Here is a 71401-nt window from a genome sequence, read left to right on the forward strand (position 1 = left end):
AAAGATTTATTTTTTAAATATAAATTTAACTTTAGTCCATTCATTTTGTTTCCCATTTTGAAATGTGGGTTTTGCGACATCTTTTTAAATAAAATATTAGGGTTGTAGCTAATAGTGATTTTTCAGTTGGCAATTGTAATAAGATTAGGATTTTTTTCAACCCATTAACATTTGAGACTGAAATTGTAACTGATAAAAACACCAAGAAATGAAATGTATTCCTCAGTCCGTTTTGTGTACATAAAGATTTTTATTTTTTTATCCTATAGCAGATTTAATTGTTTTTCTTTGACTTATATTAGGTTGTTTTATCATTGTTCATCGCTTTATGTTGCACCAAAGCAAGTTCCTATATTTGTGAATTCTGTTCATTAGTAAAGGCAATAAACCTTTTATGATTCTGGCATTCCTTTTTGAACATTATAGAAAACCAACAGAAAAAATAAGTGTACATTTTTCCATTTTGAAGAACAAGTTTTGAGCGTTTCTTTTGAAACTTAATTCAAATCACTTTTAACTTATTTTATGAATTTATGAATTTTTCTCTTTGAAGCAACCATGTTTTAATCGTTTTATTAATTTCCAGTTTTTGAAATACAGTAAAAACAATACAGAACATGACAGAGGGAAACAGTGATTCATTTTTTTTAATTAATTGAACTTTAATCCATTCATTTTGTTTCCCCTTATGAAACAATTTTATACAAAATTCTTTCACTAATTGGTTGTAGAGCCAATAGTAATTTTCAATAAATAATAGTAGGATTTTGTTCAAATCATTAACATTTGAGACATGTTTGTAGGTCTAAACTGCTGCATTTTGTCATAGTAATACAGGATATTATTCAGGGTAACTGGTATGTAAACAGGACAGATGAACAGGATTCAAACTGCATTTTCCATTTGTCCACAGCCCTAAAAAATAATTGCAAAGAATCTGTGGCTGCTCTGATTCCACTTTGACTAAGTGTAATCTAGTCCGTCCTTTCGTAACGACCTGCACGTCGCTCCCGCTTCTCGTCAGCTTTGAACAAACAAGTCGTAATTCACTTCAGTTTTTTATAGTGACGTTTCTCGGAAGTGCCTGGCCCAGAGCGGGGGGTCGTGTCAAAGGTTTCCCCCGGGCGCGTTCCACCGCAGAGGGGTCCCGAGATCCAGTGTCTGGAACTGTGACGCTCGGACTGTGGGTCACGCCGCACGAGAAGCTTCCAGACTTCAAACCATTCAAACTGAATCTTACTGAGGGATGTGGACCATTTAAAGACGACATGCTTTAGTTTACTTCATACATTTATTTATTATTTTTTTACTATGAATTTGTATCATGACTTTATTAAGATTACCATTATTAAGATTACCATTATTATTTTTTATCATTTTATTATTAAGATTACCATTATTATTATTTATCATTTTATTATTAAGATTACCATCATTATTATTTTTATCTTCATTTTTATTAAGATTACCATTATTATTATTTTATTATCAAGATTACCATTATGATTTTTATCTTCATTTTTATTAAGATTACCATTATTATTATTTTATTATTAAGATTACCATTATTATTTTCATCATTTTATTATTAAGATTACCATCATTATTTTTATCTTCATTTTTATTATTCAGATTACCTTTATTATTATTATTATTTTATCATTTTTATCATTTTTTTAAATCATTTGTTATTATCATCATCATTATTAGTATTTTTTCATATACACATCTAAAACAAAACGAAAATAAAAAACGCAGAACATGACAGAACGTTTCCCCAGTGCCGGACGTTCCTAAAGTATCCATCCATTTGTTGTGTCCGCGCAGGAGTTCTGAGGCCCAAATACAAAGCAGTTTGCTATAATCTGACATGTGTGGATTGTTATTTTGTTGATATCAAACTAAAATCACTTAATAAAATGAATGAAAACTGTGGCGAATCCCGGCTCAGACCATTTGCTGCATGTCCTCTCTTCTCAGCCAAAAAATATAAACTAAATAAAATAAACCTGTGGTGCCATTTTCCGCCATGTCGCCCTGACGCCCAGCCCTAAACGTACTTATACATCGGTCAGAAAAAAGGTACTAATATATTGTAAGTGATTTGACCAGAGCCACTTGAAATGCATCCCTTACCAAAAACTTACACTTTTCATATTTCAAATGTTGCATCTTTAGGCTCAAAGATGGATGTTTTTGTAGATTTGAAACGACAGATCTGACAAGTGAAATGATCGGCCACAGAAAGTCAATCGTAGTCAATAAGAGCGTTACAACCAAAATGAAAAAAAAAAATAGTGTTTACGTCGAGCCCTGAAGCCAACGGTTCACTCACCGACAGAGAACATGCTAATCCGGCTAGTTAGCATTAGCGTGGCGCGGGCCGACGCACAAAACAGACAGCATTTCCTGCACATTAGCTCGTGGTTACTCACCGATCGTGAAGGACGAGACGCCGGGCGAGGAACCCCGACTCTGCAAAAAGAAAGTACACAAACTGACAGAACTGTGAGCTTGGTAGTGGGGCGGGGCCTTTAGGAGGGATTCTTAACGAAGCCTCTCATTTGCATTGTACCATTTAAATCAGACCTCGTTCTGGCAAAGGCGACGGAGAATGGTCTGACCCAAGCACTGGTCACAGCTTTCCTCGTTGTGGGACAAATAAAGGTCTTCTCGAGCCTCTTGGACTGAAACTAGGGCGGCCATGAATGTGTTCGCACTTTGAGACTTTTTAGATGCAGTAGCAACCAAATAAAAGGTTAAAATACTGTGATTGAAGTCTTTGAGATACAAAGAATAAAGAATATTTACAATTAAAGTGTATTTTTGATAGAAATCAGAACTTCTTTTATTCCATTTTGGCATTTTAATTCAAGGAGAGATGTTTTTTTTATTAGTTTGTGCATTGAACTTTAATGTGGAATAGTCCAATCTGATCTTAATTTTGTTTTTATTCTTTTATCAATTCCACTTCATACATTTCTCAGGGACGGTGTAAATTCTGCAGTTTTCTCCAAACGTACCAAGATTTGAACCCGTAGAACTTACAATCTTGTACTTTTGACAGATCGTACGGAAGGATTCGTTTGTATCTAGTTCTAGGCCTGATTTATTACAAAAAACTCATTTAAAATTTCACCCAATTTTTAGGCAAATTTTCAGTCAGATCTAGTTGACTGAAAAAACAATTAAAATCGCATGGAATTGACACCTGGTTTTGCCCATTTTGCAGATTTAAACGTCATAAATGTGCTATTTTGGGAAATTTCAGCTATAGATTTAACTATATGAAAACATGACAGGATGAAGAACTTGAAAACTGCGGGTAAACGACAAGAAAAGTTTCACGTCTCGCCACAGTCTACGTTTTAGAGTCTGTATCAAAATAAAGCTCCGATCGTTGCTCCTTCAGTTCCAAACACCGCTCTGGAACTGAAGTCGTTGCCGCGCAGATTAAACGCTTCAAAAAACGTCATTCGGTCGACTTAAGGTGGAATGGACGATTTTTTTCAGCATATTTTTTATCATATTTCCTCGTGGCGTGGATAAATCATTTGTTCTGCCACGTATCAATCATAAAACGCACCTACCGCTCACCTGCAGCCGCGTCAGGCTCGTCGTAAAGCAGCATCAGTTGGACCTCAGCTCATCTTTGATCAACTATTCTTATCCGTTTTTCGTCCCCCTTAATCAAAAGAGAACTCCTCTTTGGTAGTAGGCATTTCTATTCTGACTTGTTCTATTATACTTCTTTTTAATTAACGTACATTGACATCCAGACTCTTCAAGAACATTCCGACAACTACATTTTCATTTCAAATACTATTTACGTATAGTAATTTATTACTATACGTAATTTGAGGAATTTTGAAAGGTGCAACGTATTTTGAGGAAAATAAGTTGCACCTTTTTTCATAGTTTTTGCCGGGGTGCGACTTATGTGATATTATTCGTTGTTTTCACACCGACAACCACAAGAGGGCGCTCTAGGCTCTAAGCGACGCAGAAGAAGAATCTGCACTTCCTCTACCTCTGGAGTTTGTGGAGTTGTTTAGAAGTGACACAGAGGAAGAAGAATTCAATGGATTTAGTGATTTGTGGTAAAACTGATGCTTTGCTAAACTTGTTAGCATGTTCTTTATGCTATAGTTATCTGAATAACTGTTCATATGTTACGTTAACATACCAGACACTTACCACAGTTCTGTCTGTGCCTCATGTAGCTGAAGGTGTTAGCGTTAGCATACGTCATGTAGCTGAAGGTGTTAGCGTTAGCATACGTACACTTATTCACCATGTTCTCTCATCTGTTATTATTTTAAACTGCATTTCAAGATTCTTAGATTTTAAATCAAATAAGTTTCCCCCAAAAATGCGACTTATACTCCAGTATGACTTATATACGTTTTTCCTTCTCTACTGTGCATTTTTTGGCTGGTGCGACTTATACTCCAGAGCGACATAATCCAGAAAATACTGAGGGAAAACAACAACAAAGAAGCAAATTAGAAACCCCAGAAGAGCCATTACCTGTGCAGCAGACGAGACCACGCCCTTTCACAAGCGCGTACGGTCAGGAACCGCATCCAGTCTCTACGATTTCCAACTGCCGTGAGTGACAGGCAGATCAACCAATCAGAGCACTGGTCCGCGTTCGTCGCCGTATTAGGAGAGTTTAAAAAAACACAGCTGAGAATGGACCGGCCCCGACGCGCTCGAGGGGCCCGCGCCGAACCCCCGGGACTCGACACGAGCGCCAAGAAATGAGACAGTCTGACGTTTGGTAACAAGTGCAACATGGGTTTATTGTCAAACTGGTTATTAAGACATGAACTTGATTAATGCCGTATGAAAATCTCAAACTCCGCTGTGGTAAAGTGCAGATTCAGATCAAGTCGCCCCCGGTAGTGCTCCTCGGTTACGTCTGATAAACTTTGCGAGATCAAACCTACAAAACGATGGAAAGCCCTTTTTTTTCTCAATAACTCAAACACCTAAAGCTAATGTGCAAATGAAAATAACCGTCGAAGCCTTGTTTTGAAGTGGAAATCTTCACTTTAGCCCATCGCCGTGCTCTATTCTGAAGTTGTTCTCCTGAATGAAAATGTGCAGTATTTTTTTGTAACGTCTCAATAAAAAGGCAAATGGAACAAAAGAACACAAAAAAGGGAAAAAAAATAAATGGCATTAAAAAAAGGCTGACGTTGCATGCAGAGGTCGTTCGGTGCGCTCGGTGGAGTCAGAACCTCGGATTGAAACGCTCGCGACTCTTTGCGTTCACGACACGGCGGGAAAAAGAGAAACATCTGCTGGTTTGAACACGGTTTGAACTCGGAGAGAATCTTGAACACGGTTTGAACTCTGAGAGAATCGGACGTTTGAGTGGTTTGGACTAGATTTAGTGACTGTAGTTAGTTTTGTCGGACTGGAAGTTATTAAAAATAAGCATTTTGGACTGATTTCATTACACGTTTTTAATTATATCAAATGTTACCCAATTTTCTTGTTCAATAAACAACTACTACACCTTTAATTAGCCTTAATAAAGCATGAACAAAGAGCTAAATCATAATGAACAAACAGTTTTAAAGAATTATTCAGGCTTTGCAAACCATTTGATCACAATGAATCAAGTCTTTATTCTTTTTACGCTTTATTAAAAAGGCAAGTTACGGTGTATTTATCGTAAAGAATGAGGAATATAATGAAGCCAGCCAATAATCCACAGCCCTACTGCAGTTATAGTACATGTATTAAGTCATCTTTCCACATTTAAATAAACGTACGCACTTAGATCGACACATAAACTTTGCCATTTTGTGAATAAAGCTCATATCGGATGAACGCAAATAAATATCATTGAATGTTTGGCGTAAAATTGAACGTTTTTGCGCAAATTAACCGCATCCAAACGTGTCAAAACCACCCGAGAATGCAGTTTCTCTGCTCAAAGCGCTCCAGCTCCAGCAGATATTCTTTTCCCCCCGTGATTAAACAGTCTGATAATACACGGCGGCCCTGTCGACGAGGTAAACGCACGGATGAACATGTCGCACGGACGAATGCGCAGAATAAAACAGTCTCTGGAACAGCGCAGCCTGTGCATAGGAAGGATAAAGCACTTCGGTGTTTGCAGACGCAGAACCCTTCTCGTAAAAGCTCCGTTTCTTCTTTTATTTTTCCACCAATTCGACTGCAACGAACTGTAAAATATCAGACCTACGCCGAGTTAGAAAAAAACCACTTGAACGCAGCATCTTGGCGCGAGTAGTTTCGACCGGGACACGGGGTTTTACACGACAACTGCGCGAAATTACGAGCTCGTTTCAAGCGCGGCGATTTAACCTCATTAGCAGATCGTTTAGATTTGAAAATAATTACATATGAACGTCAGATTTGGTGTGAAACGGGTCGAATAACTAACATGTTGGGTCACGTTTTCAATCGAATCATTTTGTTGCTGAATGTGTATTTTTAAACGGATAATTTTGGGGAAAAGCGACATCATGTTTCATTATTGTCATCGTTATGTGATCATTATTTAACATTTCGATACGTTCTAAAAATTAAAAAGGAATTCAAAGTAAAGCCGTCAAATCTACTCGCTCAAGATGCAGTACAGCGTCCTTTGACCTCATAGATATTCATATTTCACAGTTTCCCTTGGCATATTTCCTGATTGCATGATGATGAAACGTTGTTGTTGTTGTCGTGAAAAGTAGAAAACCGACGACAGCCGGAGAGCGGGTCCGCGACGGTTGGCAACGGCGACGGGACGGTGAAAGGAGGACAAAATGAACCTGAAATCCCAGCGAGAAGCGTCGCGAGGAAAACGGGCAAACGCTGGGTCTGGGGGGGGCGGGGCTTGCATGGAGAAAATCTCAAGTTCAATAAATAGCATTGTGGAATATGCAAAAAAATAAATTTCTAGAGCAAAAACATATGTAAACCTGTCGTTTCTTCGGTCATCCAGGTATTTCCCCCCCCCCGTCCGGTCGCAGACTACGATAAAACTAGCTCTTTTTGTAATCCTTTCCGGGGCGGGAAAAGCGCGTGTACTCCACCGTCCTTCCCCCGGTACCTCGAGTGCGCTCCGGTCGAGTTCGTCCCGAGTGTCATCTATGCAGCAGCACGAACGCCTCCAGCTTCTCCGGGATGTCGCCGCTGTAGCGCAGGCCGTGCTTGACGATGACGCGGGCGGCCAGGCACGCCAGCGTGGTGTGGTTGATGGGCTGCACCGCGTTCCTCGCCGCCTCCTTCTCGTCCAGCAGGTCCATCGCCGTCTGCCGGAAGGAGTTGGTGCTGTCGAAGTGCGTGCCGCCGGAGATGAGCAGGTTCATGATGTCCGGCTGACCGTTGGAGGCGGCGATGTGGAGGGGGCTGGGGGGGAGGAGGGGGAGGGGTTTGAGAGAATCAGGGCGAGTTTGAAACGCCCACGACCATTACGCCAACTTAGGGGTCGAGTGTTGAAAAGAGTCATTTCTAATCGTCTAATGTGGATTGAACATTGTAAAATGTGTGTGTTTTAAAATACTCGTCAGTCTATACCAGACCTGGGCAAACTGCTGCCCGCGGGCCACATACGGCCCGTTTGTCTTTATAATCCGGCCCGCCAAACATGCCAAGTAATATTAAAAAATAATAATAATAATATATATACATTTTTCTGCATTTTGTGGCCCCAGGGGCAAAATGTGGCCCTCGGCATGTTTTAATCCGGCCTCTAGAAAGATTTAAAGTATTTTTTAACTGTCTGTAACATCTGTCTGCACTTGTACCCTTAATGAAGATGACATGAAATGAATTAAATAACAGATTCAATAGCCATATCATTTTCCTCCGAGGGCTATATTCGAATCCAGGCAAGTAGCGGAGGCCCGGCCCGCGATCATTGGATCATTGGAATATGGCCTTCGGAGGAAAATAATTGCCCACCCCTGGTCTATACTTCACTACAGACCAGACTAGGCCTTTATACCACAGCTGGGCCAAAATATGTGGCCCAGCTGTGGCCCTCAGAGGCAACTGTTGTTGTGATTTTGGGCCTTGCAAAAATAAATTGATTTGATTTGATTTGAATATACAACTATAGCTTGAATTGTGATTACAACATCTGGTGGTACAAGTACAGATAGTATGGGCTGTTGTATCGATATATCGCTGCTCCCATGACCCACAGAACGTAGGCCGTGCAGAAGGGCCCGTTTGTGTAGCAGCTGCACTGTTCCTTTTACAATTAAAGGGGGGCATACGGTAGGTCTCCGTCTTTAGTTCTTCAGAATGTCTAAATTATCTCTAGTATTGCCCCCTCCCTCTCCCTCGAGCTGGAGATGTGCACAGGCAGCTCCACTGTGCACTTTAAAAACATATTTGGGAACAGGTTTGACTCCACATTAAAGGACGTCACTGTATCCAATTTGAGTCACCATCATCGTGAGAGGAAATGCTGCGATTTTACGATCAGCAAAAAGAAATGAGACGTATATATATTGTAAACTTGTATCACAATCATCCTACCTACATTTGATACAGATTATTTTGAATGTGAAATATAATGGCCACAAATAACCTCCCGTGGCCATTAATATTTGCGGTTATTGAAAAAACTGTTAATCCTGACATTCCTACTTCACTTAATACAATCCACAAGGAGGAAAACTAATTGAATGTGACGATGATTTTCTTCTTAACAGTGAAACAGAACAAATGAAACAAGACGTGTGATTTGTTGAACTGGTGCCGAAGTATAAATATTACATCTAAAATTCACCAGAAAACAGGAAACGTCACCACCCCCAGACTCAGGATTGTAGTTTAAGCACTATATGAAATGAAACAGCCTGCACAAGAACAGACTTAGGCAACGAAGCATTTTTTAGGCCCCCAAATGGCTTAGCAGCGGCCCCGACATGTCCATTTAAGTGCATTTAAACTAAAAAAAAAAAAGTTGCCGTTCACCTTTGGTTCTTAAATCTGAGATAGAGATATATGTATAGAGCAGAATATAATTTAGTCATGCATTCCCAGCTCCAACTAATACTGTTTAAATCATCAAGAGCAGATATTACTTTTAGTTAAAAGGTGGAATGGACGATTTTTTTCAGCTAATTTTTTATCATATTTCCTCGTGGCGTGGATAAATCATTTGTCCTGCCACGTATCAATCATAAAACGCACCTACCGCTCACCTGCAACCGCGTCAGGCTCGTCCCCACGTTTCCGCGTGCCTAAGCGCATGGATCTATCATAATATTGTGACGAAGGACCCGCCCCGTTTCTGCCAGGTGCCTGATTGACAGGTCGAGTAGCCAATCACGCGTTAGCATAGGCAAGTTAGGTTGAGGATGCTACGTGTTTGCAGAGTTTTAGTTGTTTTCCCCCACATCGTGTAGAGCTTGTGGTTGTAGTTTGGTGTGCGTGATAAAAAGTGAGTATTTGTTAGAAACGAAAGTAGACATAGACACACCATTTGTTCCATGATTGTATAAAGTGTTGCATGCCATTCGAATTGTTTAATAGTGTAGTTAAAGTTATATATTTACCTTGTTTTGTGTTTGTGAATGCTAAGTGCCTCGAGCTAAGCGCTAACAGCAGTAGCTCCGACGGAGCTCATGTATATTTGTGCATTATATGTTATTGTTTTACAGATTTTATTATAATTTATGTTCTCCTTGTTTATATTACAGAACCACACACGTATTTACATGATTAATAACTGCTCTGTAAATACCAACCACCAGTATTATTAGACTGAAATCTTTAATAAAGAGAAAACCCTGGATCATCTCTCCCAGTGCATTCTTACCAATGCCCCCTGGCGGTCACAACCCGTATAAAACCAGTAAATTAGCTCTCCCCAAAACAATATAGTTCCCTCAGTGTACGGGGCAAAATGAAGACGGAGAAAGACAGTTCGAGCTGACGCAGAAGTGGACAGAAATCTACGGGAGACGAGAGATGCGATGCGCTCCGTTGCGCTAATAAACAAACGCACGTGTGTGTTGTATCAGTCCGCACGGGGGAGTGGCATGCGCACTTCCGCCTGCGTTCTCAAATCGCCAAAAAAATCGTCCATTGCGCCTTTAAAGCTCATCAAATTATTCGATGCATTACTTGCTCCCTGTAAGCTCTGAGGCTGCTTCAGTGGATGGAACTGTAGAGAAACACTACATCTGCTCAAGCCTCAGGGCCCAGCAGCTCGGCCTCATGTGCTGTACAAGTCTGCCTGGGATATATTAGACGCAGCGATGACCGACACGACAATCGCGCCGCAGTAATCACCTGTTGTCGTCCTGGTCTCTGCAGTTGACGTCTGCTCCGCACTCCAGCAGGATGGAGGCCACGGTGAGCGAGGGGAACTTGCAGACGGGGTAGCGGCCCACGCAGGTCGTGTTCCGGTCCACGGCCAGGTGGAGCGGACTGTAGCCGTTCTTGCCGCAGGGCCGGAGCTTCAGGAACCTGCCGAGGAGAGGTCAAGTGAGCGTGTGAAGGACTGTGAAGCTGTGGCAAACTGCAGCGCACTTCCCAAAGACACAGCTCCAGGTCTAGAGTCAGGTTTGGTCAGAACGACTTAGTTAAAGCGGAGGAAACTCATCCAGACATGAGAGAACACGCCAAGACTGCCAGGGAAGCGTTGTCGATCTCGAATATATAAAACTCCCCAGCCTTTTTCCTTTTAAATAAATGCAAATATTGATGTTTGACCTCCTTGACGATGCAGTTTCTACGGCAAACGCAAACGTAGCACATTATGATACGACGGAAAATGCTGAACAAGGAATGCATGCGATTTAAATGGAAATATATTACGCTTTAAACCCGGCATTATTGAAGTATGAAGCGGCAGGTGGTGAGGAACTGGGGGTGGACCTGAGGAGGACTGAAACTGCTGTGACCCCGCCTCCGTCCATCGTCAGGGTGGAGGTGACGTGGTGGATTTGGTGCATTTGGACACTAAACTGGACGCGGTCTAAAGGACGGGCCAGAGCCGTCACTAGATTCTGGAGGTGACATGTTTTATTGTTCTTTATTTAACCAGAAAAGTCTCACCGATATTAAGGATCTCTTTTAAGAGTCATGGCCTCAGAAGGGGAGGAGCCTATTGTACACGTTTTTAGTGGTAGAGGAAACTGGAGAAGACACAGGGAGAACAAGCAAAGACCACACAATCGACCCAGGACTGTCTTGTCTCAGGAGGAGGTCCTAAATAAGGACTTTCCCTCCTGCACGCTCATGTTTGCTGGTCAGCTGCAAGAGCTCGATCAGTAACAGTTACAGAGGGACACAGCAATGCCAGAGTCAGTTCACTGTACAGGAACATGGAAATATGCATTTGCAAATCAAGTTAAATATAAATGTATTTGTAGCTTTACCGGAGGCTTACTGGATTCATACAATTTTATTCTTAGTGATTCTATCATTTAAATTTTAAACATTGCTCCAGCTCGTCGGCTGCACATCGGTAATGAAAGGTATTCTGATTAACGGACAAATGGGGCAGATAACACAAGATTGCTCTTCTTTTGGCCCTTTTTAATCAATTGTTGTTTGTTAAACTTTTAGACCCAAAAAGAGGCCAAATTCAATTTTTTCAGCTCGAGACCCAAACCAAACAACTTCAGACGTCTTCATGAACACAAACAGTCCAGACTCACTTGTAAATAGTCTCCTTCTTGTTGTGGTCTTGCTCGGTGCTGCACGGCACCTTCTCCAGGAGGCAGATGAGGTGCAGGATGATGGACAGGGCTTTGGTGAGCTGGGCGGGTTCGGGAGGCACCGGCCCGGTCATCCTCACCGCCCGCTCGATCTCCAAAACGCTCTTGGACAAAATCCCCATCAAATCCTCGAAGGACACCGACGTGCCCAGCAGCCCCTTGGCCCGGTCCTGGAGCATGAACGAGAAGAGCTCGGCGAACGACAGCAGACTGGAGGCTGTCATGGGGCTGAGCGGGTCCAGGTTCGTCTGCTGCATGTCCAGGGCGTATTTCCACAGGTTTATGCAGCGCTCAAAGTTCCCCGAGTCGGCGTACACGGCTCCTCGGTAGCGGATGTAGTAGGAGGTGTCGGGATGCTGCGGACCCAGGATCCTCTCCCGGATGAGCAGCGCCTGCATCCTCATCTCGTCCGGGTCAGATATCAACCCGTCCAGCTCTTCTCCGTTTATGACCTTAGATTAGACAAGGCGACAGTCACACACAGGCATAGTAAGAGGTACAGGGAGGGACAATGTCAAACTTATTGTTATTACTGTGAGAAGAAACGAGTGAAATCTAGGGCTGTAGACTAATGTGTGACCATCAAGCAAAATCACACTTTCCTAATGATAAAGTAAAGCTGTTGTGACATAAACAGCCAGATTTGTATATAAAAAAAGCACTTTAAATTGTTTTCCTCGATTGAATGCCTTGATTTTGCTTCCGAAATTCTAACCGTTTAGTTCATATATTAACGGATTCATCACGACATCCCCGACCGTCACGTTATTTTGTGGTCAACTCGCCCGCACTTTTCTCAACAGACTAGTCGGACTCGTTTACTCGGGCCTCGTGTGTAAATTATAAGATGAGGATACAAAACGGGGAGACAAACAAACGTCTTTGTGATACATTTTACCATGGCATGAGTGCAGTTACTCCATTGGGACTAGCGCCGGATTGGGTTGTGATGTCAAGACACTAAAATGACCATTGCGATACACAAATGATTGAAAATAACGATAAAAATGAAGGGCTCGTTTAATAAATAAAAAGAGTAGATTGTAACTTCCTTTGTTTCCATACGGCCTTAAACCTGGAGCAAAGAAATCTGTTATTCTAAAAAAGTTTAGAAAGGTTTGTACCGTTTGTGGGTTTCAATACGAGTCTTCGTATTCGACTTTAGACCATAGACTGATGGACGTGGATCATTCTGTGCCACACTCTCACCAAGCGACGGCAAAGTTACCGTAAAACCCAGACTATAAGCCGCTACTTTTTTTCACACGCTTTGAACAATGCGGACCACAAAAGGATTTGACCAATTCATACATTTAAAAAAAAGGTGCGGACGTGCGATATGGCAGTCTGAATCTTACAACTTGCCACGCGGTGAAATGAGAATTTATTGACCCCGCCCCAATCCAACCCACGGCACCGGCGAGACAACACGCGCATCGCTACCGTGTTACAACATGGGCTTATGGACGAGTGCGGACAATATATGCACAATTTATGTTTCATTTGTGAATTTAGTTGGAGAAGATCATATTCAAGTGCACTCGATAGTCAGAGTTTTACGGTAATCCAAGTCACACATGCATTTCTGAAACATGTTGGGTCCAAAGTAAAAGCGATGGCCGGTTTCATGCTGAATTTTAGCGTCCCAAAGCTGACGTAAGAGCGCTCACCTCCTTGGCGTAGTCGTAGGCCATTATGAGCTGCTTTGGTTCGGGCTTGTGGACCACGTTGTTGCTGTCCAGGTATCGCAGGTCCATGGCTCTTTTCCAGTATTTCAACGCCCCAAGTAAATCTCTCTTTTTGTCCACAAAAGTGGCTCCAAGGAGCTCGAGGGCATCTATTCGTTCCTTATGACTGGTCTGTGAAGATTGAGAAAGCATTTTATACATTTAAACCGGTCCACGTGTGCAGTATGTACAATTAGAAGAGAATATTGAATAAAACATAATTTAAAAAAAGCTTGCAATGTGGTATGAATGTAATATTCCAACATTTTGGTTGTCGACTAATCAAAACAACTACTTTTAGTGTATATTGACGCTTGATAAATATTAAACCACCTTTTTATCACCTTTATTTTGTTGATAAAGTACATTGTTGGGGAAATTTGATAGAATAATGCCACCGTCTGTCGTAAAAGGTCTTTTTGTATGAGTTTGACTGCATTCCGTCGATATCGCCCACCGCTGACGTAAACTACTGCGAGCGTCTGACCTGTTGGTGCGTGGTCAGGTAGTCGACGATGTTCGTGTGGCCGGTGACGCTCGCCGACAGCAGCGGCGTCATCCCGTATCCGTCCTGCTCCATGGTGGCCCCGAAGCGCAGCAGCATCCTCATGATCTCCAGACTGCCCGACTCGGCACAGTCGTGGAGGGCCGTGTTGCCTAGTCATTGATGGAAAAAAAACAGCAGGAAACGACTTTAATAAACAGTTGGGAAGTCGGATACAAACCTCGTTTCGCGACATGCAAACACTTTAAGCCCCATTAAGCACAAAGAAAACATTCTGATCACAAGAGTTGTTCTCACTTCCTTCAGCGCTCGGCTTCCCAGTATGTAACAGGTCTGATGACACAACCACCGGACGACACAAACAAGTTTCATACTTTCAATAAGACCAGAGCCAGTTTATGATGACACATTTCCTTACCCATCTGTTGTGTTTATATTTATGATGCGTTTTATTTCATGCCTACAGTCTAGTGATAGAATGAAAAGACCACAAATGGAGGTTTACAGTGGACTAAAATGTAGATGAAATACACTAAATTGCTTTTAGTCTGTCAACCAACATAAAAGTGTTACATTTTGGACTTTGCTACAAATAAAGGGAGAGCCTGGAGCCTCTTGACACACCCGTACAGGGCATTACAATTACAAGCTTCCGGATTGTGAAACCAGCAGATCGTGTTATTGTGTCGAGTCATTACAAGTGAGTCTGATCTGAGGAGACTTTCCCCCTGTAAAGCCCACTGACCTTTGACACTCTTCCTGTTCACGTCGGCCCCCTTCTCCAGCAGGTACTGGGCGATCTCCTTGTGGCCCTTGTAACAGGAGATCATCAGACACGTGTGCCCGTGTCTGTTGGCCACCTCCAGGTCAGCCTTGTGCTCCACCAGGTACTTCACAATGTCCAGGTGTCCGTCAAAGCACGCGGCCCTCAGGGGCGTGGAGTTCGTCAGTGTGGTGCTGTTGACGGAAGCGCCGTGTCCCAGCAGAGACTGCACCACCTTCAGGTGTCCCGCGGCAGACGCGGCCCACAGAGGCGGCGCTCCCTCGATCGTTTCCCCGTCAAAGTTGACCGAGCCGCCCAGCTCCACCGGGGCACGGCAGCACTCCAGCAGGTACTCCAGCAGCTCCAGGTGCCCGTACCGCGCCGCCATCAGCAGCGGGGTGGCCCCGTTTGTCTTTTCGCCCATGATTTTGGTCACTTCGTGTCCATCTTTGTTCTCTAAGAGTTTCTGGAGCAGTCGTAACTTTCCATCTCTGGCCGCATTGAACACCGCAGTCTTTAAATCCATATCTGAGACTCGTCCCCACGTCTAACGCAAACCTCCAGCAGCGATGTCCATATACACACTCTTTGTTTACAGTGAGCCGGGGCTAACGGGAAACGCTCCGGGCTCAGATGAAAGGTCACGGGAGAGAGACGCGTGCGCTTTGAACACGATGTTAATGTTTAACCGTGTCCATAACTGTGGATGGAAGAGGAGCCTTTGTCCGGGTGCAATGTGCTGTCGTGTTCAGCGGCTCGGAGGCTAATCAACTTCTACGATGCTCGGAGCTAACTAGCTTCACGTAGCTTTATTTACCCACTACACTCGTCCTAACAGCGCGTTCACGACACGTCAAAACCAGGCCGTCTCCGTGCCACCGTCTCACGACATCGTTCTAACCGGTTTAATCATTGTATTTGTACCGACCAAAGGGGACGTGATCCAGCGCCACCGTCTCCGCCGTGCGCTGTTGTTAGCGTTAGCTCCGCTCGGGAAACGGCTGCTGTCCGTCCGTCCGGAATCAAGCTTTGAAACACGCCAAATCTCTTCAAGGCTCGTTTTGAAAGCCCGACCGCGACGGAAAGCGCACGCGTTTACCCCGAGGAAGCGGTCGGTCCTTCCATGTATCCGCCCGGGAAGCCCACACGCGCGCAGGGGGACACGGCAGGGGGACACGGCAGGGGGACACGGCAGGGGGACTCTCCACCCACACGGCTCCACGATCACGGCTCCACGATCACGACTCGCGTCTGTCACTGCGCCGCGAGCTCGCGCACACATTTCTCTCGCCGGAGCAGGAGATTGACGCGCGGAGCGACCAATCAGAGGCGAGCAGTCCCGCCCACCGCTCCGCGCCCGGAAGTACACTGACGGTTGATTTAATTTAGAGGCTGTAAAAGCCGATCATTTTACTTTACTTATTTTTTTTCGGAAACAATGATGCACAGCTAAGTTATTAAAGAGGGCATTTATAAGATAAGATAGCCTTTATTTGTCCACACAATGTCATATTAACGTAGTCTACTAAGCTTTTAATCTTGTTATGACTCTGTCCCTCATCATTAGTGTGCTCAAAGTTTTATTTCAAGTGATTCGTGCATGTTTGATTAATCCTGTTCTATTCTGTATTGAGGTTTGAATGGTCAGACAATTCTTGTTTTCACATACCCCCCATCTCTACCCACAAATGTGTCCAAAATTCAATGTCACATAAACACTTTTCACATACGAAACATGTCAAATCCACTTCTGGCTACAGTAAAATTGACCTATTTATATGTATAAGATGTTTAGGATCAATATGGTGGTTTACAATGAACAAAATGTACAGTGATCTCCTTATATTAGGCTATAGATCATCATCATTATAGAAACCTGAAAAAAGCACAATACATCTCCTTTAAAACATTTCACACAATTTTAAAGATGCATTCAATCTCTCAAGTATTTAGTTTGAACTACAAATTAGGATTTTATATATGGTATCTTTTGGTAATAATTGTGATTACAGATAAGAGGGTGGAGATGGGGGGAAGGTGAACAGCTGAATATAACCCTGAATGAAATTACAAACATGCATGACTCAACTATCAATTGTCAGTTTTACACAATGTCCCTTTTTTGGACAATAAAACACCAGGAGTTACTACAGAGCTGGTTTTCCCCCGGCTAAACTCCAATAATTAGAATGTTTTGATAATTCTATGGGGGAAAAAAAGCTCCTTCCTTTATTAATGTAGTATAGTATTGCTTTAATCTGTATAGTAAATGTTTGTGCTCCACAGATATGGCCGTCAGCATCAAATAAATAAGAAAAACAAAACATTTTATTTTAGAATTGCAGAAGAAATGCAAAATCTCTAAAGAAATCCTCTCATTATTACTCTCCAATAAAAACTTTCATAACCATAAAGCAAATACTACAGGATTGTGAGAAATTCGAATAGACTAATAATTATAATTAGCCCATATCTCACCGCTTGTATATGGCATTTATATAATTTACGATCTCTTAATGTGTAATCTTTGTGTTGAAAGTACTTACAATTATGTTATCTTATTTAAATCTTGGACAACATTGCAAATAAAACCGTGACCTACTCAAAAGATGAATTATTTGTTCCAGGTTAAGGCAAAATTGCTCATTGACAGATTGAGATTCATAAGACGCAAATAAACAGTCATTGCCTCACATCGCCCCCTGCAGGATGAAAGCAGTATAACAACCCAAAGTAAATCCAGATTGTATTTCTTACTTTTTTTTTAACTTTATGATCACAAATGACTCAAAACAAACGCCATACAGTCAACACCGTGGGGCACATTTTATTTAAGTTCCTCTTAAGAACTTAGAGAACGAGGAAAGTGGTTTAGAAATTGACCAAAAAAAGGCGAAAAACATAACAGCAAAACCCAAAGAAGAAACAAGAGACCAATAACTGCTTATGATTGTTTTTTGTTGGTTGCATCAGGCCACACTATTTTATTTTTTTCCGCAAACTAAAAATAAATACATTGACAATGGTGTAACCCCCCCCCCCCCAAAAAGCAAGATTTAAAACTGACCAGTATAAAACCCGACACAAAGAAACACAAACAATAAAAAGGGAGGGGACTTGAACTGAACAACGCACGGGGTTTACTTGGTTTTATTGTTACCATCTTCTACTCAAATACCGCTTTATAAATAGAACAGACATTTTACACAGAAAAGCCATCGTTAAACTTCACTCGGGCAACGTTTTGGGCCAGTAGTACTACAGGTTATTAGATTTGATATAAATTTTTTTCAGAGGTCATAATTGAATTATACTTAAGCTTTAGCTGTATTTTTGAATTGCATTATTAAGGGGGATTTGAGTGTGTGCCTCGCTGTGAATCAAATGACAAAATGACAAAGCAGAATGAGGTAAGTACTACGACTACTAACAAACTTAAAGTGTCTACTATAACAGTGGTTCTCAAACTGTGCTTAGTTAGAAAGCTTCTCTACATTTCTACTTTTGTTTTAACATTTCACCAATTGATTCTTTATGGAAATACTTTCTGATCGTGTACTTTAAAGTTAAGTCCTCTTTTTGACCTGGTATAGTTCTTTAGCCCTGGTTTGTACAAGAAAAGGTAGTACTGGGCGAGAACAGTTGGAGAACCACTCTTCTCTAACACAAGGACAATCTTTTCTGGCAGTAAAAACAAATAGTTACGCGTCACACTTCAAGCCGGGGTTTGAAAAACAATCGTCGCGCCATTGTCTTGTCTGTAAAGAGTTGTTTTAAGGACAGCATTGAGTGAGGGTGGAGACGGAAACCAAAACGACACGCAGTGTGATACGGCGACGGGAGGAGTGGCCGAAATATATAGTCTAAAAAAAATACAAACGGACATTTCAAGGTGTGCCAAATGTTGTACGTCACCTTTAAAAAATGAGAAATAACAGAAGCGAACAGCGAAGCCTGCCACAGAAGAACATTTTTTGATTTCAGAGAGTCTAATGGTTTTGAACTGTACTCGAACCTCAAACAAGACATTTACAGGGCACGTTTTCAGTAAATATCTGACGAATTGCAAAAATATGATCTGATAAATCGCCCGGCGCGACACGACGGCCCCGACGCGGATGAACGAACCGCGTGCCGGCCGCGTTAACGGTGGGAGCGTTACGACCCGACGCGAGTGGTGGTGGTCTTCTTGTCCGAGAAGAAGCTCCTCAGCAGCACCACTTGGCTGATGCTGACGACCAGCAGGATGACGGCTTCACCGATGGACCAGAACGCCACGCGGGTGTTGAGGTCCTCGGCGCGGCTGCGGCCTTGCGCCTCCCGGAGCCGGAAGTGCGTCTGGTAGTCGATGACGGACTTCAGGGCCTCGTGAATGGACACGCAGGCCGACTCCATCTGTCACCGGGGAATCAGCCGTGTAAATGAACTATTATTTGTGCTTTTCAACGGATGTGGGGATTGTTTTTTTTTTTATTAATTGATTGGACATTGCCATATTTTCCGGAATATAAGTCACACCTTTTTTTCATCGTTTTGGCCGGGGTGCGACTTATACTCCAGAGCGACTTATATGTGATATTATTCGTTGTTTTTACACTAACAACCACAAGGGGGCGCTCTAGGCTCTAAGCAACGCAGAAGAAGCTGCTGCACTTCCTCTTCCTCTGGAGTTTATGGAGTTGTTTAGAAGTGACACAGAGGAAGAAGAATTCAGTGGATTTAGTGATTTGTGGTAAAACTGATGCTTTGGTAAACTTGTTAGCATGTTCTTTATGCTATAGTTATCTGAATAACTGTTCATATGTTACATTAACATACCAGACACTTATCACAGTTCTGTCTGTGCCTCATGTAGCTGAAGGTGTTAGCATTAGCATACGTAATGTAGCTGAAAGTTTTAGCGTTAGCATACGTCATGTAGCTGAAGGTGTTAGCGTTAGCATACGTCATGTAGCTGAAGGTGTTAGCATTAGCATACGTACACCTATTCACCATGTTCTCTCATCTGTTATTATTTTAAGATGCATTTCAAGATTAAATGTCTGTTCTTGGTCTTGGATTTTATAAAATAAATTTCCCCCAAAAATGCAACTTCTATTCCAGTGCGACTTAAATTCCGGAAAATACTGTACTCATTCTCAAAAAGCTTTTGAATGAGACTTGCGTATTTAAGTGATTCTTCTAACGCTGACAATCAAATTTGTTTGTTTTTTCTAAGGTAATTGCTAATAATAATTCATAACATTCACACTTATAACCTTCATCTCACCTGAGTAAGTGCCGTGACTCTGTTCTCATTGGGAAAGAGGGGAGGGTCATCGCCGACCTGGAAGTCGAAGTAAACCGTTTTGTGGGTAAAGGTGGAGAACTCGTTGCTGAAGCAGAACTTGTAGGTGCCGTTCTTCGCCGCCGTGAACGTGAAGCTGTCGTATTGTTTCTTCATCTCCTTGTAAAGAGTCGTGCCATCGGGGTCCTCCAGACGACAGTCCACGTCGTAGTGGCCCCCAGTCACAACCTAGGAACACAATCGTCATTAAAACCTCAGAATAACGTGACAAATGCAGAAACAGCAAAGATGTACGAATGGAAAAATACATATATCACAAAGAGAATGTATTCAACAAGGAACTGGAATTATATTATATAGATTATTTAGCTTTTAACCATGCTATAAATGGTGTTTTTCCTATAATCATTCTTTATGTTTGAGAATCCTGTATTGTCCCGCACATGAAGGGTTCAAAAATAGTACATCGCATTTGCAGTTTTGACCCGTCAATGGACCCGTTTTCAATTTAAAGAGTACCGTATATATCGATGTTAACAATGAACAAAATATAAAATAATGATCAACGTATGTTATAGTTGAGCCTGAAAAAAGCAATGTCTTCTGCCTCAATGATAGTATATTTGATGCTTGTTACAACATCATTCCAGATGTTCTTAAAACGCCTCCTCAAACCGAAGCCGTTTCTGGACCCTTTGGAGTAGAAACAAATCTGCCTAAGAAGTCCAGAATGAGCTCACCGAGTATCATTTATATACAGCAGGTTGTTTAGAGGGGTGTGATTGACAGGTGGGTTAGCCAATCAGGAACACGCATGTCCTGTCTGAATTCAAAAACATATTGCCGCTTGTGAGGGACAAACTATCACAGGGGACTGAAAAAAACATTGTGCGTTTCTGCAGAATCAATGAGCAAAGAACATTTATTAGAGAAGTGTGTATTCTAAATCCCCGGTGTGAATGTGAAGCTGACACGCGGTCGTTTTGGCCTCTTTACTCTAATTATAAGTGACTATGCACAAAGGTTAAATCTGGATTTGTTTTGCTAAATATAGAAGATAAAAACAGCTGTTGGAGGAATGAACTGACAGACAGAGGTTTTGACATTTCCTTTTCCAGAGTTGAAGACAATATCACTAAAAATGGGTTTTAGGGACCTATTATAACGTAAAATATGTCCACGCGGAATGCGAAGAAATGAAGGCCTTTAATTTAAAAGCTTGTTTTTTTTTTTAAAGCTTGTTACAGTGTTACAGCTTCCTCTGTGTGTTTAACATGCCCAGGAGCCTGTTTAGCCTTTAACAGATGGTGGACATAGGACCAAAAAGGGATTAAATTGAGACAACCAAACAATCGGGGAGGTTTTTAAGTTGAAAAAACATGACCATTAAGGCCACATGTTAATTTATGATGATTTCAACGGTATTTTACGAACCGCATTGCATTTCGTGACTGATCAGCTGGAGCAATAAATAACCTACATGTGACTTAATGCTGTACCTGAAACTCCAGAGTGCACTTGGTGCCCATGATGATGTCCTCGTAGAAACACTGCTTGGCGTTGTCCGGCAGCTCGAACGTGAGCTCGGAGCCCAGCGCCCACAGCCACAGCAGCTGGGCACAGAGCACCTGCAGCAGCCGAGATCCGCACATGATGGACTCACACTCACGCTGGTTCAGGATGTAAACCGCACGGGACCTGGCACGGCACAAAAACACCCGATCATCTCATAAATGTGTTCAGAAAACCCGGACGTGGCTAGCAGAAGAGAGTTGTTAGCATCTGGGAGCTAACCGGGAGCTAACCGGGAGCAGCTTGATGACTAAAAAGACTAAAATCGTTGTTGTTTGTGGCTTTTTGACACACGTATATAACACCTGCCTTTGCGATGTTTATTTGAAATCATTTTAAGTCCAGAAAATACAGCTTTAATGGGATGTTTTTGATCGTTTCTGTCTTAGCCACTCACCTCAGACTGCTCACCCGGATGTGACCAGTGTAAAGACGACGTGGTCTGTAACGTGTCCTGGGATTGGCCAGAATACAGGAAGTGAGAAAGAGAGGTCACGTGAGCCACGTCAAAAGGTTCCAACGATATAATAAAAGATCCGTGGGTTCTAATCATGGATCTATTATGATTCATATGGAATAACTGGTCCCCTGGTTCATTTGTTGTTGTTTTTTCTGTATGTTTGGGTCACTTGGTCTGGTTCCTGGTTCCTGGTTCCAGCGTGGTTCCACACGCGTCTAGCGGTTTACGTGTCCATGATCCACCCAACGTGATTCCTATTGTCTAAAAAACAACATGAAATAAAATTGGCGTTACAAGTTGTACTCTTCGCTTCTTGTATTGTCACATTTCAGTTCTTGGTTCTTTTTTTTCGCACCAGTCCCATCTCAGTGCTCACACAGAAAATGAATTAGTGAATGGGGACTTTTCAGCTCCTGCTCAGGGCCAGTCAGACCAGGAACCTTTTGATAACATGTAAATTTGGGAAATAAACTAGGAAATGTTTAATCAATTTTCAGACTAACATAAGATACTGTATAAGATCCAAAAGTAAAATTCTTAATTGTCTATTTATGTTGTTCATTACAGTTGTATGTGAATGGTTTACAGTGCACACGTAGGGGCTTAATTAAAATATTTAAATTATGTTATGTTGGTTGTACCAAACTTCTACGCCTTGTAGTACTTAATAGTATATACATAAAACTAGAGAGGAAAGGAGTTGTTGCCTTGGCAATTGTGGTGGCCATCTTGTGATTGTAAGAAGACCTAAATTGTAATAAAAAATAATGTAAAAACAAGGGCAGACAAATGTTTTGATGAAAGGGTTTACATTTACATGTAATAAGAGCACAAGTCTTAGTAATGAGAAAACTTGTCTCTGAAATATGAATGGATATTCAGAAAACACTGCACTGGTCTATTTTTTTGTGCAGAATTAAATTATGTTTGAGACACAACGATTGATAATTATTTGGTTTACTTCATGACTATTGCTACAAAAGACAAATGTATTAGTAAAAACATGGACATCAGATGAAGCACAAATTGCCTTGTTATGTAAAAGATCAATTATCAAAGAAAATTGCAATTTGTACACAAAGTAATTTAAAGTGCTTTACAGCAATAAGTAAAATAAAGATGCATTCAGATTACTACAAAGACATTAAAACATAAATAATTACTACAATATACTTTAAAAAAGAAGAATATAGATACAATCTTTGAAGTCATAAGCACAGCAAAACAGAGGAGTTTTGAGCTACAGAAAAGAGTAGGGGCCTGTCTCACATCTTTTATTATTGTACGTTGTTGCTTAGTATGATATTATGATAGACACAGTTTCAGATTAATGCCACAAAAGAACCACCATTTTTTTATGAAGGCAAAATCCTGATTTGTAGGTTTGACTGGACAAATGCTGAAATGTTGACCCCACAATAGTTTTTCATTGTATCTACAGATATTGCATAACACAAATTGTACTTTTTGTGAAAAGCTAAAGATTTATTCCCCATTATTTGTAATAAAGTAAAAAAAGAACTGATATTTCTACCCTAAGGTTCACAATTGGACCTTTTTAATGATAGCACATTTTTCAGAGGCTATTTTGACTGAGATATGATTCATAAACCAAACATCATGCACCTACAATCTGACAGTTAAACAGCACTTTCACCTCAGAAATCTGACCTGTCTCTAGCTCAAACTGTTTTAGTTGTTGTTGTTGTTGTTGTTGTTGTTGTTGTTGTTGTTGCTGCTGCTGCTGCTGCTGCTGCTGCTGCTGCTTTTATTGGCTTCTTCTTTGGCGTTTTATTGCAGTTGGTATCCAAGTTGTTGTTGTTGTTGTTGTTGTTTTATGGCGGTTGGCATCCGAGTGTTGCATTACCGCCAGACTGTATTCCTCAAGTGATACACTACTGCCATCGACTGTAGTTGTACGTCTTAGACTTTAGCCTTTATACTTTATTCTTTTTTCCTTCGACTTTATTCTTTAGACGTTCTGATTCTTCTTCTTTGGTGTATTTGTACATCTTAGATTAGACTCTCCAGATCACAGGGCTGGACTTGACTTCAGCTGGATGTTCTGGGTTGGTGGGGGAACCGGAGCCCTCGGAGAAAACCCACACAGACACAGGGAGAAACATGCTAAAACCCAATCAAATATACAAACCCGTCAACTCTTCAACAATATAATACAAACATGAACTAAAGAATCAAATAAAAAAAAACATTCCATGAAGGTTATGCTGCCCCTGAAAAACATATCTGTGATGCATCATGAAAAATACCAATATTTCTTGTCATTAAGTACAAAAAGTCAAACCTTGATAGATTCAGTACACAGAGTGAAATACGTCAAGCCTTTAATTCGTGAAATGTTGTATAGATTACAGACAATAAAACCAAACACTCAGAAAATTAGAATAGATCATTTTTAAGATATTAATATTGTGTTGTCTTTAAGGCAATTGTAGTCTTTATATATAATTTACTGTGTTTGAAACGTTTTTAAATGCTAAAAAAATATTTCTATGCTATCTGTTGCCATCCACACAGGGCATCCCCCAAAACTTATTTTATTTCATGTTATAATTCATTTAATATAATTTTTTTGTTGTTTTTAGAAAGACAGAGACTGTACAATTCGCTTAGATTTGCATTAGTGTAGTTCCTATGCCACACCACAAGGAGGAGCTCTATCACCTGCGTAACCACGGCCTCTGCTCAAAGGAGAAAACTGTTTCCTGTAGCAAAACAGAGCATGACCCATGGATCTGACCATGAGCATGACCATGAGCATGACCCATGGATCTGACCTTGAGCATGACCATGAGCATGACCCATGGATCTGACCATGAGCATGACCATGAGCATGACCCATGGATCTGACCTTGAGCATGACCCATGGATCTGACCATGAGCATGACCATGAGCATGACCCATGGATCTGACCTTGAGCATGACCATGAGCATGACCCATGGATCTGACCATGAGCATGACCATGAGCATGACCCATGGATCTGACCATGAGCATGACCATGAGCATGACCCATGGATCTGACCTTGAGCATGACCCATGGATCTGACCTTGAGCATAACCATGAGCATGACCCATGGATCTGACCTTGAGCATGACCATGAGCATGACCCATGGATCTGACCTTGAGCATGACCCATGGATCTGACCATGAGCATGACCCATGGATCTGACCTTGAGCATGACCATGAGCATGACCCATGGATCTGACCTTGAGCATGACCATGAGCATGACCCATGGATCTGACCTTGAGCATGACCCATGGATCTGACCATGTGCATGACCCATGGATCTGACCAATAGTGTGACAGTTTAAGCCGAAATTGTCTTTAAAATGATTATGTTGAAGCATGGTTGTTGTTTTTAGTAACTTTTTGCTATGCTAACAGTAGCATGCTAGTAGAAACAAGGGGGATTACCAGGAGAGTACAAAATGACACTTTTGCTAAATCTAAAAACGTCATAGAAGGGCAAATACACATTTCTGTCACAGGTTTATTTATGTATATTTTATTCTAATTTCATGTTATTTGTGGCTATGGTACATTGTTAAAAAGTAGAAAAAAGTTTCCTGTAGCAAAACAGAGCATGACTCGCACATTGAGAGCTGTTTTGTCTTGTTACAGAATAAATGTGACTGAAACGAGACTTGGAGCCTCATAATTCAAGTGCAACAGAAGCTTACAAGACAATGCCGTAAGTTCAGGCACGTGTTGATGTATGTCCAGTCTTTATTTTTGTACAATTTTGCCAAAATGTTAACTTTATTTCGTTGATGATGCACTTTATTTCGTAATACATTCTGTTGTACATGTTCTGCAGTTTTCACCATCTGGAGAAGGGAATTAAACACAACAACCCGTCCCCTGTGGTCCTGGTGCTCCTTCAGAGGTTTAGCTTGGTGTCATATCGATGACATTACAGTGAAAAAGCAGCATTCGACGCTTCTTCGTGGTCAAAATGGCAAGCAACAGATCCAGAACAAGAGCATCAGGCATCACGTCTTAATCTGCAAACAGTGCCGCTCAAGCTAAAGCAGAAGCAGCGAAGGTGAGAGCATCATATGCAAGCAAAGAAGCACAGCTACAAGTGGAAAAAGCAATGTGTGAAGAACAAAAATTGATGCAGAGCTTCAAGTGCTAACATTACAAAGAGAAGCAGACGCTGCAGCAGCTGAAGCAGATGTGCTCGAGGAAGCAGAGGCAATACAAGATGGTTTTGAGAGAAGAAAATCTGTATCAGACAGTGTGAAAAAGAAAAGGTGAAAAAGAAAAGAACAAATGATTACCTACAGTCACAATTGAACTTTAGCAAACCTCGAGGCTCCTCACCAGCGCCAGCGACCTGTCACCAAAATGGGCTCTCAGATGGCACATTCATAACTCGGCACTTATCTGAAGATGAAGTTTCAGTTACAGATCGTCTGCTCACGAGCAGTAGGCCAAAGCAGAATAACCACCTCACAGCTTTGCCTCTTCAAAATGCATCTGGCTCCCTTAAAGTTGAGTCCAAACCAAAAGTTGAACAAGCAAAGAATGCCCTCAATCCATTCTCCTTCGCATCCACACCTCGTTACAACATTCACATTTAGCAGAGCCGTTAGCACAATACATGGCACGTCGTGACCTTCACTTCAGGTCTCAACCAGTTCGATGACAGACCGGAGAACTTCAGAACATGGTACTCATCATTCACTGGGGTTCACCTCACACCAACTCAAGAGCTGGATCTAATGACAAATCAGGTGAAACGTATTCATTCAGTGTATGTCAATAACCTCAACATAGCTCTGCAGAAGGTGTGGGAACGTCTCCATGTGTGTTATGCTGCCCCTGAAATAATTGAAAAATCACTATTTCAGAGATAGGACACTTTTCCCAAACTTAAAAGATAAAGATTAATAAAAGATGATGTAAAACTAGGCACTAGGGGATCTGTTACAGGGGATCCAAGGCACAAAGGAGGTCTGGAATCTACCTTGCTCTATCTGGACACTGCTCGTGGAATTGGGCCAACCGTTGAAAAACTTCCATACAGACTCCAGGAGAGATGGATGTCTCACGTCTCACAGTATAAAGAGGATAAGTCTTCTGAAAAATGTGTTCATTTCTATGCACTCAATACTGGCTTGGGCCTCCTTTTGCACGAATTACGAAAGAGGACTTTGGACCTCAGAGCAACAGTCCAGGACTGCGAGAAATTATGCGAGAAGAATGCGAGAACCTTCATTTCATGTTGCAATCTACAAGAACAGTAGAACATAAATATTATGATAGATATTGGCCACGTAGATGAATCCGTCCACGTCCTGACACACCTGCTGCACATGTGGAGTCGCTCTGTACGTTACTACAACAGTGAAGAGTCTGTTGGTGATGTTTTGCTGCTGGGTCATGGCCCTCTCTCTTTCAGCCCTGCAGAGAACGTTTGTTAACCTAAGACAACAGGTACAGCCATTCTTATTTGCATCTGTTGAGTACAATGTCAGAATGTTCAATTTGTGCTGGTTGTTCAATAGGAAATTGAACCCAGAACCAATAGCTAGAGAAAAGATGCTTACAGTATGTACGAGGATGAGACGAGACATGACATGTAGAATTGTTGCAGGCCCTGATTGAAGCTTCAATGACAACACTGCACACGGTTTCTCGAGTACGGGCGCATTTATTAGCCTTCTTTTATGCCGGTAAACGCCATGAAAACTACAGGACAAAGAGTTTGTCTTTGCTAACACACAGTGCCATATGAAACAGGTTAGCTCAGGTGGGATTTTTACGCTCCCACATATTCAGGACTCGCTCTGAAAGTCCTGAATATGTGTAAAATCCCGATACTCTCAAGTTCTCCCCATATTACAAACCAAAAGAAATAACTAGAGTCTAAATGTCTAAGACAACAAATAACATCTTATGCAAAGTGAACATTTCAAAGACATGAATAATAATAACAATCTTAAACAAAGATACAATTTATTTTAAACAACAATTAACTTTATGACAATTACAACAGTAGAACAGAAATATGCAGTCAAAAATGGTCTTGAATCTAAAAGTTTGATTAAAATATCCATATATTTGTGAAGTAAAAATTACAAAAAGCTACAAAAGTGTAGTTAGTCGTTAGTGCAGTTGTAGTTAGACACAGGAGCACCTCAGTAACTCAGAAATGTCATCCAGAAGACCTGAAAGTGACTCCACCACTACATCCTGGACCTGAGGAAAACACAGCATTCACACGAGTGCAATGACAGCATTCATCTTAACCTCCTCTCTTACCATCAGGGGTGATCCAGCACGGTCAGCCCCAGTCCAGGGGTGATCCAGCATGGTCAGCCCCAGTCCAGGGGTTAACCAGCACGGTCAGCCCCAGTCCAGGGGTGATCCAGCATGGTCAGCCCCAGTCCAGGGGTTAACCAGCACGGTCAGCCCCAGTCCAGGGGTGATCCAGCACGGTCAGCCCCAGTCCAGGGGTGATCCAGCATGGTCAGCCCCAGTCCAGGGGTTAACCAGCACGGTCAGCCCCAGTCCAGGGGTTAACAAGCACGGTCAGCCCCAGTCCAGGGGTGATCCAGCACGGTCAGCCCCAGTCCATGGGTGATCCAGCACGGTCAGCCCCAGTCCATGGGTGATCCAGCACGGTCAGCCCCAGTCCATGGGTGATCCAGCACGGTCAGCCCCAGTCCATGGGTGATCCAGCACGGTCAGCCCCAGTCCAGGGGTGATCCAGCACGGTCAGCCCCAGTCCAGGGGTGATCCAGCACGGTCAGCCCCAGTCCAGGGGTAACCAGCACGGTCAGCCCCAGTCCAGGGGCAACCAGCACGGTCAGCCCCAGTCCAGGGGTGATCCAGCACGGTCAGCCCCAGTCCATGGGTGATCCAGCACGGTCAGCCCCAGTCCATGGGTGATCCAGCACGGTCAGCCCCAGTCCATGGGTGATCCAGCACGGTCAGCCCCAGTCCAGGGGTAACCAGCACGGTCAGCCCCAGTCCAGGGGCAACCAGCACGGTCAGCCCCAGTCCAGGGGTGATCCAGCACGGTCAGCCCCAGTCTCTTTGCCATGTGAACACAGGACACTCTCTCTTGGTAATGGGATGCACACCAGTGTAACGGGGGCTATACTCTTCCGTCACGCCGTAAGACGGGACACAGACTGGAGTTGACAAACTTTTTCTACTTTCTAAAGACATAAAAACACCTTCAATGTCTTCACACCGTCTGCACACTATCTCTCTATAAAATGAAAACGCACGCGAGTTAGCTGCACACATGTTTATCTAACTTAAAATGTAGCCATCTAAATAGTATATATACAACTTTAAATGAACACACACCACTTGCACAAAACTACATCCACTACGTTCAACAGTGATGTCCCACCAACATGCGTTTTGTGTTTCGTTGGATAAAGTGTTAATGTAATGAAATATATAATACTTCAACGGAGCAAAACTTACCCTTAGGGATCTTCTCAAAACGGGTTGAAGCTGAAAAGATGTAATATTTTTCGTCTTTTTGTTGCTTTGAAGCTTCAATACATCGTTGTGGCAGTAATTGTTTTGAAATGCTAAAAAACTCTCTCAGCAACGATTCAGCCAACATTAAGCGGCGGGTGCGGCGCGGAGCACGGGGAGTGCGTATGTGGGAGCACGGCGCACCAAGGCCCGCCGCAGCCCGTGCCCGTGCGCGGCCCGTGCGCGCCGTGGACCATGTGGATTGAGTAAACAAACATGCGCGACAGGTGACATTATTTGGAGAGTTCATAACTTCTACTGATAAACATACCAAAGGATGTTCAGGGATGTTCACTAGAGGTGAGCAGGGTCTATCAAGCTACTATCGTTTTATCAACGCATTAACATTTGATGTGAAGCCAGTCTTTCGTCATTTGAGGGGGGGAGGGGGTCCAGAGAGAGACGAAAAAAATTACGTCTTTTCAGCTTCAACCCATTTTGAGAAGATCCCTTAGTATTGAGATGTTTTAAGTTTTTTTGCATGAGAATCTATACTTTTCAATATCTTTTGTGTATCTAAATATCAGGATTTAGAGCAAGGGATAAATCAATCTCTACATCGCGTGCCCCTTTCAAAATGGCCACTCGGGTTGTTATGGGGATGTCTCGAATGTATGACGTCGCCGCGACATGTATACTTTTCAATATCTTTTTAGTATCTAAATATCAGGATTTTGATATTCATCCGACCAGAACTAGGGATAAATCCATCTCTACCGGGCTCGGCATTGGCCACGTAGATGAATCCGTCCACTTCCTGACACACCTGCTGCACATGTGGAGTTGTGAGATACGTCTGAACACCAGATTCAGCGTTTACTTCAACAGTGAAGAGTCTGTTGGTGACGTTTTGCTGCAGGGTCATGGCCCTCTCTCCTTCAGCCCTGCAGAGTTTGTTAACCTAAGACAACAGTGCAAATAAGAATGGCTGTACTTATCTGCTGAGTGCAATGTCAGAATGTTCAATTTGTGCTGGTTGTTGAATGGGAAATTGAACCCAGAACCAATAGCCAGAGAAAAGATGTGTTTCGACGGGTGCAGATTTACTGATTGAAGCCGTGTGTATTTCAAACATTTTCTTTTTTGCAACAAACAGCATCATTTGTAGTTAACGCACCTTTAATGCACCGTGAAAACTACACAGGAAAGAATAAAATAAACATACATTTCTCTAAACTTGTACAAAGTAAATTAAAGTGCACAAATATCACAAACTAAAATGTCCAGAGTGACATGTAAATCAAAGCACATGTTCCTCGCTCCGCTTTCTGTGGGCTACAAGTGGATTTATTTGAGGGTTTTTCCAATAAAGTCCAGCGCGGTGCAACTGCCTTGTTTTTTCATGATACGCTCTGGGAACCTTGTCAGAATAGTGTCAGTGTCAGAAGAGTTAAACGCTAGCACCTTCTAGTGGACGGGGTTGACACTTACAATAATGACAATAATGACACAGTTCAGTTCACAATCTAGGACACACAACGGTCAGCACTAGTTCATATACGGAATCAGGACGGAAGTTACAGAAGCCAATATGGCGGCCCTCATGGCGGCTCAAATCACTTGTTTAATGATCTTTTCAGTTTTATTCATAGGTTGGCTCCAGTTTTGCGCGCCCTGGAGCCTTTAAATGGAGTGTGCTCTGTCAAGCCAGTCCCTGCTCCGTTCTGCCACTCCCTGCTCCGCCCTGCCACTCCCTGCTCCGCCCTGCCACTCCCTGCTCCGCCCTACCACTCCCTGCTGGCTCGCTTGGTTGGTAGCGTTTTGTTAGCATTAGCGTTTTGTTTGGCCTGGTGGGATCGGTGGTCCTATTTTCGTTTTCCTTTGGGCTTTAGCTAGGTTTTTTTTGTACTTTTTCTAATTAGAGGTGTCGCCGCCGGCTCCTACGGCTCCTACGGCTCCTACAGCCCTGTACGGGGCTGGCCTGGTGTCGCTCCTGTTTGTTCCGTTTGGCTGGCCCACCAGGTCCATCTTTCTGTTGTCACTTTGTTTCTATGTTTTTTTTGTGTTTTCTGTATTTGTTTTATTCCTGCTTCTTTGAATATTAATAAAATATTTAACTTGCATTTTGTCTCTGGTCCCCTTTTATAAATATGTTTTCCCCTTTTTTGGGTCATAACACCATGTTTGGTGGACAATAAATAAATGATGGCAATGTTTCTGGCACTTCATTCAATTCAAGTTTCTGAATGAATCTTATCGCAGATAAGAATACAATCCGACTTTAAGCAGATATTACAAATGAGCTTGTATATTAAAGCATTAGTATCTTGGGTATTCAAGAGCAAAATGAAAAAGTTATTTGGAACGTTTCTGTTATCCAAACAATATGATTTAGATTAACAAAATAATTTGGCTATCCTGCTATTTGTATTTAACTTCTTTACGACTGCCAGAGCGCACGCGGCCGAAAACAATACTTTAGAAATTCTCTTGCATCATCACTCATGTTTTCATTGTCAATCCCAGCAGCATAATTACAGTGTATGACTCAAGAGGGTTCAATCCATCAGTAGCTGTACTCGTTCTGTCCGTAACAATCCACAGAAAAACAATATCCACTTGTATTTTTTCCTGACGTAATAGAAATAGTCCAGTAAACAGTGTTTTCTTATGTGGCAACTAGAGCTTGTCCGGCGCATTTCCTGTCCTCTAATAAAGCCTACGGAATCAAAATTAATGTAAAAAAACCACCTTTCATTCGATTATCATGACTGGACAAATGCTTATAGAAATATTGACCCCATATATTTACATACCACAAATTTTATTTATTTCTCCATTCTTTGTAAAAAAATAACTGATAAAGTTCACAATTGGACCTTTTTAACAACCGCACAATTTCCTGAGGCTATAAACCAGCCATCATGCGCCTACAATCTGACAGTTAAACAGCATTTCCACCTCAGAAATCTGACCTGTCTCTAGCTCAATTTTGAACTTCTTGTTGTTGCTTTTATTGGCTTCTTCTGTGTTTTATGGCAGTTGGTATCCAAATGTTACATTACTTCCATCGACTGTAGTTGTACGTCTTAGACTTTATTCCTCAGACTTTATTTTACTTTATTCTTTTTCCTTACACTTTATTCTTCAGACATTCTGATTCATCATCTTCTTCTTCACCTTTTTCTTCTTCTTCTTTGGTGCATTTGTACATTTTATTTTATCTTTATTTTCCCCCTCCATTCCTTATTAAGAAATGAGAGGTTCTGTCTATAGGAGTTTTTGTTTATAAGAGTTTTTAAACCTGTCCTTTTCCTCTGTATCTACCTGCGTTGCAACAACGGAATTTCCCCATGTTGTTGTTGTTGTTGTTTTATGGCGGTTGACATCCGAGTGTTGCATTACCGCCAGACTTTATCCTTAGACTTTGTCGTAGTCCTAAAAGTTCTTCTTCCAGATGTTGTTGTTGTTGTTGTTTTATGGCGGTTGGCATCCAATTGTTGCATTACCGCCAGACTTTATTCCTCAGACTTTTCGTAGTCCTCAGACTGTCGTAGTCCGTAAAAGTACTCCTTCCATTGCTTTGGTGATTCAAAGCCCATGAGGTCATGATATGTCTTTGTGACTAGAATAGTTGTTGTTGTTTCAGAGACCAACCGTGACAGCTTGTCGGTAATGGTAACACTTGAAGGGAGGTGCCTGCCTAGTAAGGTGTTCATTGGGTTCATGTGCCATGACGTTAGGCCATATGTTCCACCGCCCCTGCGTTGCTTTAAGTGCCAGCGCTTTGGGCATATTGCAGCGGTCTGTAGAGGGAGGCAAAGATGTGGTAAATGTGCAGGAGACCACGAGTATGGGAAGTGTGACGTGGGTGCAAAACTGAAGTGCTGTAACTGTGGGGAAGAACATAGCTCTGCCTACGGGGGATGTAGGTTTAGCAAAAGAGCTGCTGAGGTGCATAAAATGAAGGTCTCTCAAGGTATATCCTATGCAGATGCAGTCAAGAAAGTTTCAAGTAACGAGTTTAGAGTAAATACAGAGAGAGGAGCCAGCGCTGCTCCCAGCCAGGGCGAAATGAGAAAGGCCAGCGTGGCTCCCAAGAAGTGTGAAGGTTTCAAGAGTGGAGGTCCCAAGTGTGCAGGTTCCAGAATTAATGAGAATACCCTGGTTGTGGATAGAGAGGATTTTGTACTCTTTATGGTGGATGTTGTAAACTGTGCTGCTCAGACTCAAAGCAGAACTGAAAGGATCAGGATCATTGCTAAAGCTGCAGGGAGATTCCTTGGAACAAAGGAGCTTGATTGGGCAGATATAGAAAACAGGCTAAAGGCGCTAAATGGGAGTCAGAGTGATGGGGGTCTGCTTGTGGGGAGTCAGAGTGATCAGAGTGACGAGATGGGGGTGGGGGTGGTCTCCTGTCCTCGCCCAGTCTCGTAGACGCACGGCTACCAAGCAGCGACATCAGTGGAAATATTAAAGCCTATAGAATGAAGCCTAAAGAATAAAGCTGTACGATGGAAGCACCGAACGTCAAAGAAGGAGAGGAAGATGAAGAAGAGTCTCCCTGGAATAAAGCCGGTTGGTCTCTGACACAACAACAACTATTCTAGTCACAAAGACATATCATGACCTCATGGGCTTTGTAACACCAAAGCAATGGAAGGAGTTCTTTTACGGACTACGACAGTCTGAGGACTACGACAAAGTCTGAGGAATAAAGTCTGGCGGTAATGCAACAATTGGATGCCAACCGCCATAAAACAACAACAACTACAACAACAACAACCGTCTTTATTCCAGGGAGACTCTTCTTCATCTTCCTCTCCTTCTTTGACGTCAGATGTGTGGACAATAAAGGCATATCTTATCTTATCTTAGACTTTCGACTCTATTCTTAAGACTAGACTTTATTCCTCAGACTTTATTCTTTTTTCTTAGACTTTATTCTTTAGACATTCTGATTCGTCCTCCGCTCGTCTTCTTCTTTGATGTATTTTGTATGTCTTAGACTTTATTCTTTAGACTTTATTCTTCTTCTTTGGTCTTTTATTGGCATCCACGTGTCACATTATGTCACGTGAACGCAACCTATTTAGAACGCATTCGTGTTCAAACTATAGAAAACGTTTGCGTAGAACGTACAGTCAGAACATGGCGACCCGACCACACACGCACACATTACTCTAGGTCACCACGGCCACGGCCCCTCTAGCGTCATCGCGCCGCCCCCGCCCGCGTACAGCTGTTCTGATTGACCCACATACGAACTCTCGCGAGACTACCCTCCGCGAGATCCCGGCGCAGGGAGGAGGAGGGCTCAGAGCTGGCAGCAGACAAAACAATAGCCACCAAAAAACCATCCGGCGCTGGTCGCTTTTTTGTTTTTACCGTAACTCCCCCCCCCCCCCCCAAAAAAAAGACGCCAAAAACAACCCCCGCGACACGACACCGCGCCCCGGTCCCCGCGCCATGCCGAGCAGCACGTCTTTACTGGAGGCGGACGAGGCCGAGTCCGAGGTGCCGCCGCCGCTGGTGCACGCGTTCGCCGGCATGGGCCTCGAGGAGAGCAGCCGCCGCACGCCCGAGCAAGCGGACGAAAGCCTCGCCTACCACCACCACGACGACCACCAACACCACCAACACCACCTCCACCGCAGCAGCCACCACCATTTCCCCGCGCTCGGCACCGTCCTGGACCTGAAGCCGCTGCACCGATCGCTCTCCGAGGAGGACGCGAGCGATGCGGCGGCGGAGGACGAAGACGCCGCCGGTGGTGGTGGTGGCTCGTCGCTTCTCGCCCAGGCCCAGCGCCATCATCATCACCGCCACCAGCAGCAGCAGCACCACCACCGTCAGCATCACGGGCTGGAGCACGCGTCCCCGGTGGCGGAGACGGTGCTCCTGTACGCCGGGGACGAGCGGGACGACGGCGGCATGAGCGGCGCCGTGGCTTTGTTCGCCGACCCGTGCTACGAGGCCGACGCGGCGCTCCTGAGTCGCCGGAAAAGCGTCAACACGACGGAGTGCGTGGCCGTGCCGAGCTCCGAGCACGTCGCGGAGATCGTGGGGAGGCAAGGTACGGGGTTGTCTTGTGTTTTTGACTTTTAATCCTGCTTAAAAAGGTTTATTTCTGCGGTGGGAAGTGACGGAGCGCGATGTACGGCTAACGATTAACTAACGATTATTGGGAGTTTAGTCGACTCTTCAGCGATTACCGTCGATTAGTCGACTTGTCACGCAGTTGTTTCTATTCTACAGTTAGAAAATACACATAGAGGTTGATTAATGGTGACTGAAGGCTTCTAGATATTTATGTACAATGTTTTATAGCTTGAAATGTCTTGTGTGTTGTCCGGGAAACGACAACACAAGTTTCAAAATGATCGAAATGCACTGTCACAATTTGTCAATTAATCATTGCAGTCGTTGTTATGAAGCGCGTTAAAGCCTTTAGTTATTTGTGATATGACTGTATTGATTTGCAAGTCTTGTCAAGGCAATTAAAAGTGAAAAACGTTATTATTTCTACATCTGAGCGTCCGTGTGTCCAGAATATCGCAGTAAATATCGTGCCGTGAAATGAATATTGTGATGATATGATGCGGTGAGATTTGCACATCGTTGTCTCTTTTCAGTATGTATGTTTTTTGTTAAATCTTCCTCTAAATAGAGTTCTTCTGCCACAATTTATTAGGCCCGAGCGCCACAAGCTGGCGAGAGGCCTATTAATCTCGTAAGGCCGTGCGAAGCACGGCTGCGAAAGTGCGCACGTAGTGCGCACGAAATCGAGCGCGAAGCGCTCGCCCACTTCCAAACACTCACTAACGCACTCCTTCACTCATGCACGCCCCGTGCATACTAATTAGTAGTAGGAAAATGGAACATTACCGTTGTAAACGGGCGAAGCCCGTGCAAAAGTGCGCACTAAACGAGCACCTTACATTGGGATGACGGCCGCGAAGCGGTCGTCATCCCCATATAAAGCACTCATTTGCGCTAAGTACCTCACGAATACGTTCCCCATCTCTTGCATGTTCCGTGCATATAAGCATGTAATGCAAAAATTGAACATTATTACTGTATAGAGGGCCAAAAACACAAAGTGGGCGGAGCCCACTCAAAATTAACGAAAGTACCCGTCAGTGACCAGGGACCCACACCATGAGGTAGGAAAGCGCGAGCGTTTTCCGAAAATGTATAGTTTATGATATTTGAAAAATGGGAAACATTGTTTTCGCATCGGAATATTATTCTTTCTTTCTTCTTCTCGGGACCAACCCCCCTATTTTTCACCCAGTGAACATTGACGAAAAGTCACAAAAATTTGCACACCTCTAAAAATCGTGCCTCTCTACATTCTGGCTATTTCCCTTTTCTAAAATAAAAAAAATTGGCGCGTCAGCGCCCCCAAATGTACCAAAAATGCATTGAGAGATGGGAAATGACCCAAAAAAAATCTGATCGTAGAATCATGAAATTTGGCGCAGAGGTAGATGGTGACAAGAGAAGTAAAAAATATTATTACGGCAACGCCGTCCGCCCAACCAAATGTCGGCCATATTGCTTCAAAAATGGCTAAACATGACTTCGGAGTTTTTCCAAACGTCGTACTTTTACGAACTCCTCCCAGGGCGTTGGCCCTAAAAAGCTGAAATTTGGTGAAAATGCTACTGAGGAGTGGGACATCAAAAGTTATCCAAATTACATTGATACCTCTCACGGTCTCTGTGCGGCGAAGCCGCAAACTGTAGCTAGAATTTCAGAAATCTCCCATATTTAAAATTTCTGCCGTTTGCGCAGATAAAGTCCGAATTGCGTCAAATTAGAATCAGTTGTTAAACTCTTTGCCCTAAACCTACTTGAAGTGAAATAAATTAATTTGGAGCCACAGCGCCCCCTACAGATTTTATATGGAGGTTAAATGTTTAGTTTTGCGAAATTTTATGAAATTTGACACACAACTCAATTTTGGCCTCCCCATCAAAAAAGTCAATGAGACCCATGTCATAATTGTTATGGCGTTGCCGTAGCAATGACCAAAACCTCCCTTGTTATTCCAATGGGGAAATCGCCAGAACATGTTTACACTTTAGACTTTCACAAACTCCTCCCAGGGCATTAGCCCTATTAACCTGAAATTTGGTGAGGCTCATCTTCAGGGGTGGACCATCAAAAGTTATCCACATTTTTATTCAAAGAGTCACGGTGTCTGTGCGGCAAAGCCGCACATTTTGCCAAGAATTCAAAATAAAATTGCTTTTTGATGGTAAAACAAAGTGAGAAGATGTGACAGCTTCACAGATTCAGCAGTAGGCGTAATAAAAGGACAATTGGGGCGCGTTAGCGCCCCCTCCTCTTGCGGCGTGGCGGCGGCGTGGCGAGGGCCGATCATTGCCGCTTGCGGCTATATTTATTATTATTATTATTGACCCAAACCCAAAAATTCAAATTAAATGTGTAGATTTTTTAAATATATATTTTTTTTAAACTTGCCTGCCCAACAGACTTCATACTTACGCCCACATATTTCATTTATTATTCATTTTTTAATAACCTGAAGTTGAGGTTACTAGGTCAGCACCCGATTCACAAGATCCTCCTGAAAAGTTTGCCCTTTTGTCCCAATGTTCTGCCTTTCGGTCGCCCGCAATCATTTTCAGTTTAGAGTAGAAATTAGTATCGTCTTTGTTTTGTCTTGGAGAGCGTGAGTAAACCGTATACAGTTTTTGCAACATCATCTGCGGCTGAGTCGGTGTTGTGATTTTATGACAAAACTAGCAAAACTCTGACAAATTTAACGCCGTCGTTCAGATGAAAGAGTTGTAAAAATGTCATGAAAGAACTCGATGAAAATGCCACCGGTCTGATCATCGTGACCTGCTCGGGTCGTTTTGTGGATCCTCGGTCAGTAAAAACATGTGGTTAGGAGGAAGACATTACCGTATTTTCCGGACTATAAGTAGTTTTGGCCGGGGTGCGACTTATACTTATATTTATACTTATACTTCGGAGCGACGTATATGTGATATTATTTGTTATTTTCACACTGGCAACCGCACTTCATCCCCCAGTGCAACTTATGTTTTCTTATGCATTTTTTGGCTGGTGTGACTTATACTCCAGAAAATATGGTATACTCTTTCTGTTTTTAAATGGCAGTTATTAAAAGTCTATCGTTTATGTTCAGGAATTTGTTTTTACCGAGACAAAATCATTGGGATTGATCAATATAAAGCAGAAAAATGTGATTACGTTTTTGTTTTATGACCCAGCATCATCATAAATCACATAAACCAATAAATAATGCACATTTTAATTGAATAATGCTAATGTTCTTTTTGAAATGTGACTTTACAGAATATCCGTAGACAATAGGCTGAGTGCAGTGGAGCTGGAAAGTCTCATGTCTTCTCGGTGAAGCAGAGGGGGGAGGGTGCGCAGTGTTGACAACAACAGGAAATGGCCCTGGTAAAGCTGGACTTCATCCACGGCCAGTTCTGACGCTATGGAACATTTTGAAGCTTAAGAACTTGATGGGAGAATCGTTTGCGGCATCGTCACAAACTTTCAGTAGATTTGTCAAAAAAGTTGATGGAAAATAGTTTTAGCGCTAAGAGGGCAAAATTACAGTTCTTACAAAATGGCCGCGGTATTAGAATTGGTATCACGTCGTTTTCTTAGTATACAATGAGTTTAAAGTAATTTTACAGGTCCAATAAGTGTTCTCAAATCCTCCCACAATAAGTTTAACAGTGAAAGTGTTGAGCCATATGATTATAATGAGTTGGCCCACAGCATCTTATGAGGATTATCCGTTTTGGGAAAAATAGTGCCTCCCCCCACTGTGTCGTGTACCACCAGGCTTTTAGGTAGAGACCCGTATTTTGGACGGGGTATTTTAAAACATGGACGGGCATTTTTGAGTGCAGGGACGGCCATTTTATTAATACATCTTAGGAAAAAAGGGAATATCATCATTAAATCGGGCCGGGAAGCGTTTGACAATAGTCCGCCATTACTGTTTACAAGTGAAAATTTGCATGCTGCGCGCTGATTGGTCGACGAAATTTGTGTGCTTGGCTCTGATTGGCTGTCGAGCCGTGGTCCGGAGAATGCCGAAGCTTCTCGTTTTTCGCCTAGTCGGTCCCCGTATAATTTTGGACGGAGTGTTTTCAAGTCCCATCTAAAAGCCTGTGTAGCCCCCTGCCCCCCACCCGGCCCCCCACCCTCCACCCTGCCCCCCACCCTGCCCTCCACCCTGCCCTCCACCCTGCCCCCCACCCTGCCCTCCACCCTGCCCCCCACCCGAAGTGCTGACATTGTTTTAAGACGTGTGCGATGTATTTCGATTCGATTCTGACCCTTACACTTTGTTTTTTCGTTCCTTTCCTCTGCAGGTTGTAAGATTAAAGCGCTCCGAGCGAAAACCAACACCTACATCAAGACCCCGGTGAGGGGGGAGCATCCCGTGTTCGTGGTCACGGGTCGAAAAGAAGACGTGCTGATGGCCAAAAGAGAGATCCTGTCGGCGGCCGAACACTTCTCCCTCATCAGAGCGTCCCGAAACAAGGCCGGGCCCCTGACGGCGGCGACGGGGCCCGGAACCCCCTCTCTGCCCGGTCAGACCACAATTCAGGTCGGGAAACGTGTTCGTAATTCACAGAATGACTATGACGAGCCAGTTTCTCAAAAGACGCGCAGGGTTTTGTGGTAATTTCACAGGCGAGCTGCAGGGGGAGCTCTCTGGTCCTTTTACCGAGCCTCATAAAACACATTTACAGATTTGTGATGTCATAGGAAGAGGTTTGGGGAGATTCTGGGACGTTTTAAGTCCATAAATTGTCGCCGAACTTGTTTTTTGCACGCTTGTGTACGTCTGTAACTATGGTAACTTCCTCTGCTGCCGGTAGATGAAACACCAGTCCTGACGAGGGACCGGTACAGACATTATTTATAGTTCTAAAAGTTGCGATGCCGAAGCAAAGGTTTCTACAAGAGCACGTTCAAAGGGCCATAACAATATAAATGTCTTTTTAAAGGTGTTTCGTAGTCTTTACTTTTAACCTTTTCTCCGGACAGGTGAGGGTGCCATATCGCGTTGTCGGGCTGGTCGTGGGTCCTAAAGGTACGTCGGAACCTTTCATGCAAGAGTTTTTATACCCTACATATGTTTTCTAGAGTATTCCAAAAGGTTTGATTCAGTGTTAAGTGTACTGCAGCCTCCTTCCCTGCGCTCAACCTCCTTCCTGTTGACATTGGCACCTCGGCGTCAAACCCCTTTGGTTGATTTGTAAATTGAGCGGTGGTTATTCTCGAGCGCGTGTGAGGAGAGGGCGGGACTGAAGCTGCACTGTCAATGGGAAGAGATATGACGTCACTAGTGTTCACCATTTGAATACAGCGCATTTAAAAAGTCTGCAAACCCAATGAAAATGCTAGGTTTTTAAGTAGGTGAAATAAGAACCAAATATTTAAGATAAGATATGCCTTTATTTGTCCACACAATGGGGAAATTTTGGTGTTGCAACGCAAGTAGATACAGAAGAAAAGAACAGATAACACTCTTAATAGAAAAAACTCTTATAAACAAAACTAATATGGACAGAACCTCTCATATTCTTAATAGGGAATAGAGAAAAATATATACAAACATTTTAAAAACATTAAAAGATAAATCAAATAAAAATAAATGAAAAAAAATTCACATACCGTATTTTCCGAAGTATAAGTCGCATCAACCAAAAAGTGCATAATAGAGAAGAAAAAAACATATAAGTCTCACTGGAGTGTAAGTCGCATTTTTTGGGAAAATGTATTTGATAAAATCCAAGAGCAAGAACAGACATTTCATCTTGAAATGCAGTTTATAATAATAACAGATGAGAACATGGTGAATAGGTGTACGTATGCTAACGCTAACACCTTCAGCTACATGACGTATGCTAACGCTAACACCTTCAGCTACATGACGTATGCTAACGCTAACACCTTCAGCTACATGACGTATGCTAACGCTAACACCTTCAGCTACATGACGTATGCTAACGCTAACACCTTCAGCTACATGACGTATGCTAACGCTAACACCTTCAGCTACATGAGGCACAGACAGAACTGTGGTAAGTGTCTGGTATGTTAACGTAACATATGAACAGTTATTCAGATAACTATAGCATAAAGAACATGCTAACAAGTTTAGCAAAGCATCAGTTTTACCCCAAATCACTAAATCCATTGAATTCTTCTTCCTCTGTGTCACTTCTAAACAACTCCACAAACTCCAGAGGAAGAGGAAGTGCAGATTCTTCTTCTGCGTCGCTTAGAGCCTAGAGCGCCCTCTTGTGGCTGTCAGTGTGAAAATAACGAATAATATCACATATAAGTCGCACCCCGGCCAAAACGATGTAAAAAGGTGCGACTTATAATCCGAAAAAACGGTAGTTATTGTGTGTTGTTATAATGCAGATAACTATTTAAATATTTTAAAAGTGAAAAACTAAACGTATTGTTGAGTATTATCTATTTCAGGAGCCACAGTAAAACGCATCCAGCTTCTTATTCTAGTGCATATTCTCTGCATACTCTATATTCTTATTTGCACAACTTCAGAGCCAGAGTTTCTAAATAATCCAAAGCCCAATCCTCCTTTTCACTCTTTGTGCACCTGAAAATGAAGTGAAAATGAAAACTGTTGCTCTCTTCCAGGAGCCACGATCAAACGCATCCAGCAGCAGACCCACACTTACATCGTGACCCCGAGCCGCGACAAAGAGCCCGTCTTCGAGGTCACCGGGATGCCCGAGAACGTGGACCGGGCCCGCGAGGAGATCGAGGCGCACATCGCCATGCGCACCGGGACCAGCGGCCCCGTGGAAGCGCCCGGCGCCGACAACAACGACTTCCAGTTCAACGGCACCGACGTCAGTTTCGAAGGCTCGCTGCTGCCGCTCGGGCCGGGCGACGCCGGGTGGCTCCAGGCGGGCGCGGCCCCCCCCAACGCCGGCTCGGTGCTCGCCCTGCGCATCGACAACGCCCAGCGGGTGAAAAGCAATAACAACGGCGCCCGGGTGTCTTCCACGTACCGAAACGACAGCTCGAGTTCGCTGGGCAGCGGTTCGAGCTCGGCCGATTCTTTTTACAACGGAAACCGGGGCGTGGCAGACCTGAGCCCGACTTGCCTGTTCAACGCCAACAATAACAACAGTAACGGCGGCGTGTCGGGCTTCTGGGAAGGCGCTCTGCCCGCGGGCGCCGAAGAACTGGTCAGCGTCGGGAGCGGAAGTTCGTCCGGATTCGACCCGCTGACCATATCCACAGCTCCGGCGCCGTTCTCCCCCGCACAAGGCCAAATATGGAGTCCGTTCGTGGACCCGCCCACTTTCCAGAGCATGGACACGCGCCAAAGCCAAGTAAGTAAATCCACAATCGGAATAAGATGGAGAGAATGAGTCATATTTGGGATTGCTGTTATTTTACAGGAACATATTCTTTATTATGTACAAAACCTGTGCAAACCCTGAAGTTAAGTTTACATCTCTATGTATGTGTTTGTCAGTCGTCTCTGTCTGACACTCTCTTTTGTCAAACATAATGCAACTGTAGACTGAATACTTGCAGAGATGTCCTAAACAGCACTTCTAGAACTGGGCTTAAGGTTCAAGGTATCTTTATTGTCCCACATTGGTTTTCAGAATTAAAATCAGAAAAGGTTTATTGCCATTGTCAATGAACAGAATTCACAAACATAGGAACTTGCTTTGTTGATTCGGTGCAACATAAAACAATGATGATATAAAGTCATCATTGTTTTATAAAGTCAAAAAGAAAAACAATTTAAATCTGCTATAGGATACAAAATAAAAATAAGCTTACCATGTTCACAACATTTACAGTTGAGTTTACATGTGGTGCAGAAAGTGAACAGTGAGTGATTAAATTATGGTTAAAGTGTTTAGGAAGTGTTCATGAGCAAACCAAATTTGTATTTTTAAAAGCAATGCACCATGAATGTGTTAAATGTGCCTGTAATTGTCTTGTTTGAGGCAAAAAAGTAGAAATATCTCTTTAAACCAGAGGAGGCCAAATGTGACCAGTTTTTTGTGAATTGGCCCAAATTGCCATAAGTATTACTTTTTACGGTAGTTTTAAATATCTTCTTCCAGCATGAGCATAAAAATAATAATAATAATAAGAATAAGAATATTAATATGACTGCTACAGTCCTAAAGTGTGTGGTTCACAGTCTGTGGCCCTCAAGAACCTCTATGGAATAAAATGTGGCCCCTCATGAGAAAAGGTTGGCAGATTACTTTAGAATAAACCTTTATGTATTTTCCCCACAACAATAATTTCAATATTATTCACTTTTCAATCTCCATCTCTCTCTGACAAACCACTGCATCATTTTAAAAGCGCTCCTTCCCTGAGTAGCCCCCGGGACGGTTCAGAGAGACCCCTGAACCCATGCTCCATGTTCTTGTGTGCAGACGAGTCAGCCTGGCACGCCGCGCCTCTCGCCCACCTTCTCCGGCCCCGACGCCCTGGAGCACCCTCAGGCCCAGCGGGTGCAGCGCCGGCACTTCTCCGGAGCCCTGGACGCCCAGCGCTTCCCCTCCTGCAGCTCCGCCTTCTCCTCGTCGAGCGACAGCACCGCCTCGTCCTCCTCGCCCCCCGACTCGCTCCCCTGCCGACCCGCCCCGGCGTCGGGGCAGGGCGGAGGGGCGGAGCTCTGCGTCCACTGCTTGGAGAGCCAGGTGATGGCCGCCTTGATGCCGTGTGGCCACAGCCTGTTCTGTCTCGATTGTGCCGCTCGGATCTGCCGCAGCGCCGAGCCGGTCTGCCCCGTGTGTCTGTTCCCGGCGATGCAAGCCATTCTCGTCCGCAACATGTGACTGTAGGTCATCGGCGGCACGCAACGAGCTCGACAACGAGTACGGCGCCTCAAAAATGTAGTGTCGGAATGACTTGAATTCCTAATATTTGCCCTTATTTGAGTAGATTTTTTTCATAACAATTTAGATTTTTTTTGTCGTCTGATCTGGATTTTTGGATTTGTTCACGATCAATTTATCGTTTTCAAATTTTACCAAAACGTTCTGCCAAAAGAGTCAAAAAAAATCTTACTTTAGCTAAAAAAAAAGAAGAAGAAAGAAACGCATTGAAACCAACCTTTTGATAACGTTAAATTTGTCAAAAGTTCACAATTCCAGATGTATATTCTCAATTCACGTCGTTTCAACTCTACTTTTTGCAGTGTACTAATATGTAATAACTAACTACATCAGTGTTTTCGTCACCAGTCGAGTGGGGACATAAAACTGATCAAGGAATGATATTTATTTAACCCATTCATGTGCCTGCTATTGTGAAGTCTTCTTCCACAACTGATTGATCAACCGGGGGGATAAAGACCCTCTATGTAGCATTGGGGGCGGGGAGGGAAGTCTAATGTATTTACCGCGGGATTCATTTTATTTTTACATTCTTCTCCCTAAAATGTGTGACTATTACAATTTGCCTACCTATTTTTTTTTTTATTTAGATTGTTCGAAAAGCAAATTGTTCCAAGACATATATCAAATTTTAAAATGTAAACGGCGAGATCGTTTACACTACAAACCAACATTTATTCCCCCATTTTTATTGAAGTGAATGGGAATCGCATGCTTTATGAACTAGTTTAATCTAGTAAACCGGGTTTTTAATCACATTTTCATGTACAAAACCCAAAATGAATCACTTTCCGATTACCTCGTTTTTTTGGGTAAATTTCAGCCTGGAATGAAATTGGTCCCTTGTTTTTTGAAGTTTTTTTTTCCCTTTTAGACCATTTGTATTACCACACATGTCATACTTAATTTTACATTGTTTACAATTAAAGGTGTGCCTAATTTCATACTAAAATTAGCTGAATGAAAAGTGTTGCTTAAAGCGCGTGGCCTTCTTAAAAAGCCTATACTAAACTGACACTGACACTTTTCAGTATTCCAAAACTCTAATTCATCCGGGTAGAACAAATTCATACAGCAGTGTTTTTGTGTCTCGAGAAAACACACCCGTTTTTTATGTTTCTTTTTTTCTTTTTCTTTTCAAATTTTTCAAAAAAAATATTTTAATATAATTTATTTTTTTTAAATAATATTTTACTTGACAGTTTGAGCCTAAATCAAACGTTGCTGGTACTTTAACTCACATTCCTCCTGTCAACTGAAAATGTACAGAAACTATTCTCTACACTGTACTGTACAACTGGACGGTTTTAGCTGTGCATTTTATGATTTACTGAACACTCCGAAATGACTTGATGAAAAAAAACAAAAAAAACAATCTCGTTCAGATTTATTTACTCTAGTTTAACTTGAGCCGTGTCGGTCGAACGAGTTTTCGCATTTTCGGCGAGATTTGTGTTTGTGTTTTTCACGTGCTATTCTTAAAACTCCACAAACGGATCTTTTGCATTGAATTTTGAGAATTAACGAGTGAATAAGTCTAAACGAGTCAAAACAACAACTGAACTGAAGTCGTTTTAACTTGATAATTTTTTTTTTTTATTCATATCCTGTAGACCATCGTTTTTCAATAACATTTGGATGTAACAATTTAGGATCGAGGCCATTTTTCAGACAATTACAAAATTCCGTATTTTCCCACATGGGGCCTATGCAAAACCCATCACATGATCTATACGCACAAGTACTGCGAGCGGCGTGTACTGCGAGCGAGCGGCGTGTACTGCGAGCGAGCGGCGTGTACTGCGAGCGAGCGGCGTGTACTGCGAGCGAGCGGCGTGTACTGCGAGCGAGCGGCGTGTACTGCGAGCGAGCGGCGTGTACTGCGAGCGAGCGGCGTGTACTGCGAGCGAGCGGCGTGTACTGCGAGCGAGCGGCGTGTACTGCGAGCGAGCGGCGTGTACTGCGAGCGAGCGGCGTGCAAGTTCTGCTCCGTTGCCACCATCTTTTCAGACATTTCTGATTCTTAAAATTAAACGTAGTTTAAAATATATATAAATAAAAAAACTGTCGGGGTAAAATACGATCATTTTTATTTCTAGTTATGAAATTGTACACTGCAAAATTATAAACTTATTTTGCAGTGTTTTTAATTTTTTTTACTAGATATTGTTTGATGGAGTTTGACTCATGTTCTGCTCCCGTCGTGCAGTAGATAAACGCACAGCCACGTTTTCAGTTCTGTCAAGTCTCTGGGGTAAACGCAGGAGAACTTTACGCCCGGAACCGACATTGCCCGTGCGCCGTTTCCTCTCCACTAGGGGGCGGTTTACTGCGGTACACCTTTGTATCCTTCACCTTTCTACAGTTCAAGCACAGATAACAACCCGGGACCTTGTTTAGTTCTGTCCTGTTTTTTTACAACGTTTGGCAGAGTCGGCTCTCGTTGTAGCTTTAAATTGTCTTTTTGTACTCGAGCGGACCCGTGAAGCGGCTCGAGAAGCGGCTCATGAAGCGGCTCGAGAAGCGGCTCATGAAGCGGCTTAAACGGTCATGCGAGGAGTGGCTTTTCACTGGCTCCGAGCGTGAACCAGGCACTGCGAGAAAAGAATTCTGTCAAAATATGAATTGAGTAGTTTTAGTTGGCTTTTCTAGATTAATTTTCACGATTTCCAAAGTATTTCTGACCGTGTTTAATCTACATTTAATCCGATCAGGGTTGTGTGTTCAGAACATGTTGTAAATTGTGTAAAAATGAGAAATGGGCTTTTTTTTTTTTTTTTTATGAATGAATGGCAAAACGTTAAGAAATGGTAATCATGATTTCAATTGGAATTCCACTTTTAATTGAGCATCCAAATTATTTACACTATTATTCAACAAATAATTGGACTGGCAAAGAATCTGGTTTGAAACGAGTAAAAAAAACCGTCTAAACTAGTCAGAAATACTAAAATTCTAGACCAGCTAACTAAATTACAATCGAAATTACCAGCTCAAATTGAGATAAAAATCCTGATTTCAACTCGGTCGATCTCGCGTCGTTGCTAACGGCGTTCCGGGACGAGCTAAAAAATCACTTTACAGAGCGACTCGGCGTCACAGTTTGAGCAAATTTAACCAAATAAGTGCAAAAACAAAATTGAAAAAAACTAAAAAAAATCACTCGGACTTTCTATCCGTCCATTTTTGTTATTTTAGATTTTTTACAGCTCCGAAGGTCAATTATTTTTGCTATTTTTTCCCTCTCTCTCGGAGGGAACGCAATACACTGTTGGCCTACAATTTCTTTGTATTTTTGTGTACGTATTTTAAGATTACTGTTATTAATGACTGATAAAAATACAGAACTTATTTAGTTTACTTATTTTGTTACATTTCATATATATACATAAATATATCTATATTAAAATGTTTACAATAAGATTTTAATTTTTTTTTTTTTTTTTTTTTTACTTAAGAGTGGTTAAGTGAAGCTGCTTAAACGGTTCAGGAGGGGTTCTGTGCTATTTGCTTGTAGTCTATTAGTTTACAGTATTGATGATTATAATAATAATACTAGTACTGATGCAGTTAAAATTGAAGCTGGGGTACCGGAGTTTCAAACGGACAAAATCCAATTCGCTCTCGGCTCGCGAAAAAAAAACCCGGCAACGGCTTTTTCCAGAAGCTATGTCGACGTAACCCACGACGTAACCCAGCGTTTTAAGTACCGTGAACTGTACCGTACGGACTCTAAAACGCGCGGGACAGAACGAGATCGAGCGCGCGTTTAGCTGCGTTTACGTTTGGGCGCAGACGGGAGGGCGAGTTACGTCTCTGAGAAGTCGTAGTTTTTGAAAAGACGACGGCAAAACGATCAAACGCTCCTTCTCGCGACTCAACGTTCGCCGATAAAGTAAATGAGTTCTAATTCGTACGTTTGTTCAAAATTAGCGTTAGCTGTCGCGGACGAAAACGAGACCGAGGCGACTCGAGACGTTTAGTCGCGTTTACTTTTGACGTGGACAAAAAGGGGACAAGTTACATCTCTGAGAAGTCACAGTTTTGAAAAGACGACGCGAAAAGGATCAAATGCACCGTAATAAAAAATAGCGCGTCTCTTCTCATTCTCCTGACTCAGCGTTTGTTAATAAAGTAAACGAGTTCTAATTTGATGCGTATGTTTGTTTGAAATTAGCGTCGCGGACGGAACAAGATCGAGAAGTTTAGTCGCATTTACGTTTGGCGCGACCAAAAAGGGTGCGAGTTACGTCTCTGAGAAGTCGTAATTTTTACAAGTCAACGACAAAATGACCAAACGCAAAGTAAATGAGTTCTAATTTGATACTTGCATTCGTTCAAAATTAGCATTAGCGGTCGCGGACGGAACGGGATCGAGACGGAAGCTAGATCGAGACGTTTAGCCGCGTTTACGTTTAAAAGGGGACAAGTTACATCTCTGAGAAGTCGCAATTTTGAAAAGACGACACCACAACGATCAAACGCACTGTAAATAAATCAGAAACGGCGCGTCTCCTTCTCGTGACTCAACGTTCGCCGATAACGTAAACGAGTTCTACGATTGTTTGTTTGAAATTTGGAAAAAGGAAAATGTCCGGTGTCCCAGCTTCAATGCTAAACGGAATGTGCATGTACAGCAAATGTTAAAAGACGTCTTCATTGCAATTGTAAAAAGGCCCAGGACCGGCGCTGCCTGTCCATGTCCGTACCAAACGAGAGCGATGTCATATTGTGTAACGTAGGCATCTAAAGTGCGTATATATCGACTGACGAGCGGTTCAAAGTGTTTGCTAATTTTACTACATTTCGTTTTGTATATGTCGGAGAGTCTTACGGCGGGTCGAGTTCAAACGGAGTCCGGAGTTTAAAAGCAAACTATATTTTATAATGGCCTTTTAAGTTATTGCGGCCAAAGCACTGATATTATATATTTGCTGTAAAGAGAATTTAAAGAGTTTTATTTTTCTGATATTAAAGTTACTTAATAAAGACGGTTTCATTTAAAGCCACGCCCGACTCGTCTTTTATTTGTGCTGTTCGATGTGTTGTATTGACGATTGTAATTATGAGTCTTTTCACCTTTCAGAAGCTCATGTTTTGTTTTGTTGATTACCATGGCAACGGTGCTAATCCCACATCGTCCTTGAAGCCCCGGGACGGATCGTGAAGCAACGGTGTGGAATAAACCGTGCATTAAACCAAAGCGAGTGTAAAGGAAACTACAGTATTTTGGCGTTTCTTTTTAAACACATAAATGATTTGCTTTAACTTAAATACACATAATTATTTAGTTAAAACATTTAGTCCTTAAAAATAACATTTAATTTGCAAAAAAGCAGAAAAAGTTCAACGAAGACGATATTAACTGTTGTAAGATTGTTATTGGTTTAAAAACACCTGTGTTTTATGGCGGTTGTATTCAAGTGTTACATTACGCCACCTACTGTAATTGTACATCTTACACTTTAGACTATATTATTTTAAACTTTATTATTTTCCACACTCGATCCAGATGCACAAGAAATGACAACGAAATTGTCTCCAAGAAGCACAACGACAGCAGGTGGCAGTAGTGTAACCGTGGATACCAACTGCCATTAAACACCAAAGAAGAAGACTTTATTTGTGAGACTAAAGAATAAAGTCGAAGCAAAAACTCATCTGATGTCACTTTTTTGTATTTGACAAATAAAAATCTATGAGAGTAACTTTATTTAGTTGACATCAAGTTTAGAGTTTAAAAAAAAAAAGGTAGTTTCTTGTGTAAATTCTGCACACACTTTGACTGGAATGAATGTCCCTGGTGTGATGTCACTTCCTGTCATTTTCCACAGAGTTTTGAACATGTTCTCAGCAAATACCTGCTCCATTAAAGTCAAACTATAATGTTTATGTACGACAGGTAAAAACTCACCAAAATAAAGTCAAAATTAGAAAATTGTCAGAGGCACTTTAATGTCAACATAAAGCTTTTGTCACTCGGACTTTTTCACAGGAAATCAACTTTTACTCGAGTACAAATACTTAAAACATTGAAGAGGGAGTAAAAAATACAGTGTCTGGAAATTAAATCGTATGAAAAAGTTCCTCAGGGTAAACCCAGTGCCGACCGCAGTCACCTCCGTACACTTCCTCGACCGCAGTCACCTCCGTACACTTCCTCGACCGCAGTCACCTCCATACACTTCCTCGACCAGTCACCTCCGTACACTTCCTCGACCGCAGTCACCTCCGTACACTTCCTCGACCGCAGTCACCTCCGTACACTTCCTCGACCGCAGTCACCTCCGTACACTTCCTCGACCAGTCACCTCCGTACACTTCCTCGACCGCAGTCACCTCCGTACACTTCGACCGCAGTCACCTCCGTACACTTCCTCGACCGCAGTCACCTCCGTACACTTCCTCGACCAGTCACCTTCGTACACTTCCTCGACAACAGTCACCTCTGTACACTTCCTCGACCACAGTCACCTCCGCACACTTCCTCGACCGCAGTCACCTCCGTACACTTCCTCGACAACAGTCACCTCCGTACACTTCCTCGACCGCAGTCACCTCCGTACACTTCCTCGACCAGTCACCTCCGTACACTTCGACCGCAGTCACCTCCGTACACTTCCTCGACCAGTCACCTCCGTACACTTCCTCGACCGCAGTCACCTCCGTACACTTCCTCGACAACAGTCACCTCCGTACACTTCCTCGACCAGTCACCTCCGTACACTTCCTCGACCGCAGTCACCTCCGTACACTTCCTCGACCGCAGTCACCTCCGTACACTTCCTCGACCAGTCACCTCCGTACACTTCCTCGACAACAGTCACCTCCGTACACTTCCTCGACCAGTCACCTCCGTACACGTCCTCGACCGCAGTCACCTCCGTACACGTCCTCGACAACAGTCACCTCCGTACACTTCCTCGACCAGTCACCTTCGTACACTTCCTCGACAACAGTCACCTCCGTACACTTCCTCGACCACAGTCACCTCCGCACACTTCCTCGACCGCAGTCACCTCCGTACACTTCCTCGACAACAGTCACCTCCGTACACTTCCTCGACCGCAGTCACCTCCGTACATTTCCTCGACCAGTCACCTCCGTACACTTCGACCGCAGTCACCTCCGTACACTTCCTCGACCGCAGTCACCTCCGTACACTTCCTCGACCGCAGTCACCTCCGTACACTTCCTCGACCGCAGTCACCTCCGTACACTTCCTCTACCAGTCACCTCCGTATACTTCCTCGACCAGTCACCTCCGTACACTTCCTCGACAACAGTCACCTCCGTACACTTCCTCGACAACAGTCACCTCCGTACACTTCCTCGACCGCAGTCACCTCCGTACACTTCCTCGACCGCAGTCACCTCCGTACACTTCCTCTACCAGTCACCTCCGTATACTTCCTCGACCAGTCACCTCCGTACACTTCCTCGACAACAGTCACCTCCGTACACTTCCTCAACCGCAGTCACCTCCGTACACTTCCTCAACCGCAGTCACCTCCGTATACTTCCTCTACCACAGTCACCTCCGTACACTTCGACCGCAGTCACCTCCGTACACTTCCTCGACCAGTCACCTCCGTACACTTCCTCGACCGCAGTCACCTCCGTACACTTCCTCGACCAGTCACCTCCGTACACTTCCTCGACCGCAGTCACCTCCGTATACTTCCTCGACCAGTCACCTCCGTACACTTCCTCGACCGCAGTCACCTCCGTACACTTCCTCGACCGCAGTCACCTCCGTACACTTCCTCGACCGCAGTCACCTCCGTACACTTCCTCGACCGCAGTCACCTCCATACACTTCCTCGACCAGTCACCTCCGTACACTTCCTCGACCGCAGTCACCTCCGTACACTTCCTCGACCGCAGTCACCTCCGTACACTTCCTCGACCGCAGTCACCTCCGTACACTTCCTCGACCAGTCACCTCCGTACACTTCCTCGACCGCAGTCACCTCCGTACACTTCGACCGCAGTCACCTCCGTACACTTCCTCGACCGCAGTCACCTCCGTACACTTCCTCGACCAGTCACCTTCGTACACTTCCTCGACAACAGTCACCTCTGTACACTTCCTCGACCACAGTCACCTCCGCACACTTCCTCGACCGCAGTCACCTCCGTACACTTCCTCGACAACAGTCACCTCCGTACACTTCCTCGACCGCAGTCACCTCCGTACACTTCCTCGACCAGTCACCTCCGTACACTTCGACCGCAGTCACCTCCGTACACTTCCTCGACCAGTCACCTCCGTACACTTCCTCGACCGCAGTCACCTCCGTACACTTCCTCGACAACAGTCACCTCCGTACACTTCCTCGACCAGTCACCTCCGTACACTTCCTCGACCGCAGTCACCTCCGTACACTTCCTCGACCGCAGTCACCTCCGTACACTTCCTCGACCAGTCACCTCCGTACACTTCCTCGACAACAGTCACCTCCGTACACTTCCTCGACCAGTCACCTCCGTACACGTCCTCGACCGCAGTCACCTCCGTACACGTCCTCGACAACAGTCACCTCCGTACACTTCCTCGACCAGTCACCTTCGTACACTTCCTCGACAACAGTCACCTCCGTACACTTCCTCGACCACAGTCACCTCCGCACACTTCCTCGACCGCAGTCACCTCCGTACACTTCCTCGACAACAGTCACCTCCGTACACTTCCTCGACCGCAGTCACCTCCGTACATTTCCTCGACCAGTCACCTCCGTACACTTCGACCGCAGTCACCTCCGTACACTTCCTCGACCGCAGTCACCTCCGTACACTTCCTCGACCGCAGTCACCTCCGTACACTTCCTCGACCGCAGTCACCTCCGTACACTTCCTCTACCAGTCACCTCCGTATACTTCCTCGACCAGTCACCTCCGTACACTTCCTCGACAACAGTCACCTCCGTACACTTCCTCGACAACAGTCACCTCCGTACACTTCCTCGACCGCAGTCACCTCCGTACACTTCCTCGACCGCAGTCACCTCCGTACACTTCCTCTACCAGTCACCTCCGTATACTTCCTCGACCAGTCACCTCCGTACACTTCCTCGACAACAGTCACCTCCGTACACTTCCTCAACCGCAGTCACCTCCGTACACTTCCTCAACCGCAGTCACCTCCGTATACTTCCTCTACCACAGTCACCTCCGTACACTTCGACCGCAGTCACCTCCGTACACTTCCTCGACCAGTCACCTCCGTACACTTCCTCGACCGCAGTCACCTCCGTACACTTCCTCGACCAGTCACCTCCGTACACTTCCTCGACCGCAGTCACCTCCGTATACTTCCTCGACCAGTCACCTCCGTACACTTCCTCGACCGCAGTCACCTCCGTACACTTCCTCGACCGCAGTCACCTCCGTACACTTCCTCGACCGCAGTCACCTCCGTACACTTCGACCGCAGTCACCTCCGTACACTTCCTCGACCAGTCACCTCCGTACACTTCCTCTACAACAGTCACCTCCGTATACTTCCTCGACCAGTCACCTCCGTACACTTCCTCGACAACAGTCACCTCCGTACACTTCCTCGACCGCAGTCACCTCCGTACACTTCCTCGACCGCAGTCACCTCCGTACACTTCCTCGACCGCAGTCACCTCCGTACACTTCCTCGACCGCAGTCACCTCCGTACACTTCCTCGACCGCAGTCACCTCCGTACACTTCCTCTCCGGCCAATGGAAACATGGACGAGGTTTCCAGTCGTCTGATTCGTTCGTGTCACGTCCGCGTGGAAAGAACACATTTTCTGTACCAAATTGAGCGACATTATGACATAAACGAACGCACAATATTCAGTTAGTCAGAGGCTGAATTACAGTGTAAACATTATATATTTGTACATTTCAGAGTGCCTGGTAATGTTTTAGTAGTTTTTGTAATGACACAAACTCATATAAAGTGTTAGAATTGTAAAATAACTCACTAAACCTCCCACAACCTTTAACCTCTGGCTATATTCTAATCTACACGTTAATTAAATATTTCTAAATCAAGCCAAAGGGCAAAGTTCGAACTACACAATATTTTAACCGACGTCACAGAATCGATTTTAACAACATTCGGGCCGTTTGTGTCATTTAGCTATAGAAATCGGTAAGAAATCACACAATACCGACTTCATCTACTCCAGCTCCACAACTCTTTATTATTAATATTATTCTCATGTAAAAATGTAAGATTCAATCAACGTAAAATGACTTCCAGTTGTTGCATATCAAACCTCTTTTATACAAGAGTTTAAAGATTCCTAAAGAAGTTAAGTCTCTCTACATTGCATAATAATCATAACACGGGTGAAAACTGCTTTAATTTAGAGCATTTTGTGTTTCGTGCTGTCGTTTTGAAGTATTTATTTATGCCATGATTGTTTTTTTTTTTGTAAACTTGTTAAATTTGCAGCCTCATTGTCCTTCTCGCCTCTTCAGTGGGTTGTAAACACACAAAAAAACGACAAAAAAGAAAAGCTGACACCAATTCAAACTTAAACCGTGTCGAACTAGAAATTAATCAATAAATAAATTCCCATTAAAAAAGGACAAGTCGAACCTTTCAAAAGTCAATCATCTGAACGCCGTTTTTACAAATCGAGACTTTTACATTTGAATTTGGAGGCCGTTTTGTATTTGACGGAAACGGTTTGAGTGTCGAGGACTGACGAGCGCTAACGAGGTACGTGACGGCGCTGAGGGGGAGGAGGCCGGACCTCAACTGGGCCGAGCCGTAAGACACGTGGGTCAGACCCCCAGTATAGGCACTACTTCCATCAGATCGAGAATAACGGGGAAAAACATGGACGACACAGAAAGAACAGAGCGAAAATGAAAAAAAAACAACGTTCAGGTGGAAGCGGAAACCTCTCGATTTTTAAAAACAGTGTCCGGACGATTTTAACCTTTTAAAGATGGTTTTGCTCAACAACTGATGAAGAAAAGCACAAAGAAATAGAAAAGAAAATCACGTTTGCGTTGACAATTACACAGTGTCGTAGTTTAAAAAGAAGTGTTTTTATTACAATCGTCCTTAGCGTCAATCGAGAGTTTGAAAATGTAGTATTTTAGACGGATCGTTTAGAAAATATACTGAAACAAACCGTGAAATTAATCCAAAAACCTAGAATGAATAAATAAACTTCTAAAGTCATTTCCGCTCGTGTGGATGAAGAGTTCCTGCAGCGTGGAGCCCCAACGCCCGGGCTGGGGGTCCGCAATGGGCATCGTGTGCAGACCCTCGTCCAGCAGCTGCAGCGCCCGGTGGTCTGCAGCGCCCGGTGGTCAGTCCAAAGGCTGGGGGTCCACAATGGGCATCGTGTGCAGACCCTTGTCCAGCAGCTGCAGCGCCCGGTGGTCAGTCCAGAGGCTGGGGGTCCGCTATGGGCATCGTGTGCAGAACCTCGTCCAGCAGCTGCAGCGCCCGGTGGAGGTGAATCTCGATCCAACATGGCGTCTCTTTGATGCTCTGCCGGGGGTAGTCGGGGCCCCAGCCCTTCACGAAGCTCATCCTGAGGATACAGAGCCGCCGCAGGTCGTCCACGCCGATCCCGGCCGCCGCCGACAAGCCTGGAACGAGCGCCTTTATCAGACACGATTCTCAAGCGCAAAGAACAGAGTCGGAACTAAGACTCGGCTCTGTGGCCTGAATAATACTCGCTCTTTGGCCTGAATAATACTCGCTCTTTGGCCTGAATAATACTCGCTCTTTGGCCTGAATAATACTCGCTCTTTGGTCTGAATAATACTCGCTCTTTGGCCTGAATAATACTCGCTCTTTGGCCTGAATAATACTCGCTCTGTGGCCTGAATAATACTCGCTCTGTGGCCTGAATAATACTCGCTCTTTGGCCTGAATAATACTCGCTCTTTGGCCTGAATAATACTCGCTCTGTGGCCTGAATAATACTCGCTCTTTGGCCTGAATAATACTCGCTCTTTGGCCTGAATAATACTCGCTCTTTGGCCTGAATAATACTCGCTCTTTGGCCTGAATAATACTCGGCTCTGTGGCCTGAATAATACTCGGCTCTGTGGCCTGAATAATACTCGCTCTGTGGCCTGAATAATACTCGCTCTTTGGCCTGAATAATACTCGCTCTTTGGCCTGAATAATACTCGGCTCTGTGGCCTGAATAATACTCGGCTCTGTGGCCTGAATAATACTCGGCTCTTTGGCCTGAATAATACTCGGCTCTTTGGCCTGAATAATACTCGCTCTTTGGCCTGAATAATACTCGCTCTTTGGCCTGAATAATACTCGGCTCTTTGGCCTGAATAATACTCGGCTCTTTGGCCTGAATAATACTCGGCTCTTTGGCCTGAATAATACTCGGCTCTGTGGCCTGAATAATACTCGGCTCTGTGGCCTGAATAATACTCGCTCTTTGGCCTGAATAATACTCGCTCTTTGGCCTGAATAATACTCGCTCTTTGGCCTGAATAATACTCGCTCTTTGGCCTGAATAATACTCGCTCTGTGGCCTGAATAATACTCGCTCTTTGGCCTGAATAATACTCGCTCTTTGGCCTGAATAATACTCGCTCTTTGGCCTGAATAATACTCGCTCTTTGGCCTGAATAATACTCGCTCTGTGGCCTGAATAATACTCGGCTCTTTGGCCTGAATAATACTCGGCTCTTTGGCCTGAATAATACTCGGCTCTGTGGCCTGAATAATACTCGCTCTGTGGCCTGAATAATACTCGCTCTTTGGCCTGAATAATACTCGCTCTTTGGCCTGAATAATACTCGCTCTTTGGCCTGAATAATACTCGCTCTTTGGCCTGAATAATACTCGCTCTTTGGCCTGAATAATACTCGCTCTTTGGCCTGAATAATACTCGCTCTTTGGCCTGAATAATACTCGCTCTTTGGCCTGAATAATACTCGCTCTTTGGCCTGAATAATACTCGCTCTTTGGTCTGAATAATACTCGCTCTTTGGCCTGAATAATACTCGCTCTTTGGCCTGAATAATACTCGCTCTGTGGCCTGAATAATACTCGCTCTTTGGCCTGAATAATACTCGCTCTTTGGCCTGAATAATACTCGCTCTGTGGCCTGAATAATACTCGCTCTTTGGCCTGAATAATACTCGCTCTTTGGCCTGAATAATACTCGCTCTTTGGCCTGAATAATACTCGCTCTGTGGCCTGAATAATACTCGCTCTTTGGCCTGAATAATACTCGCTCTTTGGCCTGAATAATACTCGCTCTTTGGCCTGAATAATACTCGCTCTTTGGCCTGAATAATACTCGCTCTTTGGCCTGAATAATACTCGCTCTTTGGCCTGAATAATACTCGCTCTTTGGCCTGAATAATACTCGCTCTTTGGCCTGAATAATACTCGCTCTTTGGCCTGAATAATACTCGCTCTTTGGCCTGAATAATACTCGCTCTTTGGCCTGAATAATACTCGCTCTTTGGCCTGAATAATACTCGCTCTTTGGCCTGAATAATACTCGCTCTTTGGCCTGAATAATACTCGCTCTTTGGCCTGAATAATACTCGCTCTTTGGCCTGAATAATACTCGCTCTTTGGCCTGAATAATACTCGCTCTTTGGCCTGAATAATACTCGCTCTTTGGCCTGAATAATACTCGCTCTTTGGCCTGAATAATACTCGCTCTTTGGCCTGAATAATACTCGCTCTTTGGCCTGAATAATACTCGCTCTGTGGCCTGAATAATACTCGCTCTTTGGCCTGAATAATACTCGCTCTGTGGCCTGAATAATACTCGCTCTTTGGCCTGAATAATACTCGCTCTTTGGTCTGAATAATGAACATAGTACAAATATGTGAAGTGGTCGTACTTATGGCAGGAGCGATCCCGCCCACAGATCCAGGTCCGGGGATGTTGCCGGCCACAGCCGCTGCCTGAGCGGCTGCAGCCGCCTGAGCCGTGGCCGCCTGCTGCTGCATCTGCCTGTGGCACTGACGCAGGTCAAACACCTGCAAAAGGAAGTGTTCATATGTTTTAGACCGTGTACTTTTATGTACTCGTCGTTAGTACAAATATCACAATCAATGATGACTTAAGTATTTAAAACTGAACCAAAATGAGCCAAAAGGGCAGAGACTGATTCTAGCTCCCAATTAGCAGCATTTAAATGTATTTATTTTCCATCACAAGTCTCAAACCGGACAATAACCCACGAAGAGTTTGTGACAGCTCATGGAATAAATGAAGAAACAAGAAACAAACTCCAAACAGGTCAATATAATAGTTCAACTGAATGTATTTAAGTGACTGAATTAACGACATTTAGCAAACTAATACTTGAGGTAAAAGAAAAAGTAGGCATCTGTACTTTACTTTAGCACTTTTGCAGTCCTTGTACTTTTACCTCACTACTTGAGAGCAGGAATCTGTACTTTCTCCTGCAAGTTATTCATTCTTATAGTTTGAGAGCAGAAACTGAACAGGCAAAGGGGCTTATTTATAATTTATTTTTCTCATTTATAGAGACTTCCTGTCAGAAGGTTTTGAGTTCAAATCCCGGCTTTGAGCAAACAGAAATGTATCAATTAAAGGATCAGGAAAAACTAAGAAATGGCTGAATATTAAATACTTTCTACTGATACAGGGGCAACGAGCACTTCTTCCAGCGCGCTTTAAAATCGACACATTAACGTTCTAGCGATTCACGATGTGTACAGGCCCGTAGCCGCGCCCGTAGCCCCGCCCGTAGCCCCGCCCGTAGCCCCGCCCGTAGCCGCGCCTGACCTTGATGTAGGCGCTGGGGTAGATCTTGTGCACGGCGTCTCCCGGAGCTCGCCCGGCCTCTCGGTCCAGGTAATAACTCTGGACGAAGACGGCGTGGTCGCTCAGGCACCGCACCCACACGTCGCCCTCGCCCTTGCACTCCAGCTGCACGCCTTTGCCGATGTGGAGCCTGGAGAAAAGGGACGTCACGGTAACAGATGCTAGTGTTACGATTATTGTGGGGAAAAAACATCACGATTGTTGAGACCAAACAGTGAAATCGTTCATTTTCTTTCATTCCCGTGTCACTTTTCTTCAAGTTTGTGACCGGCTTTATTAAACTGAACTTTCTGAAAGACAAGTTAAATATGACGATAAAAGACAGATATAAAAAGTTATTCACATTCAAGTCTATTTTTTGGACAATAGATTGATCTAAAAAGACTTCATTTAGCTCACGATTATAATTTTTTGGTTCTTTACGATTATATTGTGACCTCAGCATTGACGATTAACCTGATAATCGTGACACCCCTACTGGAGAGAGAGGGAAGTGCAGATGCTCAAACGATGGCGTCGAGCAGAGAAATCATTGAAAACATTTGGACAGTGCAGTGTATGATCTGCCATGAAGGACTGTGAACAATATATATATATTTGGTCTTTTTTATTTGAATTGGTCAAGTGTCACTGAGACTAGAAACCGAGGCAAGCTGTGGGAGATATGGATGTCACGATATCAAATAAAATATCAAATAAAAAAAACGTCACAATTTAATTATTCACGATTAACCAAACAAAAGTGAAATCTTTAATTCTGTCTCATTCCCCTGATCTGACGTGTCACTGTTCTTTAAGTTTGTGACTGTCTTTATTTAGTAGAATGCAGATAAAATAACATTCTTTACATTCAAGTCTATTTTTGGGCTGTACATTGAACAAAAACATACATAATTTTGCTTCTAAAATGCCACGATTATTATGTTTTGGTTTGTACATTTGTATTGTGACCTGAATAATTATGACAGCTCTAGAGGGAGAACATGCAAACTCCACACGAACGGTCCAGGACCTCGTTAGCGTGAGGCAGACGAGCTATAGCTACACGTGTGCCCTTGATCCCGTAACTTTACTCAATATTACACCTTTATGTTGAAGGTCTGATATAATTGCAGAAAAGTCCACATATGTGCAAATGTGAGCCTTGTGTTCATCTTAAACAAGAAAAGAAACATGCATAAAGTTGTTTTGGTAAGAACAGGAAGAGACGCGGAATTAGAAACTGCATTTATTGTGCCTTTAATACGACGAATTTTAATTATTACAAATATATAACTACTAATTAATACTATTTTTTTATTTTTAATTTCACAGTTTTGTTTATCATTTTCCAGCATAATTTGCCTTTTTTTTTTTTCAGTCGATAAAAGCATTGGGTGACTCATCTAAATATTTTCTGGACTATAAGTCGCACCTTTTTGCATAGTTTCAGCCGGGGTGCGACTTATACTTATATTTATACTTATATACTTTTACTCTGGAGCGACTTGTATGTGATATTATTTGTTATTTTCACACTTGCAACTGCATTTCATACTCCAGTGCGACTTATACAGGTTTCTTTTCTTCTCAATTATGCATTTTTTGGCTGGTGCGACTTATACTCTGGAAAATACGGTACCTGGCCCTCTCGATGGCCTCGGTGCGGTGGACGTTGCTGAGCTGGCCCAGGCAGAAGCGGTCGCCGCCCGAAGGGTCCACGTATCCGTCCACGGTCACCACGTGGCACGAGGACGGCACTTTGAACGTCTCGCCCACCTGCACGTCCATCTCGAAGTACGCGATGGAGCACCAGTAGTCGGGGGCTGGGGACGAGGGGGCGGGGAGTGAGACATGGCGGTTCAAATCGGGTTTAAAACGTGGGCGTGGCGTTACCTGGGTGATTGGAGATGGGAGGCTGGAAGGCGAGCTCGTTATGGACCGGCCCTGGGGAGTGAAAGTATTAGGACCAGACATTAGTACATTTGCCGTTAGAGCCATCAAATTAAAGCTGAACATGAGTTTATTCTGACATTTTAACTACTTTTTACGTACAGTACTTTTCTGTAGTCGTTTTTCTCTAAACTTACATACAATTGTTGTCTTTTGGGAGCGATTTGGGTCAGATATTTGGTCAAATCATGGAAATATTGAATAGCTTTGAGAGCTTTGACCACGCCCCCTTTCAATCTTTGAGTCACGCCCCACATTTTTGCTTGAACATATTCCGCAGCGCACCACCAACTGAAATATTATGTGTCTGGCTCTTTTCACTTTGGCAATGTTATTTTATTTTTTGGTAAAGTTGCTCAGGACATTCTACAATTGTAATTAAATCCATGAAACAGATTTTTTTCCACGGTAAACTTGGCAATACCTCAGGGCGGAGCTTCTCAAAGTGGGGGGCGTGTTGAGGGCCCGTCTCTCTCTCCCCCCGTCTCTCTCTCTCCCCCCTGTCTCTCTCTCCCCCCGTCTCTCTCTCCCCCCCGTCTCTCTCTCCCCCCCGTCTCTCTCCCCCCCCGTCTCTCTCTCCCCCCCGTCTCTCTCTCTCCCCCCTGTCTCTCTCTCCCCCCCGTCTCTCTCTTCCCCCCGTCTCTCTCTCCCCCCCGTCTCTTCGCTCCCCCTCTCGTCTCTCTTCGCTCCCCCTCTCGTCTCTCTTCGCTCCCCCTCTCGTCTCTCTTCGCTCCCCCTCTCGTCTCTCTTCGCTCCCCCTCTCGTCTCTCTTCGCTCCCCCTCTCGTCTCTCTTCGCTCCCTCTCTCGTGTCGCCCTCTCCTCTTATTTCTGTTTCTAAACTCCACAGACTTACTGCTCATTTGGTCATTTAAAAGTACAGGATGACATGTGTATTTGCAGTATATACACACATCGCCTCCTTTTCGCTTTGAGCCACGAGTCTGACGTCCCGCTTCATTTATGCACAAACACAATCTGAGACAGACACTGGCACTAACGATACATGGCATTTGCAGTCAAGTAAATGATCATGTTTTCTCGAGGCTGCGGGGCAAAGATACACATTTCATCCTCTGAGGCGAGCGCACCAGAAAAGGTTTGAGAAGCCCCGCCTCCACACACTTTGACAATAAAGTGATGAATTAACAACACGAGCCCCGCAGTGGTCATAGTAACAGCACTTACAGTAGTGTCCTGGCACGGGCACTGGAGGGTGGTGCTGCAGATGCCCGTTTGTAATGTGCGGGTGGTTTGGAGGAAAGCTGGGGTTCCGAGGCCACGAGGAACCAGCACCTGAAGGAAAAACATGATTCAAAACCTTTCATGAAACGACACGACTTCAGGCCTTTCGTCATATTCAGTTTGAATCAGCGTTTGATGGCGTCAAATTAGTCCACGAATGAGAACTTTTGACAGTATTTTGAGTTTATTCTGCTGTTCTGACCTACTTTATTAGTATATTCTGCGCGAGTGTTTATTTTAGCATAACATCCTGCAGCTTTTAGTCTTGTGAGGGACGTTCGGGTCAGATATTTGGTCTGATCATAATTAAACTGTGACAACTAATCAATGCGCCAGGCTTTAGATTTGCAATAAATCCAGCCCCATGAAGTAATAAAATACTTCACACGACTCATCTGTGTGTGACATTTCATTGAAGCAGGTTTACATTTGGTTCTGCAGTTCTCAGGCAGAAGAACCTCTTCATGTTGCGTTGTCATAAAACACAACTAAAAGCCAAATATCTCTATGACAACCACGTTTTCGATGTGTAAACAACATTCTAAACTCTAAACGCACAAGGAGGATACGACCGTTACCTCCAGAAGCGGCGGGGATGGCGGGGAAAGCGGGGGCGGCGCCGGACGTGGACGCCTCGGGGGGCGGGAGGAGGCCGGGGCCCGAGAAGGGCTCGGGCGGCGGCGGTCTGGACGACGAGGGCGGGTGCTGGATGGTCTGCAGCCCGTGCCCCGTGTCGATGGACGGGTGGCTCTGTGGACCGTCGAAGTCGTACTCGTCCTTCACGATGCGAGCGGAGCTGGGGCCGGAGCCGAGGTTGTGCCCGATGGTCAGCGACGACAGGTCTGAGGGCCCAGAATGGAACAGGACGTGCGTTATTTAATCGCAATAACTACGATCACAACAGTGTTCTCGCTGGGCTGAGGTTGAAGGATGGCGGTGGGACAAACCGTGCGGGCGCCGTGGGCGGCGCGAGCGAGATGTGTTTACATTTTCCCTCGCGCCTGTGGCGAGTGCCATGCGAGCGCACGTAGTGTGGCTCGTAGTGGCACTCACCTATGCCAGGGGACACCACCCTCTCGTAGTGGCACTCACCTATGCCAGGGGACACCACCCTCTCGTAGTGGCACTCACCTATGCCAGGGGACACCACCCTCTCATAGTGGCACTCACCTATGCCAGGGGACACCACCCTCTCGTAGTGGCACTCACCTATGCCAGGGGACACCACCCTCTCGTAGTGGCACTCACCTATGCCAGGGGACACCACCCTCTCGTAGTGGCACTCACCTATGTCAGGGGACATCACCCTCTCGTAGTGGCACTCACCTATGCCAGGGGACACCACCCTCTCGTAGTGGCACTCACCTATGCCAGGGGACACCACCCTCTCGTAGTGGCACTCACCTATGCCAGGGGACACCACCCTCTCGTAGTGGCACTCACCTATGCCGGGGGACACCACCCTCTCGTAGTGGCACTCACCTATGCCGGGGGACACCACCCTCTCGTAGTGGCACTCACCTATGCCGGGGGACACCACCCTCTCGTAGTGGCACTCACCTATGCCAGGGGACACCACCCTCTCATAGTGGTACGGGTTGACGCACACGTTGTCGCACTTCAGATCGAAGGCAAACTGGCAGTATTTGACGTGCTTCAGCTCGTTCTTGTGCAGGTCGGGCCATCGCCACAGCCGGGCGTAGATCACGTGAGGGAAACCTTTGCGACCGGCCACCTGGAAAGACCTCGCTCCATTAACCACAGGAACGGCTGAATATCTCCTCGTTTGTTTGTTCATTTGGATCTCCATTTGCTCCATTTTAGCTATTCTTCCCTGGGTCCGTATGTTAAAAACGCATCGCAAACAGTGAAAAAAACATGATCACAGCATAAAAATACACAATTTAGACTTCAGTAAAAGCTTTAAATGCATCCGTTCGGATTCAAGAATCGCACCAAAAAATGCACGGACCACGAATTGCCTAAAGTACAGAAAGTGGCTTTACAGTTTTGTGCATTATTCATTCAATCTATACTCGGTTAAAGCTGCTCCTGCAGCCACAGCTGCCCTGGGGACGGACGGAAGCAAAACCGACCAACACTACCACTAACCCCCGTTTACTGCCCGCTGCCGCTTTAGTGTGCGGTCAGCAAAATCATAAACACGACTTTCCCAGCAGAAGTGGCACACGAACACCACAGAGTCATGGTGGACCTGGTGGGAGTCGTGGTGGGAGTCGTGGCGGGAGTCGTGGCGGGAGTCGTGGCGGGAGTCGTGGCGGGAGTCGTGGCGGGAGTCGTGGCGGGAGTCGTGGCGGGAGTCGTGGCGGGAGTCGTGGCGGGAGTCGTGGCGGGAGTCGTGGCGGGAGTCGTGGCGGGAGTCAGATTGCAAGATATTTTGCACAACTGTGAGCAATTTTTAACTAGTTTCTGCTCAAAATATTGATTCAGAGCGTGTTCTCAGCACCACATGCACTTGAACGCACACAATCTGAACTGCCCGACGTGCCGGCGCTAACCAGGCCCGAGACGTGTGGAGTTACCTGGAGCCTCCCGTCTAGAGTCCTCTGGATGGTGACGCACTTGCTGGGATGGGCCCCGTTGGTGGTTATGGCCGTGATCAATGAATCGAGCTCGTCCTTCTTCTCCTTCAGCTTCTTCACCAGGCTCTCGATGGCTCGTTTGGCAAAGGTCTCGCTCTCTCCTCCCTGTCTGTGGCACATCAGACTGTGCACGATGCTCAGACAGGCGTCGTTACTCGTGGGCGTGCTGGGGAGGGACATCTTCTCTGCTCTCTACACCAAACAGGGTTTTTACTCAAGTGGAGAAATGTCCAAGATGTGCCAGGCTTCCATTCTCAGGTGAAACACCGCTTCAAACACCTTCATAAACTGCAAAGAAAAAGTCAAGGGTTTTAATGGAATCACAAATGATGCAATAAATACAAGAGTAAAAAGGTAGTGCAGCTTTGCATAAATAAGTTTACCTGCACAATGCAGAAGAAACAGAACTCTGTATATAGGATATAACTGCAATTAACTTAACTATAATTGAATCAATCACTCGGTTCACTTTCTGCACCACATCTGTAAATTCAATTTTGTGTACATAGTAAGCCTATTTCTTTTATCCTATAGCATATTTAAATTGTTTTTCTTTTTGACTTATATAGGTTGTTTTATCATGTTGCACCGAATCACCAAAGCAAGTTCCTATGTTTGTGAATTCTGTTCATTAGCAATGGCAATAAACCCTTTCTGATTCTGATATAGGATATAAAGCATATAAAGCATATAAAGCATATAAAGGATGTAAAGGATATAAAGGATATATAGGATATATAGGATGTATAGGATATATAGGATATACAGTATTGACAGGTCTCTTCACATTGATCCGTGGGGACAAAGTCTTTGCCAAACAAACTCCACCTCTGACTCTGCACAGCTCCGTTTCACACACAGCAAAAGGAGCAGGTTGAGAGATGTAAAAGTTGAGTTGTTGATGAAAAGGTGCAAAGTTTGGGCCCTGGTTAGCTCCGGGAGCTAAGAGCGGCGCCACTCAGACTGGCCCCGCGTGCGTCAAGTGTCCGCAGAGACGCAGCTCCAGCGCACAGTGCTGTCAAAACAAAATATACTATCTTTGTCACCTCTTTGTTCGACAAGGCCAAACTATTTAGCCTCTGTTTGACTATTCATTTAGTTAAATTATAGAGACAAAATGACATCTATAACACGTGGATCTATTAGAAAATCCATGTATGCATATTTACGTCTTGTTAACGTTTTATTTTGAAGAGATAAACCGGAAAATAGTGATGAAAATGACTTATAGCCAGTTGTCTGTTTCCAAAACAACAGCCGAGCTAATGATGAATGTTGACCATAGAAAACTACTTCATTCAGCTCTTGTGTCCCCGCGTGTCCTCCCCGTATGTCCCCGCGTGTCCCCGCGTGGACTGTGCTCGTGACACAAACACGCCCGGTGTGGCGACAGGCCGTGTCTTTGTAAATCATTTCATAGAATAAACAGTGGCTCTTCACCTGGTTGGAGCGGGTTCAGCGCTTGAACTGCAGTGTCACTTTGTCCCAGTTTGTCCCAGTTTGTCCCCGTGATGTCGTGACCGCGGCTCGTGGGACACACGTGAACTCAAACCCACGGGACCCGCTGCCTGAACTCCACGCGGGGCGATCAAATAATACCGCGCTGTCCCGTGAAGAGCTGAGATCAGATGACACAAGTCCTGCGCCCACTCCACGCTCCACTGCGCATGCGCACACACGGCTCAGTGCGCACGGTATTTGTAACGACACTTCCACACATGGGTCTATTATATTATTATATTATTATATTATCCTCCACCAGAGACGGGATCAGGACCAAATGTGTTTACAAGTAAATAACAACATGTAAAAAACCACTACAACACACCACGCTTCCATTACGGGGCGTGTTAAAAGCAATTTTACACAAAGCTTTTATTACAATGGCACTGCTGTCAGTACTTCTTTGTGTCCAGCAGATGGCGGTGACGTCAAGTAAATAAGTTGTCCATTGTTGTCCAGTATTGTCAAGTGTTGTTGTCCAGTATTGTCCAGTGTTGTTGTTGTTGTTGTTGTTGTTTTATGGCGGTTGGCATCCGAGTGTTGCATTACCGCCAGACTTTATTCCTCAGACGTTTCGTAGTCCGTAAAAGTACTCCTCCCAGTCCAGTATTGTCCATTGTTGTCCAGTGTTTTCCAGTGTTGTTGTCCAGTGTTGTCCAGTGTTGTCCAGTATTGTCCAGTATTGTTGTCCAGCATTGTCCAGTATTGTCCATTGTTGTCCATTGTTGTCCAGTGTTGTCCAGTGTTGTCCAGTGTTGTTGTCCAGTATTGTCCAGTATTGTCCAGTGTTGTCCAGTGTTGTTGTCCAGTATTGTCCAGGATTGTCCAGTGTTGTCCAGTATTGTCCAGTGTTTTCCAGTGTTGTCCAGTGTTGTCCAGTGTTGTTGTCCAGTGTTGTCCAGTGTTTTCCAGTGTTGTCCAGTGTTGTCCAGTGTTGTTGTCCAGTGTTGTTGTCTAGTATTGTCCAGTATTGTCCAGGATTGTCCAGTGTTGTCCAGTGTTTTCCAGTGTTGTCCAGTGTTGTCCAGTGTTTTCCAGTGTTGTCCAGTGTTGTCCAGTGTTTTCCAGTGTTGTTGTCCAGTGTTGTCCAGTGTTTTCCAGTGTTGTCCAGTGTTGTCCAGTGTTGTTGTCCAGTGTTGTCCAGTGTTGTCCAGTGTTGTCCAGTGTTATTGTCCAGTATTGTCCAGTAATGTCCAGTGTTGTCCAGTATTGTCCAGTATTGTCCAGTATTGTCCAGTGTTGTCCGGTGTCTCATTGAAAGCTGGTTTTACTTTCTCCACTCTCTGTCTTGTGTATCTTTTACTTTTTCTGACTAGTTCCAGTACGAGCGAGGTTCATTTTGCATTAACCTTTGCTTATGCTTGTCATTTCAGATCCATTAGCTCCAGGTGCTGCAGCGCCATCTAGTGGTCAGTCAGTCAGTTCAGTCGACACACACTACGTCAGTGTGTGAGTTGTGTGATTCTTTTATGTAAATGTTTCATCATCTTTTGTCCATGTAACATTATTAAAGGTGCACTACGTAACTTTTCCAGTGGAGGGTCTGCCACCTGTGTTTCCATAGATACGGTCGGCCACACCTCATATTAGGGGGTGTGGTCTGCTGTGGAGGAAACTCTGTACATTCAATAGGAAATACATTTTTTCCTCTTTTTCCTCTAGAACTTTGTGTATTTTAAGCACGACTAACTCGAGTCGAGTCACAGCTGAGGTTTGATGGAAGTCGCTGACATGGTGTTATTCCAGAAAAAGAAAAGTAAATAGATTGTTTTCTTAGATGTAAAATATCAAGCGCTGGCATCACGTTCACATTCTTGGATCACTATATAAATCTGGGCCATTGGACGCTTCATGTCTTTGTGTCTGTATTTATATATACTCAATATTTATATATATACTTAGTTGTTAAATAGTGGTGTTGCTGTTCTCCATTTAAATGCACAATCCGCTCACAGTAAATCTGTCTTTCGAGGTATTTTCTGGCAATAAAACACCTGCAATTGAATAAATGTGAGCTAGAAAGGTTTAATGCCACGCTGGAGCACCAGGCAAAGCAATAACATCTCCATGGAGACGAGTACTTTGCAGACTCCGTGTTACACTGTACACCTTTAAATATTTAAAATGAATATTTCAGAAAAAATCCCATGAGGCTCCAACAAACTTGATTCATCTTGTATTAATTCAGCTCGCGCCAGTGTAGCAGCAGCTCCTCCTGATGCTCATGATGCACATTTACCTTTGCATTAGCATTTCACATGTCAAAATCATAATAAAGTCGATCTAAAATACCTAAAGAAATAAATAAAAAAAATGCTAAGCTAAAAGAGTCAGTGTTTGAATGTGATTAAAAACAATCTGTGCCATTTAAGTGAAAGTAAAGATGTTAATTACCTATTCTCAGCTTAAGCTTGTGATGGAGGTAAAAAAAGACCTCAGAAGTGCCCGTCCTTCATGTTTACTTCCTCCTGATACAGACGGACCTGCGGCTGCTCGTGGCCCCGGGGCCCGAGTTCGGACGGTTTAAGAGCCTCACACATCACAGGAGAAGAGCCTCTATTAAATGTGAAATCTTTCCACTCCAGAGAGACGAGGAAACCATCTCCCCCTCGGGGAGAGAGAGAAGAGAGAGGGAGGAAGAGGAAGAGCGGGGAGGGAGAGAAGAGAGAGGGAGGAAGAGCGGGGAGGGAGAGAAGAGAGAGGGAGGAAGAGGAAGAGCGGGGCGGGAGAGAAGAGAGGGGGAGGAAGAGGAAGAGCGGGGCGGGAGAGAAGAGAGGGGGAGGAAGAGGAAGAGCGGGGCGGGAGAGAAGAGAGAGGGAGGAAGAGGAAGAGCGGGGCGGGAGAGAAGAGAGGGGAGGAAGAGGAAGAGCGGGGCGGGAGAGAAGAGAGAGGGAGGAAGAGGAAGAGCGGGGCGGGAGAGAAGAGAGAGGGAGGAAGAGATGGATGGATGCGACGATGAGTGTGGAAAGGCCTGGAGGTGAGAGAGGAGAGACAAGTGGGGGGAGAAAAGAGGGGAAGACGGAGGAAAGAGAGGGGGGAGACAAGACAAGAGAGAGAAGAGAGGGGGAGGAAGAGCGGGGCGGGGCGGGATGGATGGATGTGGTGATGAGAGAGGAGAGACAAGAGGAGGGAGAGGGAGAGAAGACAAGGAAAGACAGGAGAGAGAAGAGGGGTGTAAGGAGAAAGAGGGGGGTAACAAGAGAAATAGAGAGAGAGAAGGATGAAGAGCATAAGAGAAGAAGATGGATGAGGCAGAAGAGAAACAGGGGAAGAAAGAGAGAGGAGAGAGAGAGAAGGGAAGGCAGCGAGAGAAAGAGGGGAGAGAGTGAAAAGACGAGGAAGTTTTGTGATGGAGAAAGAGACAGAGAGAGGAGAAAAGGGAGGAGGGGGAGAAGAGAAATGAGGAAAGAGAGAGTACGAGGAGAGGAAGGGCAGAGAGGGAGAGAGAGAGGGGAGGTGAGCTGTCCGTTTGAAGACAAATCATCCACAAACACATGTAAACAGCCAGTGCCCCGGGGCGAGAGAGAGAGAGAGAGAGAGAGAGGGAGAGAGGGAGAGAGGGAGAGAGAGAGAGAGAGAGAGAGAGAGAGGGGGATGGAGGGAGGGAGGAAGGGAGGAGATGTTTGGACACAAGTGCAACCATCCATGAGACAGGAAGCAGGTCATACACTCACTGCAGCTCACGTCTCAGCCCCTTTCAGAGCTGCTCAGTGCTGCCCCCTGTCCACTGGAGGCGAAGCTCAGGAAACCACACTTATTTAGACACACTTAAATGTCCTCTAGAAAGAACTAAAATATCCTGTTTTTTAAAGAGAGAAATTGTGTTTGATGATTTCTTTTTATAGTCTAGATTTAGTCAATAATTTGTCTAGTTTTAATCTACGAAAATGTAATGTTAATTTAGTCGGATTGATTTGTTTCCGCGATAGTTTTAGTCAACTAGAAATGATATGTTTTATTTTGATAGTGATAAATTGCATCACTTCCTGGTTTCTTGGACTTTGAGTTTGTTTGTTGCTCTGGAACTGAAAAGTGATCTAGTCTCCACTTTTTATTTTTTATCTTTATGAGGAAAAGAAAAAGTGCCAGTTCTTAGTTTCCACATGTTTGAAATCTGAGAAGATCGTTCTTCCCGATGGATCAGCGTTCTCCTAAACTATATGTCATTATTATTTGGATAATCTATAACAGTTCTTCTTCAGGTCATAATGTAATCGTTCAAACAAACCAAAAATAATGAATGTGACAATTTTTGAAGACGTTTTTTTGCTATTTTATTTTTAATTATAACATAGATCAACAAGAACAAAGCAACAACACAACAACAACAAAAACAAAAACAAACAAACCACAAAGGACCAGGTAGAACATAAGGCAAGTAAAGGAGTAAAAGTAAAATAAGGGCGTGACATCAGGAAAAAAAAGAGAAAAATTTATTAGAGCAGATTAAATTCTGAATAATTGTCCCATTTTGTCCATTGTTGTTGATGAGGTTTACTTGAATTAATTACAAGTTTCTGTTTTGCTATTTCATTTTTTATTAGAGCATAGATCAACAAAAACAAAACAACAACACAAAGGAGTAAAAGTAGAAAATAAGTACACAAACTGCTGCACCTCCAGCCACGACTCTGTTAAACAAATCAAGTTTGCGGTCGACACCACGACACCACCTTCATCACCATGACGATACCACCCTCATCACCATGACGACACCACCCTCATCACCATGACGACACCACAACACCACCCTCATCACCATGACGACACCACAACACCACCCTCATCACCATGACGACACCACCCTCATCACCATGACGACACCACAACACCACCCTCATCACCATGACGACACCACAACACCACCCTCATCACC

At 44.1% G+C, this 71401-nt stretch overlaps 4 protein-coding genes across 4 annotated transcripts; 1 reads left to right on the forward strand and 3 right to left on the reverse strand.

Annotated features, from left to right (window-relative positions):
• Nucleotides 1–4779: 4779 nt before the first annotated feature.
• Nucleotides 4780–15891, reverse strand: fem1c (fem-1 homolog c). The gene is made up of 6 exons (XM_072433022.1): nucleotides 14692–15891; nucleotides 13929–14098; nucleotides 13385–13573; nucleotides 11655–12166; nucleotides 10282–10458; nucleotides 4780–7380 (listed from the first exon to the last, which is right to left on the reverse strand). Exons 1-6 carry the CDS (start codon nucleotides 15233–15235, stop codon nucleotides 7116–7118), a joined length of 1857 nt encoding a protein of 618 aa, XP_072289123.1. The 5' UTR covers nucleotides 15236–15891; the 3' UTR covers nucleotides 4780–7115.
• Nucleotides 15892–17576: 1685 nt separating this feature from the next.
• tmed7 (transmembrane p24 trafficking protein 7) lies at nucleotides 17577–22076 on the reverse strand. The gene is made up of 4 exons (XM_072433550.1): nucleotides 21966–22076; nucleotides 21496–21694; nucleotides 19979–20224; nucleotides 17577–19104 (listed from the first exon to the last, which is right to left on the reverse strand). The coding sequence occupies exons 2-4, from the start codon at nucleotides 21646–21648 to the stop codon at nucleotides 18868–18870; spliced, it is 636 nt and encodes a 211-aa protein (XP_072289651.1). The 5' UTR covers nucleotides 21649–21694; nucleotides 21966–22076; the 3' UTR covers nucleotides 17577–18867.
• Nucleotides 22077–34969: 12893 nt separating this feature from the next.
• Nucleotides 34970–44422, forward strand: LOC140347382 (RNA-binding protein MEX3B-like). The gene is made up of 5 exons (XM_072433811.1): nucleotides 34970–35576; nucleotides 39898–40136; nucleotides 40580–40625; nucleotides 42206–42909; nucleotides 43987–44422. The coding sequence occupies exons 1-5, from the start codon at nucleotides 34970–34972 to the stop codon at nucleotides 44389–44391; spliced, it is 2001 nt and encodes a 666-aa protein (XP_072289912.1). The 3' UTR covers nucleotides 44392–44422.
• Nucleotides 44423–55384: 10962 nt separating this feature from the next.
• On the reverse strand, nucleotides 55385–66604 carry LOC140346913 (mothers against decapentaplegic homolog 4-like). The gene is made up of 10 exons (XM_072433139.1): nucleotides 66463–66604; nucleotides 64963–65310; nucleotides 63980–64154; nucleotides 62998–63261; nucleotides 62363–62470; nucleotides 61120–61170; nucleotides 60866–61049; nucleotides 59206–59374; nucleotides 58292–58430; nucleotides 55385–56044 (listed from the first exon to the last, which is right to left on the reverse strand). Exons 2-10 carry the CDS (start codon nucleotides 65200–65202, stop codon nucleotides 55833–55835), a joined length of 1542 nt encoding a protein of 513 aa, XP_072289240.1. The 5' UTR covers nucleotides 65203–65310; nucleotides 66463–66604; the 3' UTR covers nucleotides 55385–55832.
• Between the last annotated feature and the right edge of the window lie 4797 nt (nucleotides 66605–71401).

Source organism: Eucyclogobius newberryi, unplaced genomic scaffold, assembly GCF_026437365.1.
Source record: "Eucyclogobius newberryi isolate DKJ021-1_F unplaced genomic scaffold, fEucNew1.0.hap1 SCAF_6, whole genome shotgun sequence".
Classification (NCBI taxonomy): domain Eukaryota; kingdom Metazoa; phylum Chordata; class Actinopteri; order Gobiiformes; family Gobiidae; genus Eucyclogobius; species Eucyclogobius newberryi.

Excerpts from the sequence above, each read along its gene's own strand:
- fem1c (XM_072433022.1), bottom strand. The coding sequence starts at position 15,235 with ATGGATTTAAAGACTGCGGTGTTCAATGCGGCCAGAGATGGAAAGTTA. Across the intron at positions 12,167-13,384 it reads CCTACGACTACGCCAAGGAG|GTCATAAACGGAGAAGAGCT; the intron begins GTGAGCGCTCTT and ends GTCTAATCTAAG. Across the intron at positions 10,459-11,654 it reads AAGAAGGAGACTATTTACAA|GTTCCTGAAGCTCCGGCCCT; the intron begins GTGAGTCTGGAC and ends TCTCCTCGGCAG.
- tmed7 (XM_072433550.1), bottom strand. The coding sequence starts at position 21,648 with ATGTGCGGATCTCGGCTGCTGCAGGTGCTCTGTGCCCAGCTGCTGTGG. Across the intron at positions 20,225-21,495 it reads AGTGCACTCTGGAGTTTCAG|GTTGTGACTGGGGGCCACTA; the intron begins GTACAGCATTAA and ends TTGTGTTCCTAG. Across the intron at positions 19,105-19,978 it reads GAGTCACGGCACTTACTCAG|ATGGAGTCGGCCTGCGTGTC; the intron begins GTGAGATGAAGG and ends CCCCGGTGACAG.
- LOC140347382 (XM_072433811.1), top strand. The coding sequence starts at position 34,970 with ATGCCGAGCAGCACGTCTTTACTGGAGGCGGACGAGGCCGAGTCCGAG. Across the intron at positions 35,577-39,897 it reads GGAGATCGTGGGGAGGCAAG|GTTGTAAGATTAAAGCGCTC; the intron begins GTACGGGGTTGT and ends TTTCCTCTGCAG. Across the intron at positions 42,910-43,986 it reads TGGACACGCGCCAAAGCCAA|ACGAGTCAGCCTGGCACGCC; the intron begins GTAAGTAAATCC and ends TCTTGTGTGCAG.
- LOC140346913 (XM_072433139.1), bottom strand. The coding sequence starts at position 65,202 with ATGTCCCTCCCCAGCACGCCCACGAGTAACGACGCCTGTCTGAGCATC. Across the intron at positions 63,262-63,979 it reads GGTGGTGTCCCCTGGCATAG|ACCTGTCGTCGCTGACCATC; the intron begins GTGAGTGCCACT and ends CTGGGCCCTCAG. Across the intron at positions 61,050-61,119 it reads TCCCATCTCCAATCACCCAG|CCCCCGACTACTGGTGCTCC; the intron begins GTAACGCCACGC and ends CCTCGTCCCCAG.